General features: G+C 31.8%; 2 protein-coding genes across 2 annotated transcripts; both read right to left on the bottom strand.

Moving 5' to 3' along the window:
• Positions 1–18092: 18092 nt before the first annotated feature.
• LOC120084221 (GDSL esterase/lipase At5g45670) lies at positions 18093–22772 on the bottom strand. The gene is made up of 5 exons (XM_039040126.1): positions 22447–22772; positions 20419–20543; positions 19599–19844; positions 18667–18922; positions 18093–18525 (listed from the first exon to the last, which is right to left on the bottom strand). Exons 1-5 carry the CDS (start codon positions 22691–22693, stop codon positions 18302–18304), a joined length of 1098 nt encoding a protein of 365 aa, XP_038896054.1. The 5' UTR covers positions 22694–22772; the 3' UTR covers positions 18093–18301.
• A 13754-nt stretch (positions 22773–36526) lies between these two features.
• On the bottom strand, positions 36527–37934 carry LOC120082663. The gene is made up of 2 exons (XM_039037922.1): positions 37344–37934; positions 36527–36949 (listed from the first exon to the last, which is right to left on the bottom strand). Exons 1-2 carry the CDS (start codon positions 37815–37817, stop codon positions 36779–36781), a joined length of 645 nt encoding a protein of 214 aa, XP_038893850.1. The 5' UTR covers positions 37818–37934; the 3' UTR covers positions 36527–36778.
• Positions 37935–72089: the final 34155 nt, after the last annotated feature.

The raw sequence follows: 72089 nt of genomic DNA, 5'->3' as shown, positions 1-72089 counted from the left end.
AAAGAAAAAAATTGAAATAAATATTGATCAATGAAGGCCTACTTATAAGTACAAAACATAGAAAGGAGACTTAAATTTGTAGTTTTGAAAATCTAGGACTTGTTTGATAGACAATTTAGATTCTGCTTTATGCTTATCAATTGAGTTCAATGAATATGCGTTTGGTAGGCAGTATGGATTTTGTTTTCAAAAATTGTTTATAGATTTTGTAATCAAAATAGTACGAATTTTAAAAAACAATATTTTTATATTTTTAACGAATCTATATTTTGAATTTGAAATTTTAAAATGCAAAATTATATTAGAAAAAGATAAAAGCAACAATAAATATAGTGTCATGTTATAAACTTGATTATTTTTATTAAATTAAAATATGTATTATATAATATGTGATATTACAAAATAATAACTATACAAAATTTTAGCATAAAACAAATTCATAAATTAATTAGTATATTCAACATAATATATTAGTAAACAACTATAATTAATTTTATGGTTTAGAAATATATTATCAAACCCATATTGAAAAATTATTTAAATTTAAATTTAACTTCTAAATCTATTACCAAATAAAAAAAACATGAAATAATCTTCATTTATGGTTTAGAAATATATTATCAAATACATTTTGAAAAATTATTTAAATTAAATTTAACTTCTAAATCTATTAACAAATATAAAAACATGAAATAATCTTCATTAGTAATTAAGGGACATGTTGTTTGCTTCTTTTTTATATTCTATCAATTATTTTTAGGTTAAATTTTAAGTTTAATCGATGAATTTTGATTTTTGTGTTTTACTTGATTTAAACTTTCAAAATTGTCAAATCAAATTCTAAATTTTTAATAATGTATCTCTATTTATGTTTACATGAACTTTTAATATTGTGTCAGTTTGTGATAAATTTAAATCTTTAAAAAGTTAATTTATTTATTAATAATTTTTTGTCTTGCCTGTAGCTCCATGAATTTTAATTTTCACAGTTTCAGAAACCAATTTAGTTTTTTATGTTTGAAATTCATATTTTTCTTTCTCAATTTCTCTATTATGTTTTTAGTTATTTAATATTTAAATTTTTAGTCAAAATCAAGACATAAAAAGAAGATTTTGAAAACTACGCCTCTTTTTTATAAGGTTTTTTTTTAATAAAAAAATTATGATTTTCACCTATTTTAAAGAAACAATTGAATTCTTAATCTACTTTTTCAAACCAATTTTTTTTTAGCTTTCGAAACTTTTCTATGTGTTTTGAAAACATGAATAGAAACTAAATAAACATGAAAAAAAAATTAAAATAAAACTAAAACATATCAACAAAGAAACTTATGTAGCTTCATTCTTTTAAAAAAAAACTGAAAATAAATATTGATCAAAGGAGACCTACTTAAAAGTACAAAACATAGAAAGGAGACAAATGTGTAGTTTGGACTTGTTTATTAGATAATTCAGATTATGTTTTATGGTTTTCAAGTTGGTTTTATATAATTAGTAAAAATAAATGTAATAGATTTACCATTGGACTAGCTAATAATTTTAATATTATATATATATAAAGAGCATAGAGGATTCTTCTGAAACTGAACCAGTGCACGAGATCTAAGAACCAATTGAGTCACAAGTACCAGAGATTTGTCGATCTGGTCGAATAACAATACTACCAGGTTGGCGATCTGAGTATATTATGGAGAGCAATGTTGTATATTGTCTTCTGTCGGGGATGGAGAGCCTTTAACTCTTAAGGAGGCAATCAAAAGTTCAGATTATGCTCAGTGGATGACAACAATGTAGGAAGAAATAGAAGCTTTTCATAAGAACAAAACTTGGGAACTTATAACGGTACCACAAGGGAGAAAGCCCATTGGTAACAAGTGGATGTATAAGATCAAGCACAACAATGATGACCAAGTGGAGCGGTATCATGCAAGATTGGTGGTAAAGGGATACGTTGAGAAAGAAGGTATTGACTTCAATGAGATATTTTCTCTAGTAGTTTGACTTACTACTATTAGAATAGTCTTGGCAATGTGTGCTACATTTGACTTACACTTAGAGCAGTTAGATGTTAAAATTGTGTTTCTCCATGGAGATCTCGAAGAAGAAATCTATATGCTCCAACTAGAAGGTTTTGAAGTAAAAGGAAAAAAGAACTTGGTTTCTAGGTTAAACAAATCTCTATATGGTCTCAAGCGCCTAGGTGTTGATACAAGAGATTTGATTCCTTCATTATGAGCCTTGGATACAACAGACTTAATGTAGACCCTTGTGCATATTTTAAGAGGTTTGGAGAAAAAGACTTCATTGTCTTGCTATTATATGTTGACGACATGCTGATAGCAGGCCCTAACAAAGATTGTATTGAATAATTAAAGGCTCGGTTGGCTAGGAAATTTGAAATGAAGGACTTGGGACCAGCAAACAAGATTCTAGGGATGCAAATTCACCGAGACAGAAATAATATGAAGATTAGGCTATCACAGAAAAATTATCTAAAAAAGGTCTTGCGACGCTTCAATATGAAAGATTGTAAGCCAATTTCTACCTCTCTTCCTGTTAATTTCAAGATATCTTCTAGTATGAACCCTAGCAATGAAGTAGAGATGATGGAGATGTCTCGAGTACCGTATGCATCAGTAGTGGAAAGTTTAATGCTTGCTATGATTTGTACCAGACCAGACATTGCACATGCAATAGGAGTTGTTAGTTGGTATATGGGGAATCCTGGTCGAGAGCATTGGAATGTTGTTAAAAGAATTCTTAAATATATTAAAGGGTCCATAGATGTTGTTTTGTGTTATAGAGGATCTGACTTTACTGTTAGAGGATATGTTGACTCAGATTATGCAGGTGATATTGATAAAAGCAAATCCACCACCAAATATGTGTTCACTCTTGCTAGCTGAGCTGTAAGCTGGGTTTCCAAACTGTAGTCAACTGACTACATCAACAACATGCGCAGAATATGTTGTAGCTACACAAGCTAGTAAAGTAGCGGTATGGTTAAAAATTTTGTTGGGTGAGTTCGGACATGAACATGAGAAAATTTCTCTGTTTTGTGACACTCAGAGCGCCTTGTATCTTGCAAAGAATCCAACTTTCCATGCCAAGTCCAAACATATTTGAGGGTAGTACCACTTCGTTTGTGAAAAAGTGGAGGAAGGAATAGTGGATATGCATAAAATTCATACAAAAGAAAACCTGGAAGATTACTTGACAAAGGCAGTCATTATTGACAAGTTCAATTGGTGTCGATCCTCGAATGGCCTAACAGAAACATAAACAATATGAAGATGGCAAGGTAGAAAGAATGGTGTGGAGATGTGATTGATTACCAATCAAATCTCCAAGTGGAAGATTGTTGGATAATTATAAAGATTTTTTAAGAAGCTTATTAAGAAGTTTCTTGGAGACAATTTTGGGTCATTGGATCTTACATGTTGTACAAGATCAATTTATGACCATTAGATCTTTCACATCTCTCTAGGACAATTGGAACCATTAGATCATTCACATCTATCAAGAACAATTTGGAGCCATTAGATTTGCTTGACGACCAAGTTTCTTTGGGCCATAAAAAAAGTTATGTAACTCCTATTTTCATATAGTGAAATTCTTCTATCGTGGTTTTTACCCTAATTTGTTTAGTGGTTTTTCACGTAAAATTATTGTATATTATTCTCTCCTTTCTTCCTCTTTATTATTATTATTCTCAATCTACTTTAGTTGTGATTTTACTCTAGTAGATCACAATCTATTTTTTCTATTTTCTCTACATAATTGTCAGTCTCTTGGTCATAATTATATCATCTGTTATTTCCTTTGTTTCCAGAATGAGCTTCAGTTTGCGGAGATTGAATACATGCAGAAAAGGGTATCCACTTTTCTTCTTTAATTAATTAATTCTTCTACTCATTTTCATTTCAAACTTTCTTCGATTTTGTTTTAAAATGCTCATTAATCTAAAATTAAAAATTAAACTAATATTAATTAAATTATATTAAAAAAAATTGATAATTATTTTAAGATAAAATGCTAAAAGTATTCAAGTGTAATAAAATATCACTATCTATCGGCGGATGATAGACCGAAGAGATCTATTAGAATTTCGTGTAATATCACAAATATATAGTGACGACTCATGTTCTAGTGACATTTTGTTGTATACAGATATATAAGGGTTTATAGTGACGATCCGCATTCTAATGACATTTTGCTATATACATATATATGGACATTTTTCAATATTCATAAATAAGTTAGGAAAAATTTCTAGTCGAAGTATGGAACTCTTCAATACCTCTTCTACCCAATGACATGTGTCACTATTATGACTCACCTCCATTTTACATAATTATTCCATCTTTTTTCTTTCGATTTTTTTTTTACAATAGTGTTGTTTTAATATTTATTGACAAAAATGGGGATGGTTTGAAACTATTGACAAAAATATGGTTGTGAAATCGTGGACGAGGTCCACGAGTTTTGAGTCAGCACATAAATTGTGTATCCCGTTCATGATTTAAGGCTAAATCGTGTACCCCGTTCATGATTTAAAGCTAAATCGTGTACCTCGTCCACGATTTAAGGCCAGCTACGAATTAAGACTTTTTTTTTCCACATTTTCTCCCAACTTCTGTCTTCTTCTTATAATTTTTTTCTTTATCTCATGTTCTTAAACTAACAAAATAATATAAACATGAGAGAAAAAAGAAGACAGCTAACAAACTCGTGGCTGGTCTTAATTCGTTACATTATTCTTAAAAATTACATTATTCTTAAACTTACCCATTTTCTTTCTCTCATGTTTACATTATTTTGTGATAATAACTTTCTCTCTCATGTTTAATCTATATTGTTTTCCTTTTATAACACTTTCTCTCATCTTTAATTTATATCCGGTATATTCTTAATTTTGATTTATTTCATTTTCTCATACATTTTCCTTTATTTAAATAAGTTTGTATTACTAAAATTGAGATTTTAAAGTTTGAGGAAAAAATAGAATAGATTTAAATTTTCAATGACTAAAATAGATTTAGTTTTGAAAATTTAAAGAGTAATATGAATATGAATTCTTTTGTTAAATTTTAAATTGGGCTCTGTGAGGCAAAATTTCAATTTACTCGTGAATTTTTTTAATATAAAAAAGATACTTCAATTTGTTTATAGTATACAAATTAGGAGAGGTCATATATACGCTCTCCAATTTAACGCATACTCATGAATTAAATTTTAAATTTTAGTTTTTTTTAATAGTTTGAGCATAGTTTGAATCTTATTATAAGATTTAGGATGGTTTGTTTTGCGAGCATCTTAAATTTCCATGAAGTGTGCATCTGTATTATCGTGTTTATTTTACGATATTGTGAGATGCCCGACATCTGAAGTATGTCCTCGAATGGATGATATCTAGAGTGTTTTTTATGCAAACATGAATTTTTCAAATCTTCGAGTTGAAAGCATCCTCATTTTACTTTTTTTCCTTCTTTTTTATTATATATATATATTCATTTGTATTATATAATTAAACTAAATATTGTAACTATAACAACTAACATTTTCATTTTACGTACATACTTATAAAAAGATAAATTGAGAATTTAGAGTGATATTTTTCTTTTTAAAAGATTACAATGAAGATTCAAAACATCAGATTTTCTGAGTTGAAAATATAATACTTTAACTAATTAAGTTACATTATAGCTAATTTAGCTTGTGTTAAGTTGCTGAAGAATCCTTTTACTTTTAATTTAGTGTGAAAGATTATAAATATCAGATATATTTGTAATAAATACAGGAAATTGAACTGCACAATACCAACCAGCTGATACGAGTAAAGGTATGGACGTCTCTTCACCTGCCTCTCTCTACAAAAATAACACATTAATTTATTATTATTATTATTATTATTATTATTTTCTTCTTTTAAGATTAATTTTAATTAAAAGAAAAGACTTCTAATCTGGGAAATTTGTACGGATGACCCATTTTTTGAGTCCAAAATGTCAGATGACCCATTTTTAAAAAATAATGTCAATTGACTCTCTGCTGACATCATCGCCATACCGAATTACGTAAATTACCCTCACAAGTGCCTCACCTTATAAGTCTCGCTCTCGTCTGGATAAACACTCTCGCTCTTACTTGAAATTCTCTGGTTTGATGGGATTACTCGTCAATGTACGAATGATTTGACAATTTTCACGACTGAAGCCTTAAATCAATAATACCTAAACACAATACAACGTTGATCTCTTTAAACTTTAAATTCCATTTCAACGGTGATTACTCCTCTGGTTTTCGATGGTGTTTTACTGAACGGAGATTTTTCAAACAGGAATTTCCAAGAAGAGGCTTTTTCATAATGGAACAGATTTTTCAAAACGGTGTTTCATTATTTTGAGTCTGTTTCATTATTTTTGCTGTGTTATTTCTGGAAAAGTAGTATTACGAAATTTTGTATTGGGAGAAAGAGAGTGAGAGTTAGCACGAGAGTGAAAGAGAGCAAGAGTAAGAGAGAGAGAGCGAGATTAAGAGAGAGAGCGAGATTAAGAGAAAGCGAGATTAAGAGAGAGAGAGCGAGATTGAGAGAGAGAGAGCAAGATTAAGAGAGAGAGAGATTAAGAGAAAGAGCGAGAGTACACTTCAATTGCTTGTACAACTTAATGATGTTCTCTTACTTTGTAGGATGACAGAAAAGTGTCTACTTATTCGATATGGAGGTGACTGGGATGAGAATGAAAGTTCGTATATTGGGAGAGAGTTGACAAGAATCATTGTGCCTGTTACATTGAAGTATGAAAAACTTAAATCTCACATTTACAGAGTTACAAATGTCAGCTCTTCAGAGTTTGATCTTATAATGAAAGTTAAATATAAGCTTGAATATGAAGCCCTCCACAATACATTAAAGAATGATGATGATGTTCGTTTCCTTCTTTTTCGAGAAGAGCTTAGTAGACTTCAGTTATCTATAACACTAAAATCAAATCAGGACGAAAATATTAGAATGGAGTTTGGAAATGTGAGTTATGATGATACGACTGTGGACAGATAATATGAGAAATCATATCAATTTCATTAGGAAGAGGATGATATTCCATTGTCTACCAACACTGTACCTTCAACATTATCACTAGACAACGACTGTACTAACCCAGCAAGATTGAAATCAGAATTGGGCAGTACTTTAGTTGTTGATAATGAGAGATCATCTAGACATGATTATATGGATTGTGGTCCTTCAGTGGATGTTAATGAGCAATCAACAGGATTGAATGAAATGGATCATGATCATATAGATGTGTGTTGTTCTGCAGCAGCTTCAATGATTCCACCATCTATGTCTTTAAGTCATAGGAGGGAGTTGATTATGCATGGTACCTCTTCATTTGGGACAGAGGACGTTGAAGTTGGTCAACTATTTTTGAGTAAAAAGGACCTGAAAATGTGATTATCTATTTTGTCCATCAACAAAAATTTTGAATTTAGGGTCAGAAAGTCAACCAAATCTTTGTTCACTGTCAAATGTATTGGGGAGACTTGTAAGTGGAGCCTTCGTGTAGTGAAAATGGAAGGGTCTGATATATTCAAGATCCCAAAGTACTGGAGTTCGCACACACATTCCATCGAAATTCTGAATCATGACCATAGACAAGCAACTGCTACGGTTATTGGTCAATTGATTAAAGATAAGTTTACAGGAATAGGATGTATTTATAAACCTTATCATATCGTTGAGGATATGAGGAGAGATTATGGCGTGAACATAAGTTATGATAAAGCGTGGCGTGCAAGGGAAGTTGCATATGGTCTCACTAGAGATACTCTAAAATACTCATACTCCATATTACATGCTTATGGGGAAGCGTTAAAAATAGAGAATCTGGGTACAGTGTTTGAGATCAAACTTGAAGATGAGGTGCATTTCAAGTATATGTTTATGGCATTAGGGCCTTGTATTAGAGGTTTCGCAAGTTGTTAGCCTGTGATAATTGTTGTGGGTCGCACTTGAAAGGAATGTACAAAGGGACCATGTTGGTTACGGTTTCTATGGACGGAAACAATCAATTATACCCACTAGCGTATGCAATAGTGGACAATGAAACCGATCGATCATGGAAATAGTTTATGTCGAACTTGAAATGTAGTATCAAAGAACTTGATAATCTGGTGTTTATGTCTGATCGGATGATATCTATTAGCAATGCTATTCATGCATTTTCCCACAGCATTTCATGGATTGTGCACGTGACACATAGAACAGAATCTTATTACAAACTTTAAGGATAGTACGTTTGTTGGGATATTTAGAGATTCAGCAAGGAATTTCGCATGACAGAGTTCTAGACAAAATGGGACAAACTCCGTAGTTTTTTAGACAGTTCTATCACAAAATATCTAGAAGATATAGGTCTACAAAGCTGAGCACGGGTTTACCAAATAGAACAAAGATATGACAACATGACGTTTAACAGTGCAGAGTGTTTCAATTCGTTAACTAAAGAGTATCGATTATTGCCCATAGTATGCTTGATTGAACATGTTAGAGGAATGCTCCAATCATGGTTCGATGAACGGAGGAATTACTGGGCATCTCGAACAACATTGCACTCTGACTATTGTGAAACCCGATTGGCAAGTGAGGTCGATAAGGGAAGACGATATCGGGTTGAGCCTATTGATTGTTATCGGGTCCATGTGCAAGATAATTGATTGGACGGTATTGTGAATCTTCATACGAAGGAATGCACGTGTAAGGAATTCGACTCACTTGGTATCCCATGTTCACATGCAATTGTTGCAGCAAAGGAATGAAATATACCCATTCAGAGTTTTTGCAATTTATTTTATACATGGACTTTCTAATGACTGCGTTGCGAAGCCTATAAATCCACTTGGGCACATATCTGAATGGAAGAGAGCTCCTGGATATGTAGAAAAGACTATCTTTCCTCCAAAGTTTGTGGCACAAGTTGGGCGATGGAGAGTGAGAAGAATACCATCTAGAGGATAATTTTGCAGACAAATGAAATGTGGTCAGTGTAGGAATTATGGGCATAACCGCCAAAATTGTAGCGAACCGCTCACAATTGTGCGACGTACTGAAAATGCCAAAAACTGTGACTCAAATACCTCTAATCTAGTTTAGTTTATAACTAACTTTATCTTATAACGGTCTGTTGGTATGTATTATAAATACCATTGATCAGGCCCCTAAGAAGGGTTTCTCATACTTTCTCCTTTTTTTTTGTAAACAAAAACAAGTTGTAAGCAATCTTTATTTTTCTGTAAACAAAAAATAATAACAAGCTGGAGTATGAGTATTTTTTATGTAAAAGAAAGTGAATCTTTTTGCAAATCACGAAAACACAATCATGTTATCAAATCATATCGATTTTTTAGTATCGAGTTGAATCGCGTATCAATTTTCTTCTATCGAATAGCATCGAGTCAGAAGTTTTTCATCGAGTATCGAGTAGAAACTTATCGAGTATCGAATATCTAGCATTGAGGATTTAACAGAGCATTACACAGCCTTCACAATCTCTCTCTCTCAAAATCGCGCTCTCTCTCAATCTTGCTCTTTCTCAAAATCTCGCTCCCTCTCAAAGTCTCGCTCTCTTTCAAAATCTCGCTCTCTCTCAAAATTTCCCTCTCTCAATGTTTGAACTTTGATATAATGTTTTATATACCATTGATATAATGAAAAGAGTAATAGCTCAATTATACATGTTTTGATAAAATGTATAATACTAAACTTTGATCTTTGAACTTTGATAAAATTGTTTTATACATGTTTACATATATAAAAAATACATGTTTTTACATACATAAAAAATACATATTTTATACACATAAAAAATATGGAGTGTTTGCCCACAATTGACATGCTAACTGCATCATATATTCACTCATTTTCTCCTGAGTGCTTACAGACAGATCAGCACCAGTCACCAAATGTTCTAGTAATTTTATTGCAAAGATGCCACAATCAACGACCCGTGTTATATGTCGGCGTTCATAGGTCGTGAGATTTTTCAATGGGATGTGGATAGGTCTGGCTCTGAACGATCCACGTCACAGTAGTGAAGTAGGGATGGTATTGTGACAATCAATAGCTTCAGCCAAGTCCCCAGCTTCTTCATTGGTGTGTATGACAGAAGTGAAACGAACACGAATATATGGCCTCTGTTAATGTCCATTGCAAGAACCATCCAGTGCTCACTGATATTCATTGCCATATACACGAAATCCACATCTACCCATTTGACATCAAATTTACCATTGATGTAGTCCTTGTACGTGTCTTCATCCTCCCATACTAGGGTAGCCTCCAGTCACGTCTTATTTATTATTCATTTAAATACCCCACCACAAGCATTAAGGTGACTCTGCCAAATAAAATGAGAAGTTAAGTAACAAAATATACCATAGTAAAATGACTCTGCACAATAAAATGTATCAAAATTATCGTTACACCAATTGGCAAGACAGTGAACTTGTGCATGCACATGTTAGGTCGGGTATAAAATTTTTCTTTCATAAAATGAAATAAAGTATGTATGGTCTGCACAAAAAATTACTATTTCAGTCAAAGTACAAGATATCCAACTGTAAAGAAGTCAAGACTAGGAAACTTACATCGCACTCGACCCACGAACTCGGTTCAATCAATTCCTTGAAAAATTGCTTGGCAAATGATTTAAAGGAATTCTCTTGAACCTCATTATCAGTATTTCGTCTGAGATCCAGCCCATCATTTCTATAAAGATATTATGTAGAAAGTCATGTGCTACGTTGTCCCGACAATCGTTCTAGATAGTGAAGTAGGCACACCTGGGAGAGGATACTTAACCATAATTTTCTTCTTTACTTGAGTTGGAAGTGTATATTTATCAACACATTTCCTCTTAAGTGTAGTTCTTCGAGATTCCACATAAACAGATAACAAAAAATTACTCATCAAGAAATATAAAAATATAAACAAAGATTACTTATCAATAAATTACTCACCAATGTAACTCCTTTTGTGGTTGTAACAATACCAGAAGTGTTAGCCTCTGAGATGTCAGACATGCCGACCTCTGTATGTGGCATGGTGAGTAAGTCAAACATGTCGGCCTCTGTATGTGGGACATCGACCTTTATAGGTTGGACCTGGGTTGGTGATGTTGTGGTATCGGGCTCTAAAGGGGGGATAGGAGTAGGTGAAGTGGTGGTATTTTGAGGCTCTACAGAGGGGATGGGAGTATTAGAGACAATCGCATTAGNTATCGGGCTCTAAAGGGGGGATAGGAGTAGGTGAAGTGGTGGTATTTTGAGGCTCTACAGAGGGGATGGGAGTATTAGAGACAATCGCATTAGTGGTATCGAGATCCCCAGATGGGATGACCTTGGGATGGGTGACCTTGTCGTCTCCTCATTCACCATGGAACCCTTCAATTAGTAAACTAAAATGATGAGTTCATGAACACGTGAAAACTAAACACGTAAAGTCATAAAATGATAGTAAATGCAAACCTTGCACATAAACTGCAACAGTGACATGATGGCCGACAATTGTTCTTTCATATATGTTTTCCTTGATATTAGATATATGACTATCTAAACTCGATATACTACCATCCAACATCGATAGTGAGCTATCAATAATCCATATGTACGAATAAATAGAATTGTCGGGATTGGCTCCCTCCCTGTAGGCAGTGCACTCAGGATACTCTTCATCCATAGATCACTCTCTATGGGAGTCCACAAGATGGACATCAGGTGGGTTCAACTCATCCTCATCATGTACGTCCCCCACCACATCATGGAACATATCATCACTAGGTGTGTATGCCCCTCCCTCCACCCTTCCACATTCAGCATCCTCGTGCTCAAAATGCTCATGTTCATCCTTTCCCTCCACTCTTCCACATTCATCATTGTTACCTCCACGATGATCATCACTGTCGCTTTTAGAACTAACCCTACTACTCGACCTACTGCCACTTTCAGCATTATCATCATTGGCACCTAGATCGAATATATGTCATCTGTCCACTAGGGTATCTCAAAACTCTCTTTCAGCGTCTGTCATGACAAGACCCTCTTTAACCTTTCTCTGCATCAACAACCCAGTAAACTGGTTAGTGTCAATTTAACAACCAAACAAACATATTATGCATAGAGTAAATACACATTGTTAGACTCGAATATGTCTCTCTCGAGTACTTTGAAGGACACTAAGTGAGAGCATGACCATCGTAATATGCGAGGCAAACCCACCTTACTCCTTCGCTCTGCAATGTTCCCAACTATCGACGATATCCTACTCATTGGGAATGACATAGGTTTACTGCCTTCAGTTAAGAACTGGCTAGTGACCTAATTCCAAATGAAATATTTAGGAGAGGCTCAGTTTGTTCTTGGGATTCAGATATTTAAGGATCGAAAGAACAAAGTACTAGCACTGTCTCATACATCGTACATTGACAAAATGTTGATCAAGTACTCGATGCAGAACTCCAAAAGGGGCCTATTACCTTTTCGACATGGAATTACATTGTCTAAGGAGTAGTGTCCTAAGACACCTCAAGAGGTTGAAGAAATAGGATGGGTCCCCTATGCATCTGGCGTTGGTAGTTTGATGTATGCAATGTTATGTACTAGACCTAACATCTGCTACACTGTGAGGATAGTCAGTAGATATTAATCTAATCCAGGACAGAGTCACTGGAATATCGTCAAGAACATCCTCAAGTATCTTCGGAGAACAAAGGACTACATGCTTGTGTATGGATCTAAGGATTTGATCTTTATTGGATACACGGACTCTGATTTTCAGACTGATAAGGATTCTCAGAAATCCATTTTAGGATCAGTGTTCACTCTTAACGGACGACTGTAGTCTGGCAAAGCACTAAGTAGGGGTGCATTGCTGACTCCACCATGGAGGCCGAGTATGTAGCGATTTGTGAAGCTGCTAAGAAGGCCCTTTGGCTCAGGAAGTTCCTGACTGATCTGGAAGTTGTTCCAGACATGTCTAGGCACATCACCCTTTATTGTGATAATAGTAGTGTTGTGGTGAATTCTAGGGAGCCTAGGAGTCACAAGCGTGATAAGCATATAGAGCGAAAATACCATCTCATCCGCGAGATTGTGCATCGAAGGGAGATGATAGTCATGAAGATAGCTTCGAAGCACAACGTTGCTGATCCGTTTACGAAGGCTCTCATGGCTACAGTTTTTTAGGGTTACCTATAGAGCATGGGTCTACGGGACTAACCGTAGCTGGACTAGGACAAGTGGGAGATTTTGTACTGGGTCTTTGTGCCCTAGTTTATTGTTTTGTACTTGTCTTTATCTTGTACACCCCACTAGCTTTAGGACAAATGGGAGAATGTTGGGGTTGATGTCCTAAATCTTGTAGGATCCTGTAGTTTTTAAACACGTGTATGAACAAACATTTGTGATGTAATAATATGAGATATTTTCTTCACTATTGTCTATGAAATATGAGACATTTTAGTTGCATTAACCACAAACCAATAAACTAAGATCCTTGGTTATCGTTGTAACTTAAGCATGTATGTGGAGACATACAAGTGGATCATGCCTTAAGTGATAACTTAAATGGTCTGCAGTATATGGATAAATGAGGGAAACTTTATCCTTATGACACTACGGATACAACCTACTTTGTAGATGTTACAAGTGTTGTAAAGTGCTACAAATGATCTGATCCTGATCATTCATGTGAAAACATGTGAATGGGGGTATCCTATACAAAAGAGTTTGTATAAGACCAGAACACGAAATGTTTAGTCTCATTATATAACCCCGTTTATGATAAAGACTTTCATTTCACTAGGATGACCATAGATAACATGACCTTAATCCTGAGTGAGTTGGGAACTTCTGCCTATGAGGGCGGTCCTTTGATTTGCATGGTTGTGAGTGGCCAGATAAACCTATCACTTTAGGGATTCATCTAATTGGGGAGCTGAAAACTCAGCTACACAAGACAGAATTCACTCCTTCTCGAAGCAGGGGTAAGTAGATAGATTGCCTCCTTAAGGGCTGATTCTGCGACTTGAACAATGTGGCGCCACACCTTCTCATGTCCCAAGAAGTGCTCACTCATAGTAGGACTATGATGTATTGTTCATTAGAGGATTCAATGGTACTTAAGGAGTTAGATGTAACTACAAGGGCAAAACGGTAAACTGGTCCACCTATACTTACGAGCGATTTGTGAAGGGTCATTGTACAGGGTTGGTTATATCCAATAGACACAAAAATATATCTGTAGTGCGAAGAGTGCAGTTGTCGATCTTTAGTGGAGTGCCCGGTAGTTAACAGATGGTGGATATCGTGATTAAAAAGTTTAGTCAGTTATTCACGTATCGTTGGAGCTTCAAGCTACAGGTCCATAAGGTCCCCTTGGTAGCTCAATGGATTCAAGTTGAGAATCAGTTTTTAGGTTAGTTTGAAATGTTCAAATTAACAAGAGGGAATTTGATTATATATGATATCATTAAATTGTTTCAATTATATGTGATATAATTGATTTGATGTATTAGATACATTAATTGGAGGAATTAATATAAATATGATTTATATTAGATGTCATAAAGGAGAAAAGAACTATGGTTTATATATTACATATGATGTGATATTAAAATTATAGGTTATAAATATAATATGATAAATTAGTTATTATATTTATTTATAATAAAACAATTATGAGATAATTGTTTAGTTGGTTTTTATTTTCTCCTTTAACCGTATGAGTGGGAAGTTATTGTCAGTTTTAATAACTGGAGAATAAAAGTGAAAATAGTTTTTATTTTTCATAATCGCAAGACATTTGATCTAAGAGCCATATAATAGCCTTTGAGAGAGTGAACGCTCAAGTATCAAGCAACGAGTTTACTAGACGATTGTTCCTCATTACCTAATGATCAAGTACCAAGTCTATACGATAGACATTCTAATTCTCCCACTTACGTGATCGTCTAACTCGATCGTATAGTACCTTCTTCCCTCTATCAAATTCACACAAAACCCACACCTCTTGGATTCTCACACCGAGAATACCAAAAAAACTGAGTGGTAGTGTCAAGTGTTGTTGTTAGAGGGTCGAGGATTGAGTCTTACTCGATTGGGTTCGAGGATCTGACAGTTGGTGAGTTGCACTAGTTGTTCATTGCGTTCGTGCTCGTGATCAAGTTTGCTGGGGTGCGTGACTGGTGTAGATTAAGGGAATACACGAAGAAGAGTTCTTCAAAGGTATGTCACTCTAGTTGGTTTTAAGTTTAAAGCATGCTATAATTTACTCTATGATGCATAACTATTCTTGTATGTTTGTAAATGTTTTGTTTTTTCACAATGGGTTTGGAACGATCTTGCTTCCGCTCAACGGTTCTCTTGAATAAGAGTTTCTTCATGATATTCATAATATATAAGCCAAAATGAGCATTAGCTTAATGGTAATTTGATATGTAATTCTTCTTTTAAGGTTAGAAGTGTAAATTGGCAATTACTACTTGTTGTACTAAAAAAAAGATATTCATAATATATAATATAATACTGATATACTGATATCATGGATGGAATATATCTATAAGGGGTTGTTTGGTTTATTATGGATGTTTGGAAATAAAATATGCATGGGAATAGGATGCCTAGGAATAAAAAATGATTGTTTAGTTGTGCATGGAGAAATGCTATCAGAATTTGATGAACAAAAATTATGTTTGTGTTTAATTTATGAAATTAAGCATGAAAATCTTATACAAATTTAGTAGATTAATTAATTAAACAATAAATATCATTCAATATATTGATAAAAATGAATTAATTAATAATGAATAATAATTTTGATTATAAATATTTAAAAATTGAGTTATGTTTCACTAAAATTAGGGTAATTATTTTAAATGACAAAACTACTTTAAATATTTTCGAATATAGCAAAATGTCACTGTCTATCACACTAATAAACGTGATATTTTGCTATATTTGTAAATAAGTTTGACTCGTTTTTCTTATATTTGATAATAACCGTTAAAATTAACCGATTAATATATTTAATGAATTTCATGTTAATGGTAATTTAATACTTAATCATTTTTAATTAATTAAGTTCATCATTAGTAAACAATATAAAAATATATTTTAATAAAGTATCTATTTTATAAAAATGTCAAAAAATGAAATAAAAATATGATGTGCTAACAAAAAATATTAATAAAGAATACTATTTTTTTTTTATGAACGTGATATGTTAATAATGAACAAGTAATTATAAAAAAAATAAAAAATAATAAGTAATCAATTATTATTATTTTTGTTGAAAATTAAATTTTTATTGCTAAAAAAACAACAACAAACTAAAAAACATGTGTAAATGAACAGTCGGTCGATTTGTTCGAACCGACCGAGGAAAAATGTAAGAGTGTACCCTAAGTTGTTCAGCATATTGTTGAATAAGGTTTTCAGAATATTGTTGAGGTGTATATTGGTTGCCTGTTGAGTAAAATTGGGGCATGAAGTAGTTGTTGAGATAGTCATTGCTTCCCAACCCTATTGAATAAATGCATTAAATTTTTATACTAATTAAATTTAAATAATCCTAGTTTACTAATTAAATAGACTTAAGATATTGTTAATTAATTAATTAATAATTTAGGTAAATAAGTAATTACATTCATTAAATAATTTTTTTACTGTAAATATAAATCGAGTATATATTTTAATAGAGTGTATTTTATTTATTAAAACAAATATTTATATTAATTTGGCTAAACTAATATTAATTAATTAATTAATTAATTAACTTTATTAAAAAAGAAATTATATATAAAATAAAAAACAGAAGAGGAAGAAAAGAGAAAACCCACATTTTTAAAAGGGAAAAGAAAACATTCATTGAGAGATAAGAGGATGCTTGGTTATTGCTTATTTTCAGACAACGTGTTAATTAAAAACGGTAAAACAAGCATGAATTTCTTAGTCTATGTCGATTCCAATCTAGAAAATTCTCAGACCAATAGACTCCTAATATGTTTAATATAAACTAATGGATATACATGTTATTTTAGCAAAATATTTTATCACTTGCCACCATCTATTTAGGCCTGGTTTACTATTGTGGCAAAACATTCCTACACGATCATAACTTCTTAAAACCAGAAATGAGAAAGACACATAAATTATCAAAATAACTTCGTCTTTTTCGATCCATATAAACATACTTCAACTAACATAAAATACGTATTTAGAAGTTAGAAATATTGAAAATATAAACTTGATATTTTGAAATACCCATTTGGCCCAGTCTAAACAAAAGTTCAATCTTTAGATAAAATATTATAGAGAAATCTCTTTAATTAGGAGATGTAGCGTAGAATTTTACAGAATATGAAAGAAAGTGTAATTGGAAAGAGCATTCTAACGGGTCATTTATAACCACCAGATCATGTACGCTTCGACAAAATCCTAACCATAAATCTAGAGGTGTCAACTTATATAAATAAAAGTGATATTTTAGAATTTGTGCTAAGTCAAAAGAATATTGGAAGTAATAAATAACATAAGTAGTCTCGTAGATATATATATATATATATATATGGAATGGATTTGCAGATAGCAGAGACAGAGAGAAGCTAACAAAACATAAGTGCAAATAATGGAATAATAGCAGCAGGAGAAACAGGAGAAGGATGTTTGTTTGTTTGTCACTGTGGGTTGTTGTTGTGTCTGTGCTTCTTAAAACGAATATAGATAGAAAATGTCTTCACCTCTAATTGGAATGAGACCAATAATTGAGTTCATTAGAATATAACGAAACAAAAGCAGACATGAGCGATATTGGTTTAGCCACTGTTAAGTAATTAAAAACATGTTTTTTAGCATGTAAAAGAGTCTCATTATTGGTCTTGACTTTTTAATCTTGATATTTCAACCTATGAGATTTAGAATAATCTCGAATTTTTTTACCCGTTTGGATTGACTTGAAAAAAAAAATATTTAGACTTCTTTCCTATCATATTGAATTTGATCTCGAATCAAAAACCTAGTGAACAATAATTGCTCTCTACTTTGAAACATTAGAAAAATAACAATTTAATTACTAGCATTTGTAGACAACAATTACACAACTACAATAATACAGACACCAAAAGACAGACACACCCAAACTCAATGAAGAAAAAGGGAAACTAATGAAAAGAAGTGTATATATATATATATATTATGAACCATATAACTCACTATCAAATCCATAACATATATCCTGGAATCACTCTTAGAGTTGTGCAAGACGATGAATATCGACTGGGTATGCATCTGTTGGACGTTGAGCACTGTAAGCTCTCCGGCCCACGACGGCGTTCCCTGCTTCTGTTGGATGAAATGCATCCCAAAATAGGTACTCATCCCTGTTTGAGCATGGAGTTTGAAAGGGTAAACATGTAATTTGTCCATTGTTCCTTCCTACTCCACAACACCCAGTATTGACAACTCTAAAACCTGATACACAATCATCCAAACATTGAAAAGGTTATTTGTAACGTATACTCTCCATTAAAGAGAAGAGAAGAGGTTAGAGATTTGAATTCATGAGACGTAATTAAAGCACAAAATCGGATAGGGGAATATATTTTTTTTTACCAAAGGCTGCTGGATTGTCAATGACATCTTGGAAAATGCCAAAAGAATCAATGTAGATAAATTTTGCATCAGCTTGATTGTTGTTGAATTGATCAACCAAAGATTTAAGACCAGCATTGAATATTTGATTGGCTGAGTTTATCCTTTGAACACAAGTCTTTCCATCTGGGCTGTTTTGTGCTAACTCATTTGGACTACAACCAATCTGACCAAGTCCAAATAGCACAAACTTCCTAGCTCCATAGTTGTACAAAAGCTAGAAAAAAAAAAACCAACAACAACTGGTGCACTTTTAGATTTAATAATTAAGTGTATAGCAATATTTTTTAAGAATTACAAATATACCAAAACCTATCAACTTAGACTTGAAAAAGTTGGTTCCTAACCAATAAATATTATATTGTTGCATTTTAGATACAATGATTAAATAAACCTAATAATAAAATTAATTTTTTAAAATAATTTATAATATAATTTAAAATATTTAAAATGTTATGCTTTCTCTAGATTAATTGTTAAAAAAACCTTTGATTTTCTTTTTAAGAAATCAATAGGGTATGATGTAACAATAATAGTTGTGGTCTATGAAAAATGATGGTCATGTGAGAAAGATACTAGATATATAATATAAGTCTTAATTTTGAAGGATAAAATTAAAATTTAAAAATTTATTAAAAAGTAAAATTTGATTTTACACAAATCTAAAAGTAGGTAAGATACTGATTTTAAAAGTTTTTGCTTAAAATCAACCCCAAACTCGGTCACAGATTCTAAGAGTTAAATCTATATTTTGCTATATCTGCAGATTCTTTTGTATTACATTGTGTTATATCCGTTATTACTAAAAAAAACAACAACAAACTAAAAAACATGTGTAAATGAACGGTCGGTCGATTTGTTCGAACCAACCGAGGAAAAATGTAAGAGTGTACCCTAAGTTGTTCAGCATATTGTTGAATAAGGTTTTCAGAATATTGTTGAGGTGTATATTGGTTGCCTGTTGAGTAAAATTGGGGCATGAAGTAGTTGTTGAGATAGTCATTGCTTCCCAACCCTATTGAATAAATGCATTTACTGAGATATTCTGCAGCTGAGTCCTCATCTCCAAGCAATTCTACAACTTGAGACACTGTGTTTTGGTAATTCTCCACCTGCCCACTAAAGCTTATTCTTCCTCCCTGTTAAATTTGCCACGCGTTACTGTCCTAATTTTTAACTCTAAACTTTTATAACTTCATCGATTTAAATTTATTATTACGTTTTGTTTGAGAAAGCCTCGTGAAACTTTTCCATAAACTTTTGAAAATTAATCTATTTAGACTTTTAATCAAAAAAAATTTTGAGAATCTTTCCTGCATTTACTTTAATCGTCCATTTCGTAAAATCGATATGTGAAGAAATATACACATATTTAAGAATTAATACATGGATGATTTAAAAAAATATGAAAAAAGGTGTAAATCGATAGATATACTTACGAAATCTCAGGGTTTTATTATTATTTTTTCATAAAAAAGGATAAATTGAAGGTTTAATTGATACAAGTATTAGTTTAAAGTTTTAATCGATACATTCCCAAGCTTGATGCTAAGTAAAAAAAGTCAACTAATTAACTTTTTTAAATATTGGAAAGAAATAAGAAAATTTTCAATTTTTATTTAATACTAAAACATATAATTAACTTACATTTTTTTTCAAAAAAAAAAAAATTATCACCCATATTTTAAGAAAAAAGAAATGAAATGAAAATACCAATTGGCGTCCAGTTTCCTCCCTGATTCCGGCGGCGGCGGAAGCATAATTGACACCTCTGAGGATATCTCGGCCTCTTGCGGTGGCGTACGGAGGAATGTAATCGTCAAATCCTAATAGCTCCGCTGCATTTCATTCAATATTTCATTTATTATCTTTATATTGTTGTCTATTTTGTCTATACACATTTGCAAAATTCAAGCTGTAAGTTACGAAAATTTAGAAAATAAATTTTTATTTTTTTTATTAAAAAAAATGCTTTGACTAACCATTCAAAAGTTTACTTAGAAAATATACAAACTCGGGTTACAGAATTGTAGAAAAACAATCACAATTTTTAAAAACCAATAACCAAAAATTGATAAGGCCTCATTTGATAACCAATTTGTTAATTTGTTTTTGTTTATGAAAATTTAAATTATGGACACTATTTCTATTTTCAAATTTCTTCATTTTTTATCTACTTTTCACCATTAGTGTAAAAAAAACTAAGCCAAATTTTCAGACCTAAAAAGTAGCTTTCAAAAAGTTGTTTTTGTTTTTTAAATCTGGCTAATAATTCAACCGTTCTACTTAAGAAAGATGCAATTCATTCTAAGAAACATGGATGAAATAGATTTAATTTTCAAAACCAAAAACAAAAAACTAAATACCGAACGGGGCCTAAATTATTTTTTTTATAGGTAAAATTTCATACCATAATCTTCACATTCTGAAAAAACTAATTCAATTTTTAGTCAAATTTTAAAAATAAAATAAAATAAAATAAAATTTGTTTATATCAATCTTTTTACCTAATATTTCAATTCCATGTAAGCAAATTTAACTTAAACATGAATAAGTGAATTACTTTTTAATCTCTTTTATTATCTTTTTAAAATTACCCCACTATAATAAAAAAAAAGTGTGTAAAAATAGCCCAAGAAACCACTAAAGAAATATAGCTTTACAAGGACTTTCAAACTCTATGCAAAATGGTAAAATGACCTTTAAAAATCACAAATTACAAAAATGTCAATTATAAAGCATTTTAGAGGGAGAAGCATCATAAATATTTTGGAATTAAATTGCAACAAGAAATATGTGCATGGAATTTAAAGTGAGATAGGCGCACACTTCAAAAGAAATCAATTATAACCTATTAAATGCAAACTTCAAATTTCTTATTTTTCAACTTAAAAAAAACAAAAAAAAACAAAAAAGCACCAAACTTGAAGTTTACACTATTTCAAACAGAAAACCCCAAAAACATATCTGCCATACTTTTCTCCAAAAAGGGCTTAATTTTAAACTTTAAAATTGGAAGCTGAATCTAAATATGTAATATAAACTAGGCTAATTTATATAAAAATAAAATCCCTCTAAACTTTAAAAAAAAAATAAAGATTAAAGTACCAATTTGATTCCTATATTTTGAAGTTGGCTCAATTTGAGTCTCTAAACTTTCAATTATCCGATTTTAATCCTTGTATTTTTAATAAATCTTAAATTTAGTTTCGCAAGTTTATTCATTAGCATGTTTTATAAATTTTGAAAACATATTCATATATTGTATTTCCTTACATGAAAGTTATTATCATTATATAATCAATTTCGGTAAAAATTAACTTTGAGTGACTAAATTTACAATTTATTAAAAGTACATAGATTAAAACTAAAATCAAACAAACTTAAAAAACATGGAATAACTAAAATGGTATTTCAACCTTAAAAATACTATTTTTCTTTCAAAACTTCTAATATTACCACCCTCCCACATTTTATAAAACATTTCAAAAAACGTCAAACAAAAATTGAGTCCTAAAATAGTGAGACAATGACCTTTAGAATAAGAAATTGGATCATCACACTATTTTAGATCACCGTCTCACGTCGTTTCAAGTCTCAATTTTCTTCGAACATTATTAAACTCGTACTAGAAATTACTATATGCATGCATGAGCTAAAGATCGAGGAAAAAAGAAAAAAAAAAAAAAGAGAAGATGATAGAAGGGGAGAATTAAAATAATAATAATAATAATTTTTTACCAATAACATCAACAGTAGTTTTGCCATTGGAAAATCTTCCAGTGGGTCCACCAAAATCAATCCCATAAGGTAAATAATCAGCTCTTGCCAAAGATTGAAGCTGGTTGTTGTTTCCATTGTCCACCAATGAATCACCAAATATGAAATAGCAAGGCACTTGCTGCGCCGCCGCCGCTCCACTCCACACCACCGCCATCACCACCACCGCCACCGCCGCCCACATCGCCGCCCTCTGATCTTTCTCCATTTCAAACCGAAGGAGATCAACTCTATGGTTATATTATATTTTAAAAGCCTTCTTGAAATATATAAATATATATATATATATTATAGGGCTAGGGAAAAACGTCGAAATGAATGTGGTTTATATAATGGAGAGAATATAAATAACATAATATGTCTCTTTCTTTTTTTTTTTTAAAAAAAAAAAAAAAAAAAAGAGATTGTAATATTTTAGGGCAGTTGAATGAGGAAGGTTAGAAGCATTTATTTCACGCGGATATAATGTGTGAGGAGAGACTGTGAACAAAAATAAAATAAAATAAAAAACCCTCTCTTCTATATATTTTTTTAAAATAAAAAAAATTACATTACAATTATACTTCTAAACTTTTAATTTTATCAATCACTTTTATTAATTTTGTAGTTTGTTATAATTATTACACCTTCGGACTTTTATTTTAAAACTATTAACTAGCTTATAGTAGTTTGTAATGGTTATGTCCAGTGTGTTAGAATTTTATATTTACTCTTTATTTTTAAGTTAGATAAATACTTTTTATATGTATATTTTTTATTGAAGTAACAACCAAGTTAAAATTTATAAAAAAAAAAAAAAAAAAAAAAAAGTCTGGTTGATTCAACAAATGACAAATTAGAGGATTAGTTTATCAAATTATAAATTTTATAGATGTAATTATAAACAAACCAAATAGTTTAGATACAATATAACAAGTTATGTGATGAAGTAATTTTTCGAATGATGGGAGAGCATAATAATATTTATTTGAGACATAATTATTATATTTTTTTTTTTTTTTGTGGCCAAGTTTCATGTCCTTATTATATCTAGTTGTCCTACCTTTTCATGCGAAATTATTGTTTTTTTACTTTCATCAACATGTAACTTTAGCATTTAAGTATAAGTATGGTATATTGACAACGATAATTTATTGAAATTGAAAAAAAAAAAATTCTTTTGTCATAATTTGAATCAAACTCTAAAAATTTTTATCATAACTTCTTAATCATGGTTTTATTTCCTCGTGAAGTTAACATTTAAATTGATTTTACTCAAACTCTAAAAAATAAAACTTATCTTGAATTTGAAAACTCATTTAGAATGTATACCATAGATAAGCGTAGTGTTTATAGGCTTAATATTCAAAAGGCAAAAATTAAAGCTGAGGTCTTTTTATAACCATTTGGTTTTTGGAAATTATGTTTATTTTTCTATAACTACCTGTATTTTTAGTTTTCGAATTTTTTTGTTTGATTTATTTAAAACATAAGTGAAATATAGATAGTAGGGGTGTACATCGGTTGGTCGGTGTCGGTTTGGGAAAAAATTGGCACTGAAAACTGACCAAATAAAGAGTGAAATTCGCCTAACCATCGGTCGATCGGTTGGTCAATTTTTTTTTTTTTTTTTTTTTATTAAAGGAGCCAAGGTGAATGAAAAGAAAAGATGAATTGATAAAGTGTTATTGTTAGGTTATTAAAATTAGCAAATTTTTTAAATTTTAAATCAACATTTTTTTTATGAAAAAATTTAAATAAATCATGTAATGGGTTTGAGAATTAGGCAACATAAAGAATAATAATAAATCAATAATAAAATAATAGGCTTGAGCTTGGGTTAGTGGTAATGGACTTGCTTTTATACTTAGTTTAAAAAAACAAATATATATCGTCGATCGATCGGTCGGTTTTTCAAATTCTTTTTTTTTAGGAAACCGAAACCAACCAAACGACCCCTAGTCCCGACCAACCAACCTTAATTCTATTGGTTTTGATCGGTCAGGTTGGTTTTAGTCAGTTTGATGTACAACCCTAATAGATAGTTTAAAAAATTAAAAAAAAAAATTAAAATTTTGTTTAGTAATTATTTGGTTTTTTTAAAACAATATACTAAAAAAAGAGGTAGCTATTGTTTTTTTTTTCCTGACAATAGTTAGGTAATGACCTATTAGTTCAGTAACCATTTAGTTTTTTTGTTTTTAGTTTTTTAAAAGTATGCTTGTTTTTTCACAATTTCTTACCTATGGTTTCCATATTTCTTATTTAAACAATTTAAATTTTTATCCAACTTCTAAAAGCAATAAAGTTTGGAAACTATTTTATTTTAGAATTTAAAATTTTGGCTTTGATTTTAAAAATAGTAGATATATATATATATATATATATAAGATAAAAATGGTGTTTATAATTTTAATTTACAAAAAAGAAAATCAAAAATCAAATATTTATCAAACAAAACATAATAATTATTAAACGATACCTAAATAATTATGAAAAGAGATTCATAACTTATTGTTGAGTGGAAAGAATGTATAATAGACAAAATAATTTTAAATAAATGGTATCTACAAGTACTTGTTGTTCCTCTCTATCCTTAAAAGAAAAGAGGTTTGTTTGTATTGAACTTTAGGACACAAAATAGTTATAACATATGCTTTGTTGTTACATTATTACATACATTTTATTTTTTATTTGTTGCCTTCCCACAACATATAACATGTATTTGTATAAATAATAATCTCTCCATCCAATCCCATATCTTCAATTTTGCTTTTTGCTTTGATTTGTTGGGGACCATTCACTATGCAATTGTCAACACTCATTAATAATACATTACTCAGCTGTGGGGAAGTATTAAATTTAGGCAGCTGTGACAATTAATAATATATATTATGAAACAACTTCTTTATTTTATACTTTGATCAAATTAAATCCATTTTTAATCACTATGCTATAACGTGTGACAATTTATTTATGGAAACAAACCTTAACAAATGTTATTATGTTATATGCTATGATTTATGTAGACGATCATATTTTAATTAATCATTGTTTGAATTTCAAAACCCTATTTTAGATTTCTTTTTTAATTAAGGAAAAGTTGTCCTTTTGATCCTCAAATTTTTAAGAATATGTGTGTTTGATCTCTGAATTTAAAAAATATACATTTTTAGTCCCTAGAGTTATAAGAATAGACCCATTTAGTCTCTAATTTTTCAAAATATATCTTCTTTTTTTTATAATTTTTTAAAAATAAGTTTAAAAAGTTCATCGAATAAATTTATACTATTATTTTGAATAATTATATTACATTTTAAATTAGAAGAATAATTTTTAAAAATCACATCTCTCTAAAACTGTTTTTTTCTAATTTTAAATATCATATAATTATTTTTAAAAAATCAAACAAAGAATATTTCAAGGACCTTTTAAGCGTGTTTTTATGAATTTGGGGACTAAAAATGTACATTTTGAAGGCTCAAGGATCAAGTAGTATACCTATTTTATAAACTTGGAGACTAAAAATGTACATTTTTAAAATTCGAGGACCAAAATGCACATATTCTTCGAAACTTAAGAAGTAAAAAATAATTTTCCCTATAATTTAATATACTTTGGTTTTAAGTGTTGGTATCTTTTTATTCCTTAATTGCAACTTAGGGCCGACAATAAACAAGTTGTGTGATGTATACTTCATCTATTAATTAAGTGGTTATATTTTGAGTTTGAACTCATTTCTTTTCAAAAATATCTTTACTTTTCATTTAGGGAATATTACTTTAATTTTCTTTTAGTGTTTAAATTTTCAAATGCACATTTATTTCAAAATTTAGAGATAAAAATATAACCTTTTAAAAATTTTCAAATAAAACTAGACTCAAAACTTAGGACCAATAAATTATTTTTTCCTTTCTTTGACTATCGATGACGCCGGATAGTTCAACTCTCTTCTATGTATCGTGCTTCTCTTGTTAATAATAGTAAAATTAGTCCGTCTATATATATATTTTTCATGATAGTATTCGTTATGACATACATAAGCATGACATGGACAAGGCACAATCAAATGTGTTCTTTTTACAAATTAAAAATATATATATGAGGATGGAACCTCTGATTTCTAGAAAGAAATGTCACATCATACCATTGAGTTAAGCTCATTTTAGTAGGCACAGATAAATATTGGTTGAGTTATAAATATTAGTTGAGTTATGTTCACTTTACGTATAATTGATAATTAAGAATACTTATTATGAAAAAAAAGTATATTTCAAAATATCATTTTCCTCAAAAAGATTACTGATTAATTGAGAATCAATGCTCTAATCAAGTACATATTCAAGTTTTCAAGTAGTTTGATTATGCAAAATGAAACCCCAAGAAAAAATGGAAAGATATAAGACAAAATTTTAACTTGTCTATTTTTTTCCTCATTTTTTATATTGATTTACATCTTTATTAAGTACCTTGATTGAATTATTAGCTAAATTTAAAAAACAAACAACTTTTGAAAAGTTACGATCTCGTTCGGTAACTATTTAGTTTTTTATTTTTCTTTTTGAAAATTAATCCTATTTTATGACCTTTCTTACAAGGATTTACATCTTTCTTAAGTACAATTGTTGAATTCTTAGTCAAATTTAAAAAACAAAAACAACTTTTGAAAGCTACTTTTGCTTATTTTTTTAAACCATTGATGAAAAAGTAGATAACAAAAGAAAAAATTTCGAGGTGGAAGTAGTTTCCATAGACTTAATTTTCAAAAAAAAAAACAAAAAATAAAATAGTTACCAAACATGGTTTATTTTTTTTAGTTTTTTAATTTTGGCTTGGTTTTTTAAACTATATATTGGTAAAAAGTTGACAACATAAGAAAAAATTTAGAGGTGAAAATAATATTTATAAGCTTAATTTTTAAAAACAAAAACAAAAAAATCAAATAATTATCGAGATTATACAAATCAAAGTTTAAAACTATTAATTGTAACCATTTAAATTCTAAACTTTGTAAATCAATTTTAGATTTTTCACAAGTAATTTATAGATATTTTCACTTAATTATATTTAAAATAAGCTCCAAATCACCTAAATAAAATTACTGAAATAAAAAAGAAAAAAAACTCACAAAATGAAGAAAGAAAATGATCACAAAAGTCTTTGTGAATAAGTAGACCAAAAACCACTCAAATTTAGGGTAGATTAGGTTAGAGAAGAAAATATTTTTCAAAAATTATTTTGATAAAAAAAAACTATTTAAAATATACTTCAAAGTGTTTGAAAGGCTATTTTGAGTGGTTGTCAAATATTTTAATTTTTTTCCAAAATGATTACTGAAAAGTTAAACCAAACACATTTTTAATATATATATATATATATTTATTTATTTAATTAACACATTTCTCTCTCTCATTTACATTAATATTTGTATATAAAAGAAGCTTTATACAATACATGTGAAACTGAAAGTTACACATTAATAAATTTTTCAAAAAAAGTTTAGAGGTATAATTCGATACTTATATGTAAAATATAAAATTAAATTGAGCTAAAAAAGTATATATAAACACTTTTTGCTATGTTAAAAGACTAAAAGTGGTATGAAATCCTACTTTAATCCATGGGAGAAAGATGGGAAACTTATGATAATAAATGAAGTTAGGTGGTGAAATTGAATGCATTTCTAGCAAGTCCCAATGGAGTAACATGCAAACACACCAACCTATTGACTATTTATTTATGATATCTCATTAAAGTTATACATCCACTATGCTCTCCTTATTTATTTCCAACCCCATTTAATTATAATTTTGGGCTTTGCAAAATTATGTAATAATACTAAACTTGGGGGCAGAATTGAAAATGACACACCTATTATATATTATTCTAAACTATACTTGATTATGTGTAATTAATTCATGTCATCTTAATTAATTACCTTGCAAATTCAAGTAGTTGATTGGTGCCTTTTGCAAGGCTTCCATTAATCATATCTTTAATTAACTCTATATTGAAGAAGAAGAACTGAAGAAGTGACGCATTTCTCCATGAGGAAATTTATGAAAAATTGAATGCCTTTATTTAACGAAGGGAATAAGAAAAAATATGAATTTGTTAGATCCAACCCAATTGTTCGGATTGTAATGATACTTTAACTGTATCAAGTCCAATAAATTTGGGAATTTTTTAAAAAATATCAATTTGTAATTTAAGTTATTTAACCCACCTTTTAAAAAAAAGAAATAAAAGCTTTTTGCCGCTTCCATTAATTTTCCTTCAATGCCCTCGTGGCCGTAATATAAGTTTTATGCCCTTTGACATCAATAAACATGGTGGAGTTAAAGAAAGGACTAGGGTAACTTTTAACTTGTCTTAGGTTTTTTTTTTTTTTTTTTTGTTTTAAACAAAAAAGAATATAATATATATATTTATTATTTTTTTTTTTAATGAACCCATTTGGATTGTCTTTTTTTAATTTACTCGATCAAAATGCACAATATTCGTATTTGTTATTTTATTTTATTTTATATCCATGAGTATCCATGTCAACTTTTACACATCTCGATTAATTTCACAGGACAATCCGTCGGACCCTACAATATTTGAGTATCAAGGAATGTAGGATACTAAATCTTAAGTAGGTAGCCAACCATGGATTGAACCTATGACTTCTTACCTCTTTGTTAAGGGGATGTTTCCTTTTGATATCTATACTTGAATTTAGATGCTAATACGATCCAAAAAGTTCAAATTTTGAAAATTTAATGTATTTAGATCTTAAATTTAAAATTTTACAATGTAAAATTGTTACCCAAGAAATATATTATATTTCATGTCGCTCTATCGATGTCGGGTATGTTTGAAATACATTTTTAAGTGTTTAATTTAAAAAATAAATTATTTTGGAAGAAATTGAAGTGCTTGACAACGACTCAAAATAACTTTTCAAGAATATCTTAATCAATTTTTATGAAAACATAAAAATGAGTTTTTTTTAAAAGATATATTTTTTTTAAGTCAATCTAAATGAGTCCGTCATCTAATATAGTTAGTATAGATGACTAAAGGTTGAGTTGTAGTGATGTGACAAACAAAAGACCTCTTTGGTAATTAGACGGAGTTTGTTCTATAGAGTAGAATTTGGTTGCGCATTAAATGTTCAATACCTAAAATGGCTTATATAGAAACTTGTAATCCAAGTGAAAGATTGTTTAAATCAATTAAATTAATTTCTTCATTGGGTAACAAATGTAAATGCTAAAATAACTTGTTTTAGATGACAACTTAAATCTTCTTGCAAGCCAAAGGGAAGAGAGCTACTGGATGACGAAGTAGGTGGATTTTGTAACATAGGAAGAGGTCTAAAGTCAAATAATCACGAAAAAATTACATTTTTGGTCTTAGATTTGGGATCTAATTCTTATTTGGTCATTAGGTTTCGAAATGTTACACTTTTTATCCTTGACATTTGAGTTTTGTTTGAATTTGGTCCATAGATTTGAATTTTATTTGAAATTACAACAAAATGTTAGATATCTTCAACGAAATCAAGGAACGAGTTTAGAGGGTACTGTAAGGATAGAAAGAGGATACGATTTGTTTTAGTGGGAAGAAAGTACTAATCAAGACAATGGTCCTTGGAGTTGGAAGAGGATTTGAACTTTGAAGTATAGATTGAGCATTATTAAATAATTTAAAGATTGTTGAGACTATGGCAATCATCCAAGGTCTAAACCATATATCCCATTTGCAACCTATCTCAAAGGTTTTGGTTGAGTCTAATTCTCTAGCTAGAAGTTGACCATATTTGCTTATTAGTGAAGTAAAAAGTTGTACTAAGGTTCTCTTAATCATTTTGGAAGCCCAAAACTTAGCAAAGGCTTTAGGAGAGTCACTTTTGGTTCATCCACACCGTATAACAACATCCGACTCATAAAAAACTATTATGTTTGGGTGCACTTTCAGCTACATCCATCTTTGAATCGTCTACTCTAACTAGAGAGGAAAAAAGAAAAATCAAAATTATTTTTAAAAAAAATTGCCATGTGACAAATTGGGGTAAGACAAATGAGTGAGTTACTAAAAAGTGCGTACAACCAAGATGCAAGTATTTTTCTTTAAAAAATGTTTCATAGATATTGATAGCTCGTAGAAATACAAGCTATTGTAGCCTTTTACTTAGAATTATGAGGGCTAATAAGTAGAATATGTGTTAATAATACCAAGGATTCATGTGAAAAAATGAGCTTGCGTCGATCAGCACTGTAAATTCTCACTAACCTTATATCATGCGTTATTATGCATCAAAGTGTATTTTTTCAGCCATTGTAGGAATCAATTGCACGCGTTGATCCTAGAACATCACAAAGTTGATCGCATGCGTTGATCTTCATGAAGACTAGTTCATCACATGAAATGCTGTAACTACAGAACGATAGCCATGATAAGAGGACTATCGCAAGGTGGGTGGAATGCGTTGATACATCAATAAGAAACAAACATGAATGCATACCTTGGGAGTATCAACAAGATAAGATAATGTTGACATTGCCCATACCACGACAAAGGTAGCAGTGAGGCAAAATGCAATCATGAACATTGTCGGCATTTAAGCTCTATAAATAGCACCTTGGATCTTCACTTCAAGAGATCCGAGCTTCTCCTTAAGGAAGATGCTTGCGATCATCATCCATCTATGGCGCCACAAGCAGCCTTGACGCATTTCGGATGAAAAGTAATAGATTGTTTTCATCTAGCCTTCCATTTCTCCTCTTGTCTCTGTATTGTATTACATTTTGGCTTAAGACATTAATACATTTTGTAATCAATGCATATCTTAATTCTTTCAACGCCATCTTCTTCATCTTCTTCATCTTCTTCATCTTTATCATCGTTTAGTTATCAAAGGTGGCCGCATACTCAATCGTGTAGCCTAGAGATAGGATGCATGTAGCAACCCACCAAGAGGTGTGCGCTGTGCAAGTATAGTGAGTTAATCCTCTTCACTTGGTGTGAGGCTGTAGCAACACTTGTCTATGGGTTGTTGCAATGCTTATCTATGAGCTGATTAGCCGCAACTAACCGCGTGAGAGGGTGGGTAGTGGAACACACTAAAGTAAAGTATGCATTGTTTCTAGAGATAGGCACGATCTTTTGCTCGACGCAACCATGCATTATAGAGATATAGGCATATGGCTGGCCACCAAGAGGTGCGATGCGTTAGTGTGGCGAGCTGGAATTACTCAGGCGACCTAATATAATGAACATTATTATGCGTTAATGACTGATCAATTCTCATAGTTAAACTTCCATTGCTCAATCTGTTTAGTTAGAAGTAGAAGTAGCGCATAATCTTTTACTTTTATCTTTTTACTTTTATTCATTACCTCAAACGCATTACTTCATAAACATTGAGTTACAAGTCCTTGTGTTCAACCTCGAATCACCCCAAGAAACTTGCGTTCTCGTTATACTTGGCGAGAAAGCGAGAAAACTTGTGACAGGAACGTATGGTCATCGCATACATTCTTAAACGCATATTGTATATTTTCTAGTCCAACGCATGACCATCGACGTATGGAGATCAATGCATAATATAATACGCATATTTATTTTCCTCTCCCTTTTCCAACGTAACAAGTTTTTGGCACCGTTGCCGGGGACTTGGCAGCTAATAGTTCGCTAAGTTTTGTGTTTTCGCAGGCACCCTTAATCATGGGCGTATTGTAGCTTGTACAACCAAGTTGCAAATAATATTTGAGTAAAGGCAATGTGCCGAAAATCAATATTGACCTCGAGATAGAAAGGTTATCTGTCGCACAAGCTGAAAGCAGTCTTAGGCGCTTGTCAGCCAACATGTGGCCAACAATGACTGAAAGCTCCAGTGGTCGAGACAACGAGTCTCTTAACCTAAGCAATTGAGATCAATCTCCTGCGTGGAAGACTCCTTGCGATAGCTTCACTCCAATTTCTCCAGGGATGTCTTCTACGCTATCTTTACTTTTCTTTCCTTGTTAACTTTAGTTTATTTATTTGAATATTGTCATTTTGGATTTTCGGCTGCTTTCTTGAATGAGATGTGCATTCGCTCCTTGTAGGTGCGTTAATAATTCCACTCGGTGCGGTGGTTCGGAAGAAGAATCTTCTTCACCATTCAACACATGGCTATTTCCCTGCATGAGTTCTAATTATTGACGAAATTGATATTCTGCTTATAGGTCTTTTCTTGTTATCTTTTATGCGTTATCCTTCTGAAATTCTTCTTTGTCCACTTGCTTTCTTATGCGTTGATAAATTAGCATCCATAATACTTATAATTCACTACATCCATTAACTAAAAGTTGCACAGCTCACCCCACTTTAGTAGCTTCTTCAAAGTTTGACAGTCTAAATTTTATTATGTGTAAACCTCTGCTCAAACATCTTCTACCGCATTCCTGAATGAGTTTGTTTTTAGCTTTTTGGCAAAGATCCCTGCTACTCTCTAAGTTTGAGGGAGGCAGTGGTTCGGACAAATGCATCCAGTCTAAGCATTGCGATGTTTATTTCAATTCAAAAAGAAAAAGAAAAAAAATTAAAAAAAAAAACCTCCACTGTCAGCGCAAAGGGGAGACCCAAGCTGATAAGAGTTAAAGTTGTAAACGACACTTACCCGTAGTTAGATACTTCGTATGACACCGGTGTAGGTAAGCCAAAACGAAAGTAGGTGACCAGAATCAACGCATAATAACAACTCCTCTGTCTGGTACAACCCAAATAAGCTAAGGCAAGAGTTGAGTTGAATATGGCACACAACCGAAGTTGGATATCCATATGACACCCGTGGGGGCAAGCCAAAATGAAGAGCGTAACCAGGTTCAACGCCTCAATCTAATAATGTATCGCAAAGTTTTGAATTGTTTTGAATTGTTTTAAATGAACACATTGTAAAATGTTAAACACAAAGTTGCCAGAAATGGGTAAAAAGGTTTTTTAGCAGAGGCTTACTAGATTTAAACTTAGAAAATATCTCTTTGAAGAAGTAGCCAAAGTTGAGGAGAGCGTTGCTACCAAGGTTAGAGGTACGAGTGAATTATATTTTGAAAAGCTGTTCATCGCAAAGGAAAAGCTCGAGGGTGAATTTTGAATTTCCTAAGTATAAGAAATGCTTGAAAACAAGTATGATTCTAAGTTTGGGGATGTAATAACTCGTAGAAATACAAGCTATTATAGCCTTTTACTTAGAATTATGAGGACTAATAAACAGAATATGCGTTAATAATACCAAGGATTCATGTGGAAAAGTGAGCTTGCGTCGATCAGCACTGAAAATTCTCACTAAGCTTATATCATGCGTTATTATGCATCAAAGTGTATTTTTGCAGCCATTGTAGGAATCGATCGCACACGTTGATCCTAGACCATCGAAAGTTGATCACACGCGTTGATCCTAGAACGTCGCAAAGTTGATCGCATACGTTGATCTTCATGAAGACCAGTTCGTCACATGAAATGCTGCAACTACAGAACGATAGCCATGATAAGAGGATGATCGCAAGGTGGGTGGAATGCGTTGATACTTCAAGAAGAAACAAGCATGAACGCATACCTTGAGAGTATCAACAAGATAAGATGATGTTCACATTTCCCATACCGCGACAAAAGTAGCAGTGAGGCAGAACGCAATCATGAACGTTGTCGGCGTTTAAGCTCTATAAATAGCACCTTGGACCTTCACTTCAAGGCATCCGAGCTTCTGCCTTAAGGCAGATGCTTGCGATCATAGATGAGAGCATGAGCGAGATTTTTTTTAGGATTATTCACCTCCACAACCCATTCCGAGTGACGACCGGAGTTTTCGCCGGAGATAGAGCTCGAGAGAGACTTTTCCATCATCCATCCATGGCGCCACCAGCAACCTTGACGCATTTCAGATGAAAAGCAAGAGATTATTTTCATCTAGCCTTCCATTTCTCCTCTTGTCTCTATATTGTATTACATTTTGGCTTAAGACATTAATACATTTTGTAATCAATTCATATCTTAATTCCTTCAATGCCATCTTCTTTATCTTTATCATCGTTTAATTATCAAAGGCGGTCGCATACTCAATCGTGTAGCCTAGAGATAGGACACATGTAGCAACCCACCGAGAGGTGTGCATTGTGCGAGTATAGTGAGTTAATCCTCTTCGCTTGGTGTGAGACTGTAGCAATGCTTGTCTGTAAACTATTGCAATGCTTGTATATGAGTTGATTAGCCGCAACTAACCGCCTGAGAAGGTGGGTAGTGGAACACACTAAAATAAAGTATGCATTGTATCTAGAGATAGACATGATCTTATGCTCGACGCAACCATGCATTATAGAGATATAGACATGTGGCTGGCCACCGAGAGGTGCGATGCGTTAGTGTGGTGAGCTAGGATTACTCGGACGACCTAACATAATGAACATTATTATGCATGAACGACTGTTGCATCTCTATCAATTCTCATAGTTAAATTTTCATTGCTCAATCTGTTTAGTTAGGAGTAGGAGTAGCGCATAATCTTTTATTTTTATCTTTTTACTTTTATTCATTGTCTCAAACGCATTACTTCATAAACATTGAGTTACATGTCCCTGTGTTCGACCTCGGATCACCCCGAGAAACTTGTGTTCTCCGTTATACTTGGCGAGAAAGCGAGAAAACTTATGACAGGAACACATGGTCATCGCATACATTCTTAAACGCATATTGTATATTTTCTAGTCCAACCCATGACCATCAATGCATGGAGATCAACACATAACATAAGACGCATATTTATTTTCCTCTCCCTTTTCCGACACAACAAATATATTACGAACACATCTTCAACAACTTTCTAAACCATGATCTAGGTTTTCTATTTTTTTATTCAAACACATCGAGAAATATTAGGAACATTAAACAATGGAAACTTAGCATTGATGGCCTCTTTTTAGAGGCTCAAATGAGATTTGACCCAGATTTTGAAAATCCAAGAATTTTGACTTTCTACTTGCATCATTGTTGGGTGGAATTACCAAAACAACCAAAGATGGGTACATGATGAAATTTGCTCATTGATTCTCAATCTTAGATCACGCTTCAATTATCACTCTTAGATTCTCGCCTTTGCTCCTCATCCTTCTCTATTCCTCTCTCTTTATTCTCCACAAAAAGCGGCCATCAGCATTTATTTTCCCAATATTGAAGGCAGCAAGTTGGACAAAACACGAGAAGGGAGAAAAGGGTAATTGATGAGAGAGAGAAACAAACAAGAAGAAGGAGAGAAGCGAGAAGAGAGAAAGAGAAGCTAGACGAGAGAAATGGAAACAAGAAGAGAGGAGAGAGAAGCGAGAGATACCTACATGCATACTTCGTTGGTCATTTAGGGTAATTTTACTCGTCGATGACATAAAGCAAAATGTAAAAAAACTTGATTTTTTAAAAGGTCAAATTTCATTTGGGTCTCTTAAAATAGGTTATTCGTACAAAAATCTCCAAACACAACCTTGTTGGGGTTTTTTTTTTTTCCTTTATTGAATCTATTATCGTTAATCTATATTTCCATATCACTGATAAAATGCATTTGATTTTAAGGTTTTTCTATAATTTGGTCAAATTTCTTGAAGAGTAGTGTAGAAATTTCTTCGCAGCTTTCATAATGTTAATGAAATATGAAATTAACTTAACTGGCTTACAACACATTTCCTCAAACTGACTACGAGCTCACATAATTGATTAATTTTACAATTAATTTAAAAAATCAAGGGGCAAAACTTTCTTATACTATATTCCAGGGGTGCATACACAAGTTCTATTACCAAACTCAACGTTTCAACTCAGAAATCTCCCAACATATTCTCCTCCCAAACTAGTTTCAATTTCTAAGTTCTTCTTTCGATTTAAATATCAGCTTGTTATATAGTTTCCATTTGTCTCCATTTAACTTTTATTAAATATAGTGCGACCTGATTATAGTACACTCAAGTGATGAAAGAATCCTTCCTTTCCACATGTGTAGTTATATCAATGTTAAAACCAAAAGAAAACTATTTGATAAAATTCCAATCCATGCAATTGAAAAGTAAGTTATATATATATATTGAATAGATTATGACACCGTTTCTTTAACACGATGCTTACAGTGACTGCATAAATGAAAAGCTCTATAAGTTATCTAGCTAATTGAGAAAAGCTCTACATATCAGTAGCTGCATTTGATGTTCAAATCTCAAAGTAAGCAAAGAGGAACTCAAGGGGGAGATTTCAATTGAGCCATGCTGTTCAAAACTAAGAATGGAGAGGAAAAAAGGGTCTCTGATTCTTACAGTTCATTAGGCCGGCCAGAAGTGGAGGAATAGAAATTCAAAGCCAAATCCTTGAGAATCTGAATCATGCCTTTCAAATCACCACTTCCCAGTTCCAAGCAGTCCTTCAGCAATCCACCGTCCACCACTTCCTTTTGAACTGTCTCCACCACTTCCTTCCAAGCCCCCTGCCCATCCATCCAAAAAAAACAACAAACATACATTAATTGTACATATATTAACTGTCTTCCCGACTTAAAATATGAAGAATGACCTAACAAAAACTTAAATGGATGGACATAGATAAATTTAATATCATATCTTCTAAAACTTTTCTTTGTGGACTTAAATGAGACGACCTAACAAATAGAAATTGATGTTAATTGGAGAGAAAATAACAAGTATTTGAACATGGCCTCTTACATTGGTAGAATCTTAAATCAAGATTAATTCAAAAGCTTAAGTAGATGGATGAAGAGAAATTTAATATCCTATCATATCATGTAACAAATGGGATCATTTTGCACTGAACTTTTCATTCAGACATTTTAACAAACACCTTCCAGACAGTTGAAAGCGTACCGCTTTTCGAAACACTTTAAGAAGCCTCTGCAACAGCGAATTGGAGACCCCGAGAAGAGATTGGTAATTCCGCGCCACCCAACTCGCCCTAGCCGAGTCTGATTCCAACCGAGTCAACTCATTGAAGGCCCTAAGCAATTGGTTCATGTCGGGAACGGCGTCGTAAAGTTCCGAAAAGGGGAGGTCTCTCCAAGCGTAGTTCTTGGTGTAGTCCCAGGCGAGCGACCACATGGAGCCCCAGAAGCTAAATCCGAGCCCTGGTTCAAGCTTTTGGGCAATGTGCCTGGCCCGTTGTGAGCCGGCGAAGTCGCCGCGGGAGGCGCGTAAATTGGCGACGCGAGACATGAGGGAATGTGCGAGGGAAAATAGGGTTTTGAATTGGGAGAAGGAGAAGGAGAAGGACGGCGGTAAGGAGGTTAGAAGAAGGAAGAAGAAGAAGAGAGTGACCGGAAGAGATGCCGCCGTTCTGCCCATTTTCTTTTTCTTTCTTTCCTTTTTCACCGCCGGCTGACTGATCGATGGAGAAGACGACGGTGAGGCTGGATTTGACCCATAATTTATTGAAAATTTTACGCATATATCCTTACTTAAGGTCTAAGGATGCCTTCTTAATTTTATCCTTTCAAGGAATAAAAATCAATGGCATTTTATTTATTTTTTTCTTTTATTTTTTGCAATTAAGGTCAAAAGATTCCAGCCGTTTGTTTTTTTTTTTTTTTAAAAGGTAGATAAGTTTAAATTTTTAGATGGTGGAAATTATAGATGTGTGCGATTAGTCATGTTTATTTTGATATTTGAAAAAAAAAAAATACTTGTACTTATAGCTATTTATTAGTTTATAATTAATTTAATACAATATCAACTTATACAAATATTTTTTTTATTAATTTTGAAATTCTTTTAGATTAATATAATTTCTCGTTTTCATATATAAATAAAATAATATATGTTGAGTTAAAAACACTTTTGGTCTCTAAACTTTAGTGAAAGTAACAATTTTGTCTCTCAACTTTGGTTAATAATAATTCAGTTCCTGTATTTTTAATTTTGTAACAATTTAGTCCATGAACTTTAATGTGTAACAACTTAATCCCTGTACCTTTAAATTTATAATAACTTAGTCTCTATCGTAAACAAATTTATCAAAATTAGATATCAATTTTTATTATTTTATGATGTAGACTTTATATTTTATAAAAATATTGAGTCTCTAATTAGTTTATCGGTTTATTTATGCAAGAAATCTTATTAAATCTCAACTCTATTTCTATAATAGGGATTAAACTATTAAACATATTAAAGTATAATGACTAAATTGTTAAATAGTAAATTTTGGGACTAAATTGTTACAAAATTGAAAGTTAATGGACTAAATTGTTCCTTTTATGAAAGTTTAGTGACTATAAGTGATTTTTAACCTATATATTGATTTAAGCATTTTAATAAAGTAAATATTATTTTGAATTTGAATACCTTTCTGAAAGATATAAAAATCGTAAACTTTTGTAACTGGATCAATTTGCCTCCTCTATTATATATCATTGGAAAAATCTTATGTGAAACTTATAATTATATCAATTAAACCTTTAAACATTCATAAATGAATCGGTGTAGACCCTTAACAAAAATTTTCTTTAAGAATTGTTCAAGCATTTACTCTAATCATTCATTTTTTAAAGTTGATATTTAAAGAAGTCTCCACATGTTTGAAAATTGATGGATGAATGATTTTCAAAGGTAAATATAATGAAAGGTTTAAATGGATTAGCTTATGAAAATTTTGGATTTTAATCGACTCAAATTATATATTTTACACAATATTGATCAAATGAAATATGAAGAAAGGTGGAAATTGATACCTACGAGGTAGGGATGCCTTCTTAATTTTATCCTTTTAAGGAATAAAAATCAATGGCATTTTTCTATTCCAATTAAGATGATCCAAAGATTCATTGTTTGTCGACGTTTGTTTGATAATCATTTGGATCTAAACACGGGTCCAAAATTATTTATTAATTTATAATTAATTTAATATAATATGAACTCATCACATTTTTTATTAATTTGAAATTTATTTAAATTAGTATAGTTTATATTATTTTTATATTTTATTTTTCTCGATAAAATAAAATATATTAATTTAAAATGTTTAATAAAAATAAATATTACTTTGAATTTGAATTTGAGTACTTTTCTAAAAAAAAGCAACTTCGATATAACAAAAGACGAGTAATATGAAAATCGAAAAAAAAAAAAAAAAAAATCAACGTTTCAGAAAGGTATCCAAAACTCTTGAAATACCTCAGTAAGGGAATCTAGGATGCTTGAAAATCTCCAAATACCTTTTACATTACTACAAAACAAATGCAATAATCCAAATGTCCATTCTCATTGTTACTTGAAATAAAAACCCTTAAGAAATCAAATCTATAATTTCGAGGTAGAAAAATAGTTAGGTATACCATAGACTACCTCACTTTATCTTTTACGTTAATTGTCCTATCATACGTTACCACATGACATAGTCTTTTTTCTTTCTTTTTTAAAATATTATTTTAAAAAAATTCTTTATAGGTGGTATGCACCCATGCAATATTATTTGTTCATAGTATAAGTTTTATGTTCGTTGAACTAGCGCATTTTGATACACAAGACAAAAAAACTATCTGATAACTTTAAAGAAATTCATATATTTTAATCCCATAAAATATTATCATAATGTCTTAATTTCCCTAAAATTTTAAATTTTCATATTATACATGTATTTTATATTTTAGCATTTGGAGTAAGAACTTTTAGAGGGTTAAAATTACGACACTTTCTAAAGTTTAAAAGCTAAAATTAGATCCTTATCTAAATTTGATATACTCTTTGATTAAATTTAAAAGTGTAAGGTTTAAATTTATCTTCTTGTTATCTGACCGACAAAATCATGTACCAATTGGCTTTACAGTATTTCCTTTATTTATTTATTTATTGAAAAATGGGACGTGTGAATATATTCTTAAAAGGAAAGAGAGACAGTCCAACAAAGAACGAATATCATTAAATATGATTTTTTTAAAAGAATAAAAATTGTTATTACTTCTTTGTTGACAAAATTAAAGGCAACTAGCACGACATCATTGTTACCGACTAAAGTTGAAGAACCAAATTGTTATTGCTACAAAATTAAATGTGTTTTTAACTTCAATATTTTCTCAACATTTGGTTTTTTTTCTTACTTTTCTTTTATCCGGGTGCTATTATGAATTTTTTAATTGAGATAAATAATTATGAAAAAAGGTAGATATTTTCTTCGTTAAAAATATCATATACTCTGGAATGGTCTAATTTAGTCTCTATACTAATTTATTATTATTTTTTTCAAAAAAAACATTTTACTATCTTTTAAGTCTTCTACTATAAACTTTGGAAACATATTCAAATATTATACTTTCTGGTATGAAAATCATTATTGTTTTTTAATCAATTTTGATAAAATTAATTTCAAGGAACTAAATTTAAGATGTATTGAAGCATATGAAAGTAGATTAAACTTGAACAAACTTCAAAATACGGAGACTAAAATAGTATTTTAACTTATTTTCTTTTATGTTATTATTTAATCCTATGGGTTATTTTGTTCGAAATATTCTAACAAGTCGACTTCTACACAAAGCATTGATTCTTTTAGCCATGAGCTTAACCCAACAGTAATTGACATGAACTTATTTAATTCCTAGAGGTTGAAGGCATTGATTCTCTTAATCTTCTCATTTTATTTCTTAAAAATTTCCTAGTATTTAGGTACTATGAGGTAACTCCAAAATTTAGGGGACCTTTAGGGTGTAGAGTAGATTATTATAATTTGTGGTTATTGTAGTCTGTGGTTATAATAAACTGTGTTTTATTATAGTCTATGTTTGGGATGCATACTATTATAGTCTGTATTTGGGGTGTAAAGTATTTTAGCATGTGTTTGGAGTAGGTTATTGTAGTCTAAATTATAACAGCCTTATAATTTGAATGTAGATTATTTTAGACCGTGTATAATTTTTTTCTACTATTATTTTTTATAATACAAATAATTATGCATAAGAATTATCATATTTTGAAAATATAATTAAAACACTATGGTCCACCAATTTATACAAAATTAATTGGATTTTAATTTATGTTAAAAGCTAATCCTTATTTTTTTGGTCAATTTGGGGAGGTACCTTGGTCATTCAGTAATAATTCTATTTGTTAAAAGTAACTGACATTGTGAAGTTATGAATACTGCTAGTATCATAACTAGTTCTGTTGGGTCTATTATACACTAAAAAATTTGGATATGGTCCTGAAAGATAAATTTTATATCGTAAAGTAATTTTCGTACTGAATTTTTATGTTCACTTTTTATGTTCTTTTTTAATGCCATATCAAACAACATTTTTTTATGTTCTGTTTTTATGTTCTTTTAAAAACGAGTACACTATTGATTGGTACTCTTTTTTAGAAAACAAATCAACAAATTGATTTTTTAAGTTTTTTTTGTATGTCATAGTAAACAACATTGCTTTTGTATGTTCTCTGTTTACGTTCTTTTAGAAACGATTACATTGTTGATTGAGACTCTTTTTTTAAAAAAATAAATCTAGCAAACTGATTTTTTATGTTCTTTTTTCTTGTTATTCTAAAAACAAATACGCTATAGATTCGTAATCTTTTCTTGAAAAAAATAATATAGCAAACTGATTTTTTATATTTTTTTCCCAGTTACTCTAAAAAGGAATACGCTATAGATTGGTAATCTTTTTTTAAAAAAACATATACAACAGATTGATTTTTTTGTGTTCTTTTTTTATGTCATATTAAACAATACTTATTCGGTATGTTCTTATATATATATATACACAACAAAGGTACTTTTTCTATGTAAAATATGAACTAATACTCCTAAAAAAATTCTTGTTATTTCTTCAAGTATAATCTCATGTTATTCATCCAAACATAAAAATCCTTCAAATATTCATCCAACTATAAATTTATCTTTCATTATTGTAATGAAAATATAAGTCAACGTACCTTTAAAGTACGTTTTTTTCTATAAAGCAGAAGTATATATGAATATTCCTCCAAACAACTATAAATTCATGTTATTAATCCAAATAGCTACAAATATGAAACAAACATATATGAATATTTTCATCATACAAACAACTATAAGCAAGAATATATGAATATTCGTCCAAACAACTATAAATTCATGTTAATGGACCTCATGCAACGCTCGAGTATGCTAATAGTCCACCCTGACAAAAGCACATAAAAAGTAATGATTAGCAACAAACTTAAGTAAGAAAGAAAAGTGTGTAACCTAAATCCCGAAAAGAATTACATAAAGCATAATGATAATTTCAAATTCCATAATAATGATAGATAGTTATCACCTTGGCAAGATATAGTTGGTAAATAGTGTTTGATGTGGCTGATTCGTAACAAGACCAACCCTAAAACAAGTTACAATAAACAATATCAGTACTATACAAAATAAGTTATAATAAGAAGGCGCTAGTCAACACCCATGATAGCAAAATGTTGGAGAAAGAGGGAAAAGATATACCAATTACATTTATGAAGTAGATGGAAAGACATACAATGGAAAACAGATAGCATAATTTGCAAAATTTTGAGCTAAAATTGAAAAAAAAAAAAAATAAGACCTCATCGTCGGCTGAGAAAAGGGAAAAGAAGATTACCTTTGACCTCCCTGTCCCCTCCCTACCAAGCTCTACAATTTGTCCTTCACCCCCTACCACTCTCCAAATGATAACCTCCATCCCCCACCAAGCACAATCGTCCCTCAACCAAACAAATTAGGTTGAAACGACAGAGTAAGAGAATCGAATGATGTAGCAGAGGGAATCAAAGGTTTGGAGTGACAAGGGATAGTATTCGTTTGGATTGGCAAGAGGAATAATGATGGACACGTTTAGAACAACAATGAAAGGGAGGAAGTCAAACGAAACCCCAATCGACGGAAATGAAGAGTGAAATTAGTGGAGAAGATAGAACAAAAAAGTTATCTTGGAGAAGTAAAGAGAGAAGGAAGAACATCTTGGATCTGAGCATTTCTTTCGATCGGAGAAGAAAGGAGACAAAAGAGACAGGGGAGAAGAAAGGGATGGATTGCAAATAGTGAAGGAGGTACAATTTATGCGTTGGGAACAGTGTTCACTATGATTTATTTTCAACATAATCTTGGAGCCCCAAACATGGAGTGGGCTACACTCCACTCTTAGACCCGAACAACCCCTTATTCTTCTTCTATCATCTTCTAATTCTTTTACTCTTCATTTTCTAACAATTATGGTAGATATTTGAAATAATTCTCATGGTTAAATATGTGCAACATGAACTCTTTTTTCCTTAACAAAATATATAATTGTTTTTCTTGCTAGACAACACCCTAAGAATAAACCATTCAGCCAATTGAAGGCTGTGACCTCTCAACATTTTAGAAATCAAGTTTGATCGACTTTGAATTATTTATAATTTAACATAAATTTAAGGAATAATAAGTAAATACTTTTTTTCGAAGAATCTTAATCTTATTGACTTTTTCTTACACAAAATTTCGACACAGAAATTTGATTCGTGTAAAAGAACTGGATTTGTATTAAAATTTAGAAGTGTTAATAGACTCTAATTTTATACTTTGATTCTTTAAATTTTAATTTCTAAGCTTGTCGAGATCTCTTTGGATGTTGGCTTTTGGACTTGTTGGTTCACTCCAATGATCAATCCTTAAATTTTAATTGTTTTTTTTAGGGTTTATTTGGACTTAATCCAATCCATTTTAAGAAATTATTAAAAAATTTCCCAATACACTTTTATTGAATCTGAGCTAAATTATCTTGGAGTCTAATTGACACATGACATAATTTGATTGAACTAGTTGATGTTACTCGATAGATCAATGCTTAGACAAATGGTGTTGTTTGATTTATTACCAAATTTTTAATTATGTCTTATAATTTAATTTGAGGACACATGTAAATTTGTAATTTCGACTCTTATTAATTTAAATTAATGACTTGAAAATATATGATTGGTCAAAATTTCTTAATCAACATTATTATTCCACCAAAGGACCAAGAGTTGTGAGAACCTCTTGAATGAAAATTCAAAAGGGGATTTGGAGTGAAGAAGTATATTTAACTCATTTGAATCTCATTCAAATTATATATATATCTATATAGGTTTAAATACCACTTTGTTGATCCTTACATTTTTTTTTTGAGAAATTTATACCTTATACTTTTGGTTTTAGTTCATTTTGATTATTACTTTTATAACGCTCATTTTGGTCCTACACTTTCAAAATATCCATTTTGGTCTTTGTATTTTGAAAAGGTGATCAATTTCTCTCTATTTTTTTTTTCACACAGTAGAAACTATTTAATACAAATTTATGACCACATTTTTTAAAAAAATTAGTGCATGAAGTGTCATACTAAAATTTCAATTGAAAAAATAAAGTAAAAATGTAGATAAAGGGATGAAAATGATTACTTGTAAAACTAGAGGATGAAATAATGGGGATGAAAATGAGCCAAATCTAAAGGTGCAACGATAAAAATGAACCAGATTTGAAAAGTGCAAGGATCAAAGCAATATCTAAACATCTATAGAAAACATCCATATATTATTGCATTCAGTATTTAATGCATCAAATACAGAAAATATACATGCATACATACATCTATATACATACATATATCTATATGCATACACATACACATATACACACACACGCAAATCTCCTATTAAAAATGGAATCAAATGCTTCAAATTTTACTTTCTTTCAACGAAATTGCTCATTTTAATGTTATTCTGATTTAATAAAGGACTTTATTAATCTACATATTATAAGTTAAAATGGTACGAAGTTAGTAAATTTTATTAATTTTCATTCATCAATTTTGAAGTCACCAACACTATATCTCTAAAGTTGCAGTCTTATATTTGTATTGTCGGATAAATTGTATCTATGGATATCCTTCCTTTTTTTTTCTTTTTTTTCTTTTTTTTTGAGTTATTCGTAGTTATAGTTGAATCAAAAGCTCATATTTTACCTTTTGTAATGAAGGTAAAATACACTTTTAATTCTTAAGATTTGAATTTAGTTTATGAGGTTATTGAAGTTTTAAAATGAACATTTTAATTTCTGAGGTTGACGATGGACAGAAAAGGACATAGATGTTATGGTCTATGTCTAGCAGAAGATTGTTTTAATTTGGGTGAGAATGAGAGATCTGGCAAAAAACAGTGTGTAAACTCACTGAAATTTCAACGAAATCTACAAAGTGGAAACGAAAATGCTGTATTTGAGAGGAAATAGGAGCTTAATTCAACCTGTAATTATGTCATTTTAATCTCTCCAAAATCAAACTCTCAAGTCTTCTTTTAATTTATAACTAAACGGACAATATTGATTATATTTGTGAATTTGGATTTCGATTATTTAACTTATGTTTTTCGTTGCCTTTCGGTGGTGAAATTAAAATTAAAAAAAAATAGTTAAATAGTGTGGGGAGGGAGAGGATGTCTTCAACTTAAAAAATTCTGTCCAAATTAAATTTAATCTTTCCTTCCACCATTCTTTCTAATTTTCCGCTGTTTCTACAACATTTTAGAGACAAAGTAGACAGGTGAAGAGAGGAAGTTGAAGAGGAAATTAAAAACAGACTTACCTATTTCTTTTGTAACCTCCAAATTCAATCTACTTGTTGATTTTCCTTAACCTTTCTGCATATAAATAAAATCATATGTGAGTTTGAGTGTGTGTAAGTTTCATTTGTAAAAATCTCTACAAGAATTAGAAAGTGGATGAAGGCAATTCTGCCGAACCACTCAACTTTGTGTGTTCTTGTTTCATAATCTTCTTCTACTACTTATTTGATCCTCTACACATCATCAGATTCTTTTTCTTCATCATCGAGCATCTGCGAAAGAGGGAAGAGAGAATTTGTGGGATTAGAAAAGAAAGAGTCTGTGTATTTTGCATGTGTGGTTTGGGGAGAGGCTACTGGAAGTCTATTCATCACAAAGATTTCTTTTTGGCCATAAGAATTGGGTTTTAAACCCAACCATTGTTATCAGAACCAGATTAGTCCAAGATTCAGATTCTTTGAAGATCAAGAAATAGAGATTTGTATACTTATATTTAAAGAATGGCTGCAACCAAATTCGAAATAAAGAAGTTTGATGGGAGAAGAGATTTTGAGTTATGGAAGGCAAAGATCAAAGTTGTTCTTGGACAGTAGAAGGCTCTTTTGACCATTACAAACCCTATAAAGCCGCCAGCTATCTTGACAAATGCAAAAAATGAACCTATGGAGGTAAATGCGTGAAACCATAGTTTTACATGCAATTGACAGTGTATTAAGGCAGATTGTTGATTAGAAGACTAACTGTGAACTTTGGAACAAGCTTAATGAGATTTATCTCAATAAGGACCTTCCAAATAAGGCTTTCCTAAGGAAAAGATTCTTTACCTTTCGAATGGATGCTGCAAAGTCTCTCACAAACAATCTAAATGATTTTAAGAGGTTGTCTTCAGAATTTAAATCAATGGGAGATAACATAGGTAAACAGAATGAGACATTCATCTTGTTGAACTCAGTGCCTAAATCTTTCAAAGATGTGGTTTCTGCAATAAGGATTAGAGAACTTGAACTCCAAATGGCCAAGAAAGATCAACCAGCAGTTGAGGGGCTATTTTCTAAAGGAAAGACTAAAAATCCTGGAAAAGGAAAACAAAATGGTGAAGATAAGTCCAAGATTAAGTATCATTTTTACCACAAAATGGGACATATGAAGAAAGACTATTATTCTTTGAAAATGAAGCTGGATCAGAAAACTAAAGGTGGGAAACAAACGTAGGCTATTGTGGGAAAGAACTCTTTCACTTTTCTGGATGCTTTAGCAACCATTGATGAGTGTGCAAGCCAAAATTCTACGACCCAAGATTGGGTTATCAATTATGGATGTTCAGTCCATATGACACTATTTAAAAGGTTCTTTTGTATCTACAAGAAGTGGGATAGCGGACTCATTTACATGGGAAATAATAATACATGTAAGGCAGTAGGGATTGGTTTTGTTTCCTTAAAGATGAAAGAAGGTTCAGTGAAACTTATTAGGAATGTGAGACATGTTCCTACCTAGAAGAGGAATCTCCTATCATTAGGGATTTTGACTCCATACGATATGAGTATAGGGAAGTTGAAGGAACACTTGAAATAATAAAAGACCCAAAAGTGGTTCTTGTGGCTACTAAGATTAATGGCTTGTATGTCATTAAAGATGTTCAAATTGAAATAGTGGGTGACACTCTGTGCGGAAAGGATCGATATTCCAAAATTATTTTATAGAATATATAATCAGACAGAAAACAGAAACATAAACATCTTATATAATTAAACATACCATCACATGGAAAAGAAGAGGAAAAGGAGATTGGAAGATCACCCACCTTTGAAGACTCAAACGAACTTTTCGAATTCTCTTCAAACTCTCAAACAACCAGAAAAATGCAGTAATGTATCTCTAAGTTCCGAACACAACCACATGGAAACCTTGATATTCTCGAAGGATAGAGAATCAATGAGAGTTTGTGGGCATCAAGATCAATTTGTAAGGGATAAAATTCTATATCTTGATAGAGCAATGCACACCTTGTATTTATACTAGAATAGAAGAGGAGGATGAAATATTTAACCCTATCCACTTCCATATATTAGTTAATGTGAGAATAATAGGGAAGGGGAAAAGTTATGAAATAATTCCCTTCCCTAGTACTAAATTATTTAACTAAACAAAAACTAATTTTCTTCTAATTAATTTAATATATATATATTATATAGGACTAATTTAATATCATATATTAAAAGAAACATATATTTATATCTAATATAACACATAATCTATAATTTATATTATATCACGTATAATATAACCTATAGTTTAATATTCTCCTATTTAACCTATAATATTTAATAGGAATCAAATTCATATTAATTTTAATATTTGAACCATATTCAAATATTCATTTTCTCTCCAATAAAACTTTATGTTATTATATCTCAAATAAATAATTTTATATTAATTATATCTTATATAATTAATTCTCTTTATTAATTTGAACAATTCAAATAATCCAAATTAATTTGATTCTCTTTAATCCCAATTGAGCTAACGAGAGGACCTTATGGACCTAATACTTGATTAATTAATTAAACTCTTTAATTGGATTAATCAACTTCCATTAACGGCCGATCGCTCCACTAAAGACCGACAACCGCACTCTTCGCACTATAGAGAAAATTCTGTGTCATTGGATATAACTAATCAATAGTGTGTTGACCATTCACAAATTGCTCGTAAATACAGCTGCGCCAAAATTACCGTTTTGTCCCTATAGTTAAATTTAACTCTTTAAGTACCACTGATCCCTCTAATGAACAATAAGTTATAGTCCAAATAGCCCCTCTCGAGCCAAGAGAAGATGTGGTGCCACATTATTCAAACCCTGAAATCAACCTTAAGAGAGAAATTTATCTACTTATCCTAATAGTAAGAAAGAAGTGACTTCTTTCTTGCATAACTGCATTACCAGCTCCTCAATCAAACGAATCCCCAAAATGATAGGCATATTGAGTTGGCGAATCTGACCACTCTTACCCATATAAATCAAAGGACCGTCTTTATAGGTAGGAGTTCACAACTCACTCCGGATTCAGGTCAAGTTATCTATTGTCATCCTGATGAAATGTAAGTCTTGTTTAAAAACAGTGTTATACAGAGAGACTATTCATTTCGTGGTTTGATCTTATGCAAACTCTTTGTATAAGATACCCATGCTCATATGTCTCAACACGAACGATCAGGATCAGATCATTTGTAGCACTTTACAACAACTGTAACAACTACAAAGTAGGTTGTATTCGTAGTGTCACCAAGATAAGGTGACCAGCCTTATCCATCTACTCCAGACCATTTAGGTTATCACCTAAACATGATCCACCTGTATGTCTCTATATATATATATATTTAATTTATAGAAGATGACCATGGATCTTAGTTTATTGATTTTTTGTGAGTTAATGCAACAAAATGTTGAATAAAATACCTCATATTTTATTAGATAAATAAAAAGTTTGTACAAAATAATTACAGACTACATGACCACAAGAGTTAGGGCATTAATCCTAACACAAATGACACAAACAACATTGATTGCTTCAGATGGAGATGTTATTGAAGATGAGCTATGGCACAAGAGGTTATCACATATTAGTGTGAAAGGGCTGCAAGTCCTTTTAAAATAGGGAATATTACCGAAAGGGATTGGAGATAATTTGCATTTTTGTGAGCATTGCATTCTTGGAAAGACTACTAGACATAATTTTCCAAAGGGGCGACACACTACAAAGGAAATTCTACAGTATGTGCATTCCGACCTTTGGGATCCAACTCACTCTCCCTTCCTAAGTGGTGCAAGGTACTTCCTATCTTTTATTGATAACTTTTCTAGAGAAAAGCTAGGTGTATTTCTTAAAAATGAAAGATGAAGTTTTGGGGAAATTTAAGGAGAGTGGAAGGCCTTAATTGAAAAACAAACCTCTAAAGAAATTAAACACATGAGAGCTGATATTGGTTTAGAATTTTGTGGAGAAGATTTCAACAAATTTTGCAGGGAAAATTGAATTGTAAGGCACAAAACAGTGAGGTATACACCTCAACAAAATGGGGTGGCAGAAAGACTCAATAGAACAGTGCTCAAGAGGGTTAGATGCCAACTCTTTTATGCTCTTCTACCCCTACTAGATATGTTGAATCAGATTTTGCAACTTTTGCTTTTAGTGCTGCCATTTCTCCAAGCAATAATGAGCCTACAAGCTTTTGAAGAAGCTATCAATAGTCCTGATACTAGATAATGGATTGAGCCATGAATAAAAAGTTAAGGTCACTCAATCTAAATGACATTTAGAAGCTTGTATCCTTACCTAAAGGGTACAAACCTATATCATGTAAGTGGATCTACAAGTTTAAAGAAGAAATTCTAGGAGTCCAAAAGTCTAGAGTCAATGCAAGACTTGTAGCTAAAGGTTTCACACAAAAGAAGGGCATATATTACAAGGAAGTGTTCTCACAAGTTGTTAAACAAACATCAATTAGACTTCTCATTTCCTTAGTTGTTCAAAAAGACTTCAAATTAGACCAATTAGATGTTAAGACTGCCTTCCGACATGGTTACTTGAACGAAACCATCTACATGAAGCAACCTCAAGGTTATGTGAAAAAAGGAGAAGAAGACCTAGTCGGCCTATTAAATAAGTCAATCTATGGTCGCAAGCAATCACCTAGATATTGGTATGATAGATTTGATAAGGTTGTATGAAAGATTGGATTCAAAAGAAGCTCCTATAATTGGTGTGTCTATACTAACACAAAAAGTTTTGAAGATGTAGTGTATCTACTTCTCTATGTAGATGACATATTGTTATCAGGAAGCTTTAAGAAAGACCTTGAACATGTTAAAGCTCTTCTAAAAAAAAAGAGTTTGACATGAAAGACTTGGGGGAATCAAGAAGAATTTTGGGAGTATTGGATTTTGTGTCCTAAATCTCATGGATCTCATAGTTTGTTATTTATAAATACAAATTATTTATTTAATAAAATACGAAGTATTTTATTTAAAATTTAGATTGCATTAACTAATCCAATAAACTAAGATCCAATGTTATTTGATATAGCTTGAATAGTATCTGATAGACATACAAGTGGATCATGTTCAATTAATAACTTAAAAGGTTTGCAGTATATAAATAAGGTTGGATGCCTTATCTTGTTGATACTATAGACGCGACCTACTTCGTAAGTGTTACAAGAGTTGTAAGTGTTACAAACGATGTGATCCATATCATTCATGTGGAGACATGTGGGTGGCATATTCTGTATAAAGAGTTTGTATAAGACTGAACCGCAAAATGATTGGTTTCTAAAGAGACTAACATTTCACTAGGATGACCATAGGTGGCTTGACCTTAATCCTAAGTGAGTTGTGAACCCTTTCTTATGAAGTCAATCTTTTGATCTGTATGGGTGAGAGCAGTCAGTTTCGTCGACTTAACAAGTCTACCATTTTGGGGATTTTCTGAGTAGGGAGCTAGGAACACAGCTACACAAGATGAGATTCACTCCTTCCCGTCTTTAGTGAAAGTAGATGAATTTACTCCCTTAATAGCTAATTTTGGTTCTTGAACAATGAGGTCTCACCCTCTCATTGGCCCGAGAGGGTTTAACTTATAGTTGGACTATAAACTGTTATTCATTAGAGGGATCAATAGTAATTAAGAAGTTAGATGTAACTAAAGGGGTAAAATGGTAATTTGACCAAGTCATAGTTATAAGCAATTTGTGAAGGGCGACTTACTGTTGATCGGTTATATTTGTGGACACAAATATATCTACGGTGCAAAGAATACAATTGTCGGTCATTAGTGGAGTGAACGGTAGTTAATGAATGTTGATTAATTTAATTAAATAGTTTAATTGAATAATCTCATATCATTGGGGCTTCTAATTTGTATGTCCATAAGGTCCCGTGCTAGCTCATAAGAATAAAACAAGTCATTATTTTTTTGGAATAATTTGAATTGTTCAAATTATTTAAGGGAGTTGAAGGTATTAACTATATTAATATGATTAATATAAAACTATATATTATATGAGAGATATGTATTTGAATAAGATTCAAATATTATTTATGTGAATGAGATTCATATAAATACTATAGGTTAAAATTCAAATGTGAATAGGATTCATACTAAATACTATATGTTATAAGAGAGAGTTGCATTTTAAGGTATAATATATAGTTTATTAAATAGTTAATTAACCATATTACAAATATGATATTATTAATATTTAATAATAATATAATATTTCTTAACTCCCCATTATAGGGGATTTTTTTATGAACATGTAAGGGAGTTATTGTAACTCCCTCCCCTTTCTATTGATATTCTGTTTTTTGTGTGAATACACAGCTAAATAATAGAGTGAAAAAAAAAGGAATACAAGTTTGCCAAAGAAACTCTTTCAAACGAAAGTAATCTCTCATCTTCATTGTATTACTTTTTCCCTCTCCCAAAAACGAAGAAGGTGTCCAAGAGTTTTTGGTTGCTATGTTCGTGACCCATGGAGTGGATTCACGTGAAGAGAAATTAACTACAAGGATGAGTTTCTCTCTTCCTTTTCCCCTTTATGCAAAGCATGCTTATAGGTTAACTGTTTATTTCTATTTATTTCTTTGAATTTTGTTGTTTTCAAAATTGATATCAATTGCACGCCGTTTATGCGCTTCCACGAGGAATTTGATTCATTCAGGGAGTTGATATGAACAGAGATACGAGAAATTCTTGTCTTTATATAAGCCAAAAAGAATATGTAAGAAAATTCTTCAGAAACTCAGTATGGAAAATGCCAAACTAGTGAAGATATCTTTTGCAAATCACTTCAAATTATCAGCTGAGAATAGTCCTAAAGAGAATGATAGAGAACAACAAAGCTACATGTCAAAGATTCTCTATTCCCAAGTAGTGGGCAACTTAATGTACTTAATGGTGTTTACTAGACCAAATTTGTCCAACTCAACTAGCCTAATTAGTTGTTGTTGGAGTTGATGTCCTAAATCTCATATATCTTGTAGTTTGTAAATATAAATAACATATATAATAAAATGAGAGGTATTTTATTGACGTTAAGACTGCATTAATTCAATCCAATAAACTAAGACCCAAGGTTATTTTATGAAACTTAAACATGTATGTGGAGACATACAGGTGGATCATGTTTAAGTGATAACCTAAATGGTCTATAGTAGATGGATAAAGCTGAGTACCTTATTCTTATTCTGATAACACTACGGATACAACCCGCTTTTTTAGATGTTACGATTGTTGTAAAATGCTACAAATGATTAGATTCCGATCATTTATGTGGAGACATGCGAGCGAGGGTATTCTATACAAAGAGTTTGTATAAGACCGGACCACGAAATGAATAGTCTATCTATATAACACCGATACTAGAAAAGACTTACATTTCACCAGAATGACCATTGGAGACTTGACCTTAATCCTGAGTGAGTTGTGAATTCCTATTTATGAGGGCAATCCTTTGATTTGTATAGGTGAGAGTGGCCTTGTTAGCCGACTCAACAAGCCTACTATTTTGGGGATCTATCCGAGTAAGGAGCTGGGAATACAACTACACAAGATGGAATTCACTCATTCTCGTCCTTAGAGAATCTAAGGGTGTACATGGGTTGGGTTGGGCGAGGTTGTTTTTTGGACCAATATTAGCAACCCAAAGAACCCAAATAAACTCTCGAACCCAACCCAACTTAACTCTTAAAATTCGGTTTGGGCAGGGTTGGATTGTCGGTTTATAACTTGTTTTTTTCTTTTTAATTAAAAATATGTAAATTTATATATAACACATGACTAATCACTAAAATCTCATAAAATTCAAATGCTAAATACCAAATATCTAAGATATTTATTGCAAACTTGAAATAAAGACAAATATCATAACAATTTTAAAAGAAAAATATTTAAAGTTCACAAATTAATAAATACAAAGTAGTCAAATTTTAAATAAAGAGAAATATGTATAGTATATTTTATTTTTATATATAAAATTCGGGTTAGGTTGGGTCAATTCACATTTTTTTAGCCAACCCATGACCTAACCCAACCCAACCCAACAGAAATAGAAAAAGTTTAACCCAACTCAACCAAAAAATAAAACTAACCAACCCAGCCCTTATATTTTGGGTTGGGTAGTTTGGATTATTTGGGTTGTCGGGTTATTTGAACACCCCTAAGGGAAAATAGATAAATTGCTCCCTTAATAGTTGATTCTGGGTCTTGAACATTGAGACCTTAACCTCTCACCAGCTCAAGAGGTGTTAGTTTATAGTTGGACTATAAACTGTTTGTTTATTAGATGAATCAGTGGTACTTAAGAAGTTAGAGGTGACTATAGGGGTAAAATGGTAATTTGACACAGTTTTAGTTATGAGTGATTTGTGGAAAGTCGACTCACTGTTGATTGGTTATATTCGTGGACATAGAAATATATTTACAATGTGAAGAGTACAACTATCGGTCTTTAGTGGAGTGATCAGTAGTTAATGAAAATTGATTAATTTAATTAAAGAGTTTAATTAATTAATCTCATATCATTAGGGCTTCTAATCTGTAGGTCCATAAGGTCCCTTTGTTAGCTAGATAAGAGGAGTGATTCAAATTGTTCAAGTCAATTTATGGAATAGCATATTAATGAGATTAATATGATATAGTTAATTATAGATGTGATCTATCATTAAGAGAGAAATATTTGAATAAGATTCAAATATTAAATTCTTATGAATTAGATTCATGAATAATTAATTAATTAATTTTCAGAGGTAAAGATAAAGGGCAAATAAACATATGATGTTTATTTATTAATTAATTAACTATATATATTAAATTGGATTTAATATATATAGTTATTTAATTGGTATGTTAATTAATTGAATAAATGCTATTTAATTAATTGGGCTTAAAGGTAAATTGGAAAAGATAGAGAAAGGGTAAACATTCTCCATATAAATATCCCTTTGTGGCCAATTTAGGGGAGAGAATTTCATTGTGAAAAACCCTAATCTCCAATATAGATTTCCTCTCAATCATTCTCTATTATTCTTCCTCCTCCAAGGTGATCGAGACCACTTAATAACTTGTAGAAATAAAGGTTATTTTACCTCTTTTATCTAAAAAAATTAGGAAAAAACTTGGAAAATGCGACAGCTTGGAAAGACATTCATGAAAATAATAATACCATGCGAACAGGTGGCGCATTAGGGTAAGCTTCACAGTAGAGCCAATTCCCTTCGAGCCATCGTGAAATCTTGAGCGTAAGCTGAAGATTTCTTTTGGAAAACCAATGGGAGACTTCACCTTCAACACAATCTTTTTGAAGCAATCATCCGCGGCGCCGAAGGGAGCAAGAAATTGCATACCACGACTTGACTCTCTATCTCTGTCTCTTTTCTTCTACAATTGTTGTTTATATTGTGTAAAATATTGAAAGACTCCTTTTTATAAATATGAATGCATCTACAGTTTATCTTTTATCTATTTATCCATCTTGTACCATGAGTAACTAATTTCTTTATGGGTTGAGAAACACTGCAACTAAAATGAACTAAGTAAAGCTTAAACATGCATTCTACTTGTTTTATGTATGCTTTATAAACTATTTGAATAAGTCGAAAGATTATTCTAAATAAAATAAATCTATGTTTGAAAAAGTAAAAGATTTAGACCGTATAAAACAGGAAAAGATTATCTTTAGAAATAATTGCATTAAATACTCATCACATGCATCCTAGAAATAGGATATGGTGGCTAAATATACTGAGAAGTGTAAGTTATGATTTTTGAGTGATTTGCTTGTACGCATGATTCATGTAGTTACTTAGGAATTGTTAATAAATATTTTTCTCAACACTATCTTTATTCATTTGAAATCTACATTTCTCTGTAGAGACTGTTTCACTTACGGTTGTGATACCCATCGTATCCATCACCATTTATTTTAGCGATAGAATAGAGACAAACTCATTGCATATTTAACAAATAGTTTGCGTCAAGATCAAAATGATTATTGTCAACACATCAAAAGAACGCAATCCCTGAGTTCGACCCTGAACTTATCAGCATTCTAGTTGGATTTATACTTTGGTCTAACTAGGTAAAAAAAATGCGTTTATTAGATAGTACAAAGCGCTTAAATCATCGTATAGATAAAACGCATCAAAATGCATCACCACTCTTCTACCCTTGCATTCCTAGAGAATAACAAGGTTGCACTTGCGGTGGTGTCCCTAGTTCGTTGAAGAAATGTTCGTGAGAAGACGGAGAGCAAAACGTGAAAAGTTCGGGATTCGACAAAGGTTTGTTGCTTTATCCCTTTGTTTCTTCTTTTAAAGCATGCTTCCTGTAATGTTTATTCATTATTATTTCTACTTTCTTTGTTGCTTTTCTTTCCTTAAAAACTAAAAAATAAAATGCAAGACGATCTCACGCTTTCGCGGGAATTTGATTCCCTTCAGTTGTTATATAGCTATTCTAGGCAAACGACATTGGGAAGCTACCAAATGGATTCTCAGATACCTAAAGTATTCAAAGGGTTCTAAACTAATCTACAAAAGGAATGATCCTTCTAATGAAGAACTCTATGGATATGTGGATGTTAGTTTTGTAGAGGACCTAGATAAAAGGAGGTCTCTATCAGGGTATGTGTTTCTAATGGACAATAATCTTCTAAGTTAGAAAGAAAATCTTCAGCCAGTTGTAGCATTATCAACAACTGAAGCTGAATTTATTGCTTTAGCTGAGACAGTGAAAGAAGGCCTATGGTTGATTTTGGAATTAAACATATAAAAGTCAGAATCTATTGTGACAATCAAAGTGCAATTTATCTTTCCAAAAATCATTGATTCTATAATAGAACGAAACACACAGACATTAAATATCATTTTATCGAAGAAGAGATTGAAAAGGGGGAAATCGAAGTGGTAAAAATACATACCTCAAACAAGGCCTTCAACATGCTGACCAAGCCAGTTACACAACAAAAGTTCATCCACTTTCTTGATGTAATCGATTTCCAGGTACCTGAAAAATGGGAAGACAAAAGTCAGTATGGGGGTTTTTGCTTGTTGCTTACAAAGGTGGAGATTGAAGAGGAAATTATTCTGTTTCTGTAACTTTCTAGAGAGAGACAAATGTGAACGGGGAGAAGAAAAAGAAAAACTAGTAGAATAACGTATGGTACAAAGAGATAAGGATCAAGTTTTGAGAGAGGAGGAGAGTGATGGTTAGGAAGAAGAACAAGAGGGGAAGGGGAACGCCTCAACAAAAAAAAAAATGAAGAGAATGAGATGAGACAAATAGATAATAAGCCACCTCACAAAATCAATATTAAATTAATATATCTACCCACTCATCAATACATAGTCAACAACTTAACATCCACGTCATATTCTGTTAATCAACTAATAGTCCATGAACCATTAAGAACTATTTACCAAACCTTGGGGACTAAAATGCTCATTTTGAAATCTCATGGACCAAATAGACACTAAACTCAAACTTCACGGAACAAAAGTGTATTTTGCCCTTATAATCACATTTTATGTCTTAAGTACCACTAATCTAATGTTATTGAAGAATTAGTTATGACAGTTTTTATAAAGTACAATTAATACTTTTACCTTGATGTGGGTACAACGACTAAAAAAGGAAAAAACACGAAATGTAGTTGCGACAATTTTAAAATGTCATGGAATCCTTATTTTCTTATAATGTCATTTTTTTCTTCAACATGACATCATGTTCAAGACTATACTAATGGCCTACAAATTTTCATATGATAGATAATTTGAGAGCAAAATAAACTTTTGATCATTGAGGTTTGGAGTTCATGTCTATTTTGTCCTTGAGGTTTCAAAAGAGACACTTTTGTCCCTGAGGTTTGGAAAATAGTTCTAAATGATCCCTGTGTTAAACTGGCTATTAGTTGACTAATGGAAAAGTGATGTGACATTATTGAGATGGCAAATTTAAATGACTTGTATATATATATATTATTAAGCATTTTTCTTTCTTTTCTTTCTCCCAATTAGATTTCTACCTTTTTCAAATCTCTCTTTGTAGACCACCAAAAGTTTCTTCATATCCACTCTTCACAACTGAGCAAGCTTATCAACATCAATAGCTTTCTTGGCCTTAATAGAATCCATAATGGAAGACTCATCAGCAAAATTTCTATGACGATGCCTGGGATGAGAGTTTTTATCCCCTTTGACATTCTTCGCCGTAATATTGTGAAGATTCATTATCATTTCGACGTTCCCCACAAATAACTTCAGGATTCAATGAAGACCCATCATCGATTTTGGATCCAATCTTCCTTATGTCCATGAAGGTGCACAAGATCCACTATAAGAAAATCGCTTTTTAGTAACAAACAAAACTCGTTGTTGAAGGTAAAAAAATGCTACTAAAAATATTAATAAGGTAGAGACTTGTGTCGTTAAAAATGTCATTGTACCTGCATAGCTAAAGATTTTAGTGATGTTTTTATCATGCGTCGTTAAAAGAATACTTTTACTGACACGTATGCATTACCAAATCAGTACTTTTAGCAACACATTATTTGTCACTATTTCTTCTATATAGTGATGTTGAATATGCGTCTCTTAGCAATATATAAGACTATTGCTAAATGTGGATTTGTGGTCATTACAAGTATCTTTTACAACATATTCAAGTGTTTGTAAATTTAATATATTGTGCCACTATAAATGTGAAGCTGCTTTTTTTGAAACTCCGAGTTACTGACGTTATTGAAAATGTTGGTAAATTATTTTATTAATTAAAATATAATATTTGATTTAATATATAAAACTATTATAAAATTTAAAATATTATAATCTTATGAACAAATTAAGAATCAACTAATCAATTTATATTTAAACAAAAAATTACAAGTGAAGATACACATTTCCAACATTCATTGAAACAAAATGAAATGATACTAACTTGGCCACAAGTTTACATGAAAAATTATATCAACAAACTTTGATAATTTTGTAATAAGTGAGTTCGAGTAATATCAATCTAAGTTATAATTATCAAATTATATCAAGTAAACTATGAACATAAATAGTACCAACACTAGATATCACTAGTTTGCATAACAAATATTCCTACAAAAGGTCTTTGAAGCATGAAACTTCATTTTGAAACAAAAGTATAAAACACCTACCCAAACTCTTTCCATTTCCATCCAAATTCAACTTTAAAATCTTGTATTGAAGATCATCGAGACATCACATCTAACAAATAAAGAATTGAAAATATAAGCACATAAGGATAAAAAAGTGAACAAAACTCATATTCTAGAACAAACACCCTCAAATAAGTGTCATAAATTAACTCAAACAAAATAAAACCATGAGAAACGCCCTCTTAATTCCATACTAAAGAGACTGTCAAATAAGTAGGGGTCAAAAGCACCATATTCTAGAACAAATACCAAAATCATACTCAACATTTGAAATTCAAGAAAATTCATCAACATAGCAATGACCTCAAACAAAAAAAAAACTCACCAATAAAAATCATCAAATTAACTCAAACAAAGCAAAACCTTGAGCAACGACCTCTTAATTCCATACTAAAGGGACCGTCAAACAAGTACCCTAAGTACAATGAGGAGGAGGGATCAAAAGCACAACCATATTCTAGAACAAACACCAAAACTATGCTCAACATTTGAAATTCAAGAAAATTCATTAACATAGCAATGGCCTCAAACGAAACAAAACAAAATTCATAAACAAAAAACATCAAAGTAACTCAAACAAAGAAAAACCTTGAGCAACAACATCTTAATTCTGTACTAAGGGATCGTCAAACAAGTATTCTAAATACAAAAAGGATGGGTCAAAAGCACAACCATATTCTAGAACAAACACTAAAATTAGAATACTAGGTATCACAAGTATACATAACAAAAATTCCAATGTAAGGTATTTGAAGCGTAAGAGGTCATTCTGCCACAAAAGTATAAAATACCAACCCAAAATCTTTGTATTTCCATCCTTTAAACTCCGTCAAATCCCGTACTTCAAACCATCGAAACATGAAATCTAGTAAATAAAAAAAAAATATATATAATATATATATATATTATATATATATATTATATATATATGTAAGGCACAATTTAATGCCCTTTCAACAAAAAAAAAATAGAAAACAAAAAATACAAACAAGAATCAGAGCATAAACTCCCAATGGACAAAAGAATCTAGGGACAAATACCAAAATAAAAACACTTGAGATCCATTTTCTTATGGAAAAAAAAAATTAAATGAAAATCATGCCCAACGTTTTGTAAGAAGAACGTAAAGACTACATAACTGCAGGATAGTCATTAACACTTCAACATACTTGATCTAATCCAATAACTTCAACAAACTAAAGCGGTAAGAAGAACTTCTTATAAATATTACCATTTAACTATCATTAGATTGTTATGAATTCCTCTCTATGTTAGATGTACCTTAATCTAATCAAAAGCACATTCATTTTCTAGGAACATCATAACACTTCAACACAATTAATTAAACCAACACATTAAAGAACAACATATCTTCGAACCCAGAAGAAATGTCGTCAAAAGGGTTAGAGAGGAGATTAAGATCGTTCGGAATCTGATAATGGACCTCAGAATGGGCTTGGCGGTGGAACAAACTGCAAAATTAGGGGTGGGGTTGGAAGAGGAAGTCATTTGAATCGAGAGATTGGAGATTTTTGTGGATTGGTGGAAGAAGCTTCTTCTTCTTAAATAGGTGTGGGGTTGAAAGAGGAAGCCATTTGATTTGAAGGATTGGAGATTTTCATGGATTTTATAGAGAGAGTGTTGGGTTATTTTACATATTGGTGAAGGCTCATATAAAGCCTAGTTGGGCTTTTAGGTTTTTTTATTATGTTTAAACCAAAGCAACAACCGGCTTTTGTGTATCATGCAGATCGAGGAGAGAAAAACGATAGTCAAGAAAATTAGAGAAAATTCTTCTTCCATACAACAATGTTTTTCAGCCATTTAGGGATCAATCTGTGGTTCTATCGAGCTGAAATTTTGATAACATGTTCTCGACACGAGGATCTTCAATCTGAATGGTGAAGATTTCATTTGGAGCTACCTACAGTTAGATACTGTGGGTAATTGGTTGTCACTTCAAATAAAACGTTTCTAATTTTATTCTTCTCAATTTGTTGTCGTTTGTTGCCAAGATTGTTAATCTTGACATATTTACTGTGTATACCTCTAGTTGTGATTAGGGAGAACTCGTTATAACCCATTATTGATTATAATAGAGATTTTGACTTCGGTCTGTGGTGTCTTACTCCTCACATTGAGGAGATTTTTTCCACGTTAAAATTCCTTGTGTCTTTACTTGATTATTATGGTTATTGCTAGTTGATTAGTATTCTATTAGATTTGCACAAGAGTGGGATAAATGATATGAAAAATATAGTGTTTATTTCAACAAAGTGGTATCAGAGACTTGGTTAAGTTAATTGGTTTTGCCTTGTGTTGAATATGGATACTAGAGCTAAGATGGTTACCCTTAATGGGTCAAATTATCAAGTTTGGAAAATAAATATGGAAGATATTTTATATGTGAACGATTTGCATCTTTCAGTTTTTTTTCTTTTTTTTAAGAGAAGCCCGATGATAAAATTGATAAAGAATGGGAATTATGTCATAGGAAAGTGTGTGGGATTATGAGACTATGGGTAGAAGATAATAATTTTCTAAACCATATTGGTGAAGAAACTTATGGATGGACTATATGGAACAAGCTTGAGTCGTTATGTGCCCCTAAAACTGATAATAATGAAATGTTTTTTATCAAACAAGTGATGACGTTGAAGTATCAAGATGGAACACCCATCTTAGATCACTTGAATACATTATAAGGTATCATTAATCAGTTATTTAGGATGAATATCAAGTTTGAGGATGAGATACATGGGTTATGGGTCCTTGGTATATTGTCGGACTCGTGGGAGACATTTAGAACTTCTTTATCAAACTCAGCCCCAAATGGTGTACTAAGTATGGACTTAATAAAAAGTAGCATATTGAACAAGGATATGAGAAGAAAGTCACAAGGCACTTCTTCATAATCAGATGTTCTTGCTACGGAAAGAATAGGGAGGAGTAAAAGCAAAGGTCCAATGGATAAAGACATAAGCAAAAGTAAGAGTGGCTCGTTTGTAAATATTGAGTGTCATTATTGTTATGTGAAAGGGCATATAAAGAAACATTGTCAGAAATTTAAAAGGGACAATAAAAATAATAAAGGTAAGGAAAAGAAGAATGACGATGACAGTGATGCAGACACAATTACTGTAGCCACCGAAGATTTTTACGTTTTATTCAACGATGATGTTATAAATCTTGCTACATAATAGAGCAGTTGGGTGATTGACAGTGGTGCCTCAGTTTATGCTACATCAAAGAGGGATTTCTTTACATCCTATACACCTAGTGATTTCGGTAGTTTTAGGATGAGTAATGATGGATCAGTAAAAGTAGGTGGCATCAGAGATGTACACTTGAGGAACAAGAATAGCTCTAAGCTAATTTTGAAGAATGTGAAGCAAATTCCTGATATTCGCATGAATTTGATTTCTGCAAGTAAGCTTGATGATAAAGGTTTCTGCAATACCTTCTATTATGGTAAATAAAAGCTTACCAAAGGCTCCATGGTGGTAGCTAAGGGAGAGAAATATTCCACACTGTATTATATGGAGGCTAAGATCGCTGATTGTGATATAAATATAGTGAATGATGAAGCGAGTGTTAAGCTTTAGTATAAAAGACTCAGTCACATGAGTGAGAAGAATTTGAGGATATTAGCCAAGAAAAATAATCTTCCTAATATAAAAAATATACCCCTAAAAAAGTGTCCTCATTATTTGGCAGGAAAGCAGGCTAAAGTTATTTTTAAGTCATCTCAGCATTCAAGGAAACCAAATATACTAGACTTGGTACATTTTGATGTGTGTGGTCCTATGAAAATAAAAACACTTGGAGGTGTATTATATTTTGTGATGTTTATTGATGATCATTCAAGGAAAACGTGGGTCTATACCTTGAAGACTAAAGATCAAATGTTACAGGTGTTTAAATAGTTTCATACCCTTGTTAAGAGAGAAACTGGTAAAAAGTTGAAGCGTATTAGGACTGATAATGAAGGTGAGTAGCTTTTGATGAGTATTGTAGAAATCATGGTATTCGACATCAAAAGACACCTCCTAAGACTCCTCAGTTAAATGGGATAGCTGAGAGAATGAATAGAGCACTAGTTGAGAGAATGAGATGCTTGCTTTCAGAGTCACAATTATAGCAATCATTCTAGGGTGAAGCATTGAATACAGTTGTACATGTTTTAAATCTCACACCATGTGTTCCTTTGGGATCAAAAGTTCTTAACAGAATATGATCAAATAAGGATATATCTTATGATCACTTGCGTGTCTTTAGTTGTAAAGTTTTTTTTCATGTTCCTAAAGATGAGAGATCGAAGCTTGATGCAAAGACTAGACCATATGTGTTTCTTGGCTATGGGAAAGATGAGTTCAGTTATAGACTATATGATCCAATATAGAAAAAACTTATAAGAAGTTAAGGTGTTGTATTTGTAGAAGACCAAATAATATTAAACATTGAAAAGACAAATAAAACAGAGTCTGAGTACAGTGATGATTTGATTGATTTGAGTTCAGTCTCTTTGACAAAACCTTTTACACAGATAGAGAATGAGGTTCAGGATGATCAGTTTGTTGATACAAATGAGGTTTCTGAATAGGTTGAGGCAGATTATAGTGTTCAAGAATAGTTTTCAGAAACAGAAGTTCCTACATATGTTTCACTCAGGTGATCTATCAGAGATCGACATCTGTCATGATATTCGGCTAATGAATATTTATTATTGACTGATGGGGGAGAGCCTGAGAGTTATAAAGAGGCCATAGAAGATGAGCACAAAAGAGAGTGGATTGATTCCATGCAAGATGAGATAAAGTCTTTACATGAAAACCACACTTTTGAGCTTGTGAAATTTCCTAAAGGAGAAATCGCATTGAAAAATAAGCGGGTTTATAGAGTGAAATAGGAAGAACATACCTCAAAGCCGCGTTACAAAGCAAGATTAGTTGTCAAAGGGTTCAGTTAGAAGAAAGTGTCGACTTTGATGAAATTTTTGCTTCAGTTGTCAAGATGTCTTTTATACGTGTAGTTTTGGGTTTGGTAACTAGTCTTGATTTAGAGGTTGAGCAGATGGATGTTAAGATTGCATGTTTTCATGGGGACTTAGATAAAACAATATATATATACATGGAACAACTAGAGGGCTTTAAGTAGGAAGGCAAAGAGCATCTAGTATGTAAATTGAAGAAAAGTCTTTATGGATTGAAATAGGCACCGAAGTAGTGGTCTAAAAAGTTTGAGTCAGTTATGGGGGAGCAAGCTTACGAAAAGACTACTTCTGATCATTGCATTTTTGTTCAATTTTTTTTTTATGATGATTTGATTATAGTATTACTTTATGTCGATGAAATTTTGATTGTTGGTAGGAATATTTCGAGAATAGACAGGTTGAAGAAACAACTGAGGAAATCCTTTGCCATGAGGGATTTGGGTCCAACAAAGAAAACTCTTAGAATTTGAATAGTTTGAGACAGAGCTTTCAAGAAGTTATATATTCCCAGGAGAAATACTTAGAGAAGGTGCTTAAGTGTTTCAACATGAGTAAAGCGAAACAGATCAGTTCTCCTTTATCTAGTCACTTTAAACTGATTAATAAACAAAGCTCTTCTATAGATAAAGAGAATGAAGATATGTGCAAGATTCCTTATGCTTCAATAGTAGGGAGTTTAATGTATGTCATGGTATTACTAGACCTAATATTGCTCACGATGTTAGTTTTGTTCGTCGTTTTATGCTCAATTCAGGAAAACATCATTGGGAGGCAGTCAAGTGCATCATGAGATATTTGAGAGGCACTTCCAATTTGAAACTCACATTTGGAGGTGGAAAGCCAGTACTTGCTGGGTACACTGATTCAGATATGGCAAGAGATCTAGAAAATAGAAAGTCACTTCCGATTACTTAATGACATTTGCAGGTGGTGTAATGTCTCAACAGTCAAGGTTGCAGAAGTGTGTTGTGAAGGGAAACCGTTGAAGGTTCCAAAGCGGAAGCGGGGATCGTTCTCATTTTAGTTTTCACATAATTCATAAATTTTACAGATCAGAAAAATATGCATTAAGAAACATTAAATTATAGCATGCTTTTGAGGGAGAATTAAGGAAGAATATGACCTAGAAAAAAGTTTACTTACCCTTGAATCCAAATTTCTTTACGTATCCTCTTGATCCAAATCGCGTATCGATCTCCAAATCAAAATCCCAATTGGATACCACCACTTGAGAACCCTCTATATTCTCTTGGGATTAAGAATTCAAGCAAGAGTTATTGGCTTTGCTTGAATTCTTGGAAGATGGAAAAGAGTTTGAAAGGGGAAGGAGAGTTTTTCACAAAGAACTCTTTTCTGACATTTAGAGGAAGAAGATGAAAATGGAATGAATCGTTCAACTGTTCTCCACCCACTGCACGTTTTCCTAAGAGAATTAGGGAGAGGGAGTTGTAACTCCCCCCTTTAATTAAATTAAAAAATTTAATTTAATTTAATTTAATTCAAATAATATATATAAGAACCATCTTATTTTATATGTACATATATATGTATATTGTTGGGAATGTCCTAGAACTCGCAGTTCGTATTAAACATTCTATTTTATCAATAATAATGACTTGTTGATTTTGCATCTTATTATGAAAATCCAATAAATGCATCCTTGGCTATAGTCTGAATGTTGTAACTTTATGTAGTGACATAAATAGGATCAAGTTGACAGTATATAGCCTAAATGGTCTAATAAGTATATGGATGAAATTGGGTATCTCATCCTAGTAACACTATTGGATACGGCTCACTCTGTAGTTGTTACAAGAGGTTGTAAGGTGCTACAAACGATGTGACCCACAAATCGTTCATGTTGAGATATATGAGTAAGGGCATCCTATGCAATGAGTTTGCATATAGACTGGACCACGAAAATAGTCACTTTTCTTTATAACGACCGTTTACTGTTAAAACTGACTATTTCATTTATTATGTAACATAGGTTAACTCGATCTTAATCCTAAGCTAGCTATGAACTCTTGTTTTTTTGGGATTATCCTTTAATCTGTAAACGGTGAGAGTAGTCCAACAACACTACTCAATAAGCTTACCATTTTGGGATAAGACCGGATAAATAGCTGAGGACATAGCCTTGAAAGATGGAATTCACTCCTACGCTATTTAGGGTCAACAGATAGGTTGTTCTCTTAAGTACTGATTCCAAGTCTTGAACAATTAAGGCCCGCCCTTCTCATGATAGAGAAAAGATTTGATTCGTAGAGATTATGAATCAGAATTGTTCATTAGAGGATAACTTAAGAAACAAGATGTATTCATAGGGGTAAAACGGTATTTTTGACCTAGCTGTGATTATGAACAACCTGTGAATGATCAATTTACTGATTATGGTTATTAAGTAGACATAATATATCTACAATGAGTAGAGTTCAACGATGGAGTGGAGTGTCCCATTTGTAAACGAATGAGGGTTAGATTGGACTAATGAGTTTAGGCAATTAATCTTAAATTGTTGAAGCTCATGATCTGTAGGTTCATGAGGTTCCCCTACTAGCCCATAAATGAATAAGTTTTAGAGTAGCTTGAGAAGTTAATTTGAAACGTTCAAATTAAACGGAACAAGAAAATATATATTTAAATATGATTTAAATATATGAAGATAATTATTGTGCAAAAAATTAATTTAATATTTGATATTAAAGTAATTAATATTTTAATTTATTTTATGAAATTAATTTAAGAAATTCATTTTTCAATTTTGTTAATCAAAATGGTTTTGCAATCATTTTGTGTTTTTAAAAGAAAATTGAAAATTGGATTTTGCATGTTGAACAAAATGGAGAATGCATTTTTTCCATTATCTTCATCTTCTTGCTCGTACAAAAGCCTTTAACTTTTCTTCATTAATTCTCCGAGCATGAGCTGTAAGCCATGCAATTCACTTCTTTGCATGTTCATCTACAATCTATAAAGAAGTTTGGAGTCATTTGAGAAGAACTAATGCAGAAATTTTGATAGAAAATCTCTGTGAGAAAAAAAGTGTTCTTCCATTCGGCTGCTGTGTGTTCTTCACAGTTCTTCACCATTTCAAGTCAACTCTGTCTAAACCTCCGAGAGGATAGTAGAGAAGACTTTAGGGTGGTTCACAATGATCTCTGGTGAAGACTGTTGTTGTACATTCGGATTCTTGGAGAGTTCTTCAAAGGTATGATCTTAAAACCCTCTTTTTAGAAAAGCATGTTTTAGTTTATGCCAAAATTAGTAAATTTGAATGCTTATGGATCCTTAATACTTTCGCTGCATGTTATTTAACTCTTTCAATTAGTATCAGAGCATCTTTTAAGCATTCAATTCAGTTTAATTTTGGTGTGGTGGGTGTTTTTCAGAAGATATATGAAACTGATGCACTGGTATGGTTTTTTGAGTTTTGGCATCTTAGTTCTCTTTAATTTCTCAATTAAATTTATAATTGGCTCTTGTTTGATGAGCTTTTATGTGTTAGCAAGAGTTTGTAATTTATTTGGAGCCATTAGAGCTGAAATTAAGATGTAATTGAAGAAACAAGCGAATGAGGCCGAGTGACTATTCCAGTTTTTTCAACTTTTTCTTAAATTTATTGCTAAAGTTCAGTTGCTAAGCGATCTTTTAGTTCCAGACGTTACACGATATGAAGAAAAGCTAGACGATCGTTTAGCAATGGGCACTGGTCGTTGTGATGTTGAACGCTAAGCGATCGTGTACCTGCGAGAGCTAAGCGATGCGTGAATTTTCTATACGATAGCATTACACCTGTCTCTTATACACATCTAGATGTGTATAAGAGACAGCTAAGCGATCGTTTAGTTCCAGACGTTACACGATGTGAAGAAAAGCTAGACGATCGTTTAGCAATGGGCACTGGTCGTTGTGATGTTGAATGCTAAGCGATCGTGTACCTGTGGAGCTAAGCAATACGTTTATTTGCTATACGATAGCACAACGCGGTCGTTTAGCTTTTTCGTGGGAACTAAACGATGCGTTGAATTTGCTAAACGATGGCACTATATGATCATTTAACTACGATGCACGCTAAGCGATGTGATGAAGAGCTACGCGATAGCACTGAGCGATCGTTTAGACGCAAAGCTAAGCGATCATGTAGATAAATGCTAAGCGACGCGATGATGTTCTATACAATGGAGCTAAGCGATCGTTTAGTTCTATATGATGGAGCTAAGCGATAGCACGGTGATGGAACTAAGCGATCGTGTAGTCCTATACGATAGAGCTAAATGATCATTTAGCTTTCAATAAACACTAAGTGATCGTGTACTTCCTCTCAACCTAAGGCGATGACACTAGACGATTACCTTCAGGCTACACAATCGGCCTTGCGACACTTTGAGTTTGGATCGAGAGCAGCCGGTTCGACCGATTTTCTCAAGGTTCAATCTGGTTCAGTCTCAAAGGGTTTTGACTAGTCTAGATCAGAATCATCCATCCCGGTTCAAGATGTTTGGGTTTGGTTTGGAGCGGTTCGAGCGATTCAAAGACGATTTTGAAACTATTTGTAATAGTTAGTCATCTATTTGCTTGTTTATGCCAAAACGAAAACCATAACAGTTAGTATTTAATTGTTTATGCATGAGATGTATGTAATAATTAAATAATTCATGTATATGCATACAGTATGCCATGTAGATTTAAAAACCCACCATAGAAAGCATGTTACATGCATTTAAAGTATGTTATAATTGTTATAATATATAGTATGCACGTTAGGGTTATGTTTAATATAATGGTTATATTAGATACCTTTGTTGAATGTTGAGGATGTTAAGCATGTCTAAATTTTATAAGTTGTTATAAAATTAGTTAGACGTTTAAAATCCATAACAAAGAACAATTGCATGCTCACTTAGGTTAACAACTAGTTTTAGACGTTAAAATAGATTGTTACCTTATAAAATACGGTTACAAACTCATATCGATTCATAAACCTATCTAAGGTTGGGGGTACTTAAGTTGACGGTTTACGGAACACCTCCTAACTGGGGATTATGACCGAACTATTGAGAATTGTTAACTGATTTTATGAGCTTGCATGAGCGATGTGAGGTAATAAAATGGTTTATCACCTAGACATTGTAGGTTAAATCCAATTATAAGAGTTATATTTGAATAAACCACTTAGACTTAGGTTGTATGAAATTAGTCGTCATGCCTAAGTAAATTACCCAAACATTTAGAACACTTTGGTGGAAGATTAATAACATATTTGATATATAGTTATTAGCTCTCATGTCCTCAAGAGTTCACACCGTGAGATCCATGCTCGGCTTCTTGTCGATTTTACCTCGACTGCTCCATATGGAAAGTGTTTGCTTGGGTCAATAAAAAGGTGAATGAGGGAGGTGGTTCATAGTAAGTGGGTAAAGGAAATGTGTCAAAATTGTCTTACGGTATCTTCCATTAGTTTGAACCGTGAGATTCCTATGTTGCGTTTTGTCATTTTTATGCGGCACTAGCTAGTCGTTAACCACGGCGATCCCTACGGAGAGTTGTAACACAGGATTCAGAACAACCAAGGCTTCAGTAAAATGAATAGGGTCTTATAGTTCCCGTCTTGGATATTATCTTCTATCCTAGAGGCATATTCATACCGTCCTATAAGATTTGGAAATGGTGGGTCACACTTACAAGAATTACTAATTGTTAGTAAAGATCTTGACCGAAAACGATAATCAAAAGAACTATTGGAATATGAGTTATTCTAGATAATAGTATTTGGTCAAGAACCGTCTTGCTTCTGTGAAGGAATTCTTGACTGCCCCACGGTAGCACTTGTTCTAAATCACTTAAGTATCATTGCAAATAAATAAAGATTTATTGGATACTTTATTAGTTTTGCTAAAATAGATTTAGATGCATATTTAATAGAGTTTGTTTAAAATGTTTCAACAATGTTGAACACAATCATACAATTACTTGCTTCTGAAAAATTTAATGGAGAGGGTTATTCGAATTGGAAGTCAAATATCAATGCAATATTAGTAGTAAATGATTTGAGGTTTGTGTTGACTATCATATTGAATAGACCCTTTTGAACCAAGAGCTGGGTATAAATTTATAGCCGTTGAACTGGGAACTGGAGGAGCGTCCTCCAGTTCCCAGTTCAACGGCTACCTGAAATGTTCGAATGTCTATGATAGGTGGGTGAGGGCAAACAAAAAAGCTTGGGCCTATATCTTGGCAAGTATATCTGATGTACTCAACAGGAAACATGAGGTCATGCCTACAGCTCGTGAGATCATGGTATCATTACAGGAGATGTTCGGGCAACCATCATCGTCTGTTAGACATGAAGCCATCAAATATGTGTATGTGACACGTATAAAAGATGTGACCAACATAAGAGAACACTTTCTCGATGTGATGGTCCATTTTAACATTACGGAGGCTCATGGGGCTATGATAGACGAGACAAGTCAAGTGCGCAATGATACTGGAATCTCTTCCTGAGAGTTATCTGCCGTTCAGGACAAATGTTGTCATGAACAAAATCACTTATAACTTAACAACGTTATTGAATGAATTGCAAACTTATCAATCTATGATGAAGCTCAAGGAAAAAGAAATAAATGTTATTTCCAAACCGAAAAAGTTTTACAAAAGGTCCACGTCTAGTACAAAACCCATTGATGATAAAAAAAAAAGCTGGTTCTTCTTCTTTTAAGGATAAAACCGTACAGATGAAGAAGAAAGGAAAAGGGAAAAAGAAAATCGCTGCGAAGAAAAACAAAAACAAAACTCCCAAGGGGAAATGTTTCCATTGTGGAGAGGTTGGGCATTGGAAATGTAATTGCCCAAAATATCTGGCTGAAAAGAAAGCAGAAAAGACCAAACAAGGTAAATATGATTTACTAGTTGTTGAAACATGTATAGTGGAAAATTCTCACCATACCTGGATATGATTCAAGCGCCGCTAATCATGTTTATACTTTTCTACAGGAAACTAGTTCTTAGAGAAGAATTTCTAAATATGAGATGACTTTCAAGGTGGGAACAGGTAAAGTTATTTTAGCTGAAGCAATGGGAGATGTGAAGTTGTTTTTTGGAGATTCTTTTATCTTGCTCAAGAATGTGTTCTTTGTACCTAAGATGAAAAGAAATCTGATCTCCATTTCCTGTCTTTTAGAGTATATGTACAGTGTATCTTTTGAATGTAATGAAATGTTTGTTTATTCAAGAGGTGTTCATATTTGTTCAGCTAGACTTAAAAATAACTTATACATAATACAACCAATTGAAGCAAAAGCCATTTTAAATATAGATATGTTTAAAACGACTGAAACTCATAATAAAAAGCGGAAAATTTCTCTAACACCTATCTTTGGCACCTCAGGCTTGGTCATATTAATCTCAACAGAATTGAGAGATTGGTAAAAAATGGTCATCTAAATCAGTTAGAAGACAGTTCCCTACCTCCATGTGAATCATGTCTTGGGGGAAAATGACGAAAAGATCTTTTTCTGACAACGGTCTTCGTGTCAAAGAACCTCTTGAACTTATACATTCAGACCTTTGTGATCCGATGAATGTTAAAGCTCGAGGATGATATCAGTACTTCGTCAGTTTTATTGACGATTACTCTCGATATGGATATATTTACTTAATCAGTCACAAGTCTGAAACTCTTGAAAAGTTCAAAGAATTCAAGGCTGAGACCGAAAATCAGTTAAGTAAAAGAATTAAAACACTTTGATCTGATCGAGGTGGTGAGTATATGGATTTGCAATTCCAGAACTATCTAGTAGTTCATG

Source organism: Benincasa hispida, chromosome 8 (assembly GCF_009727055.1).
Source record: "Benincasa hispida cultivar B227 chromosome 8, ASM972705v1, whole genome shotgun sequence".
NCBI classification, from domain to species: Eukaryota; Viridiplantae; Streptophyta; class Magnoliopsida; order Cucurbitales; family Cucurbitaceae; genus Benincasa; species Benincasa hispida.
Note: the sequence above shows the minus strand (reverse complement) of the source record. Positions and strands in the feature narration are given on the sequence as shown.

What these genes read in the sequence shown, in the direction of transcription:
- LOC120084221 (XM_039040126.1), bottom strand. Translation starts at nt 22,693, where the DNA reads ATGGAGAAAGATCAGAGGGCGGCGATGTGGGCGGCGGTGGCGGTGGTG. An exon ending in AACTACTGTTGATGTTATTG is followed by an intron (nt 20,544 to 22,446) that starts GTAAAAAATTAT and finishes AATGAAATGCAG; the next exon opens with CGGAGCTATTAGGATTTGAC. An exon ending in AATATGCTGAACAACTTAGG is followed by an intron (nt 18,923 to 19,598) that starts GTACACTCTTAC and finishes TTTTTTTTCTAG; the next exon opens with CTTTTGTACAACTATGGAGC.
- LOC120082663 (XM_039037922.1), bottom strand. Translation starts at nt 37,817, where the DNA reads ATGGGCAGAACGGCGGCATCTCTTCCGGTCACTCTCTTCTTCTTCTTC. An exon ending in TTAAAGTGTTTCGAAAAGCG is followed by an intron (nt 36,950 to 37,343) that starts GTACGCTTTCAA and finishes ATGGATGGGCAG; the next exon opens with GGGGCTTGGAAGGAAGTGGT.